Source organism: Ascidiella aspersa, chromosome 8 (genome assembly GCF_963924565.1).
Source record: "Ascidiella aspersa chromosome 8, kaAscAspe10.2, whole genome shotgun sequence".
NCBI classification, from domain to species: Eukaryota; Metazoa; Chordata; class Ascidiacea; order Phlebobranchia; family Ascidiidae; genus Ascidiella; species Ascidiella aspersa.
Genome location: NC_139454.1, coordinates 17715533 through 17776480, shown reverse-complemented (window position 1 = coordinate 17776480; position 60948 = coordinate 17715533). Strand labels below are relative to the sequence as shown.

The following is a 60948-nucleotide window of genomic DNA, read 5'->3' as shown; positions in this document are numbered from 1 at the left end:
TAAATTGGACTATTTATAAACCGAACAATTTATTAAACAATAAAATTATAGATATCAAAAATCATATAAGGGGACTTTTTGTCTATTCCCCTTTATTGGTGGCGCTATTTAGCAATTTTTTTCTTATAGGGGCGATTATTTGTTGTGGTTTTACTTTTAGTTTAACCCCAAAAATACAATGAATTTTCTACACACATTTAATAAATGTGTTAATACCGTTTGCTTTGAAAGGATAAAGTGCACCTTTTATCAAAAAAACGTGGTTTATTTTGACAAACGAATAGATTTCCTTTTTGTGACCACTTTTAACATTTATTTTTTTTAATGAAAATACTTTGAATTACTTTTTTGTTACCGGATGTATCTAGTTGAAAACACATTTAAAAAAACAAACCCATGGATTGTTGCAAAAGATTAAAAATCTCGCTTTAAAGTAAAGTTTATATTGGAAGTTCTTAAAAATTAAAGAACATGACTTCTGTTGTATCATGTCCCCACATAAGTTCTTTTAAGGAAACACACGGCCTTGAACCGTTCAGAATTACTCAGAAATGGCTGGTTCATTGCAGTACAAATGAAGCCAGACAGGTAACTATAATACAACTTAAACCAATGACCTTACCTGGATTTTATAAATTATGTAAAACATTTGGTAAATAAACAGAGGCTTCACCTTTTTGCACAAAGCTTTAGGTTCCCAATCTCTATGAGTGGTTCCCAATCTCTATAAATATTTCCTGTAACTCCGGCTAAAATATTCACCAAGTGTTTTTACTGCAACAACACAATAAAATTACAACAGCCCCTATTAAGAGGTGACAAGACAGAAAAAACCTTCTTGACTTGTTGCTTCTAACCATACACAAAAAGTATCAAGAAGCTAACCAAAATAGAGAAAAATTGGAATCCCCAAAAATTGAATCATCTTGTGACACTTTTGAGCGATGGAAATGACACCCCTTTTTTTAACCGCTGACTTAGCCATAAACTGAAATTACATTAACACCTGTCTATAAAGTATGGCTAATCTTGCTAATGCCTGGCCGAATAATCGGGTTGACTGCAACTAAGGTCAAAAGTGCATCCCGCTACTATATTTTATAGAAAAAATTGAAAGAAAAACGTGCCATACTTTTTTTAGTGGAACAACACTATGTTTAATTTTTGCAAGTTTAATAATATCTTAATGATTAGGTAAGAAAAACTGCATCAAAATAAAAAAAACTAAGTTATTACTGTGGTTTAATAGCTAATATTCAATATGAAAACATATAATTCACATTATATCTTTAAGGTACGCGCAAGATCATGTGCCTGCAAAATCTGCAAGACTTATGCTGGTCGTTTACACACTTGTCTGCATTGCATCTTTTTTGGTTGCTATGAAGGGTAGGGAAAATATTTTTTTGTTGTTTCTGAAATAAGAATTGGATTTTATTTAGCTAAAAACAAACACAACACAGAGGCTCCAGATTGCTATTTGCTGCAATTCATAATTTGAAGGTGTCTTTAAAAGTCTAACGTGTGAAAAGCTAATTAAAACTTACATCTAACATTTAACAGTAAAGAAACAAAAAGGGAAATGCATTTCGAGTATTTGCATTGCAGTATTTTAAATAAGTGAACAATAGTGCATATTAAAATATCTAATAAGATTGGCAAAACTTATAAAGTTTAACCATTCCAAAGCATGTGTTTTTTTTTAAATTCAAAGTGGTTTTTAGTACCTAATTTAGTATTATCTAAAACTGGCAGAGATCTGACTTTTGAAATACAATAAAACTGACTACCATTTCAAAAATATGTGCACTAATGGTGCCTAAATCCAGAAACAATTTTAGATATTTATCTTAGGAAACAGTGCAACTGAAAATAGTATAGGCATGAAATCCAAAATACTGTGAATTAATAACTTAAAACAACGTGGCAGGTAGTAAGTTGACAGCTTAACTGATGTTAGTGTGACCTCTGTTACGCCCTAACAACATATATCTAAACATTTTATGCATTATTTTATTAAAAATTGTTTGGTATATTAAAAACTTTTTTAGTATGAAAGTAGTAACCTTATTTTGCAAGAAACAAAAATTCCCTGGAACAACATATTAGTTATTATCAAATGTGTTCAACCAATTTAAGAAAGTCAGCCTTATAGTATTGCTTTACAATACTAAATAATTGCTCTTTATTATTATAAATGGATAAAATATAGTATAAAGATAACACTTTAGTATGACAGAAAACAAAAAACATTAACAATTTATTAACATGCATGAATATCTTTAGACATCATATTCATCACCATGCCCAAGACACTAACCACTTCCTTGCAATGGATCTGAGTTATGGACAAACATTTTGTTTCCACTGTCAAGATTACATATACGACAAGCAAGTTGAACAAATTGCACAGGTACGACAATTTATTAACACACACAGATACGAAACTACAAACTAAGTATTATTGTTTTTCTAAATTATTTATTATACACCATGAAAACAATTACAAAGTTAAATATAAACCTATTAACATTAAAATATTTATAAAAAATGCTATCTATTCACTATTAATTATACCAATGGGTAAAAATTACACTTGCCGGTGATAAATTTTAAATGAAAATCATAAGTTTTTTTTCCAAAATGTTTAGGCTATTTTTTACATTCAAAATTGTTCTTTTTTAAGACTTATTACCACGATTAATATGTAAATTGGTATCACTATATCAGGGGTTCCCAACTTGTTTACGATCTCATACCAATTGGACTCTGTACTGCCTCGCATGTAACTGTTGTAACTGTTATTGAACAATTTATTCTGATCTATGTTTAGTTTTTTCTACCAGCATTATTCAATGCTAATTGTAGCTTAAGCTATACAACAGTAGATGATATCTATCAAGAGCAATCATTTGACATAATTAAAACCCACTGTCCCACAGTGTTGTACGGCTTTTCAAAAGCAACTGTGCTCCTAGTTGACAATTGACATGACCTATATTTTGAAGATCGTAATGATACAAAACGACAAAAATAGTTATGTAACAATAAGAATATGTTTTGGGTATTTTTTTTTAAACAAAACCAGATAAACGAAATATAAAGTTGTTAATCTAGGTTTGAAAAACCTTTGTGTTTCGCGTACCACAGGTTGGGAACCGCTGCACTATATTCTAACTTTTTTACAGGAAGAGTGGAAGAAGGTTTGCAAAAATAATGGCTGGAGTGAGAGTTTGCTCAGCACGCTTCCCTATTGGGAACCAACAGGTGACAGCTGTACCACGTTTGGTTTATAAAGTTTGTATAAAACTAACATTTTTTTAACTATTTATATACAAAAATGACATATTATTCACTGAACATTGTGTTACGACACAAATTATAATTTTTTAACTCTCTAAAAATGATTAAATTTTTTTTTTAACTTTAAATACTGCTATTTAAACCATGAGAGATCTCTTTTGTGTTCTCCAAAGAAAATCTTTGTGATCTTTCAGGAGTTGAGTTGGAGTATCTCCGGGTAAATCCAAAGCGTAGAAAAGTGTCTGCTGATAGTTATGTTGGACTTCGAGGATTGGTCAATCTTGGTAACACTTGTTTTATGAACTGTATTTTGCAGGTAAATGGAAATTATTTTATTTAAACATACCGTTTGTCTTGTTTTTGAAATAACAATTTTTTGACCCAAAGTTGTTGGATCAAGTGCAGAATTATTATTTTAAGACATAATCAGTTATCCTAATGTTGCTTGTGAGATTTAGAAATGTGAACCTTTTAGTCATAGACACTAATTGGTATTTTTTATATTTTAGGCATTTGTGCACACTCCAATCTTGCGAGATTACTTTCTTGCCGAAAGACATGAGTGCGACAAGGAACAATGTCTTGTGTGTGAAATGACTCATCTTTTCCAGGTTGAAAAATATATTTTTGTATTATGAGCATTCTAAAAGATTTTACACAAATAACAATATTTCAGTTTTGTTTATTCTCAGACATTTTAGTTAAAACACAGATTAATGTATTTTCTTATGTTCCTTTTTAAGGAAACTTTAAGGAAGACTTTTAAACAAACTAAAAAGGCTGTACATATTAAACACATGGTCAGAAGGCAATCTTAAAAAAAATCTCTCATCGTAACCCGTAGCTGCATTTGTTGATACATATTGTACTTTTTTTCATTTTGGTAATACAAACACTGGTTCTAATCGTGTTTTGTTTTTATAGAAATTTTACGCTGGTGAGAGAACAGCGTATGTGCCATTCAGACTGCTCCATCTAGTTTGGACAAATGCTCGGCACTTGGCAGGTTACGAGCAGCAGGATGCTCATGAGTTTCTCATAGCAGCCTTAGATCTGTTGCACCAGCATTTAAGCGCAAGGTAACTGCTTTGTGTCAAGGTAAGTGCTAGGATTAAAAATATCCACAGTGCTTGAGTTAATTCCCAACTTGGTACACCGCTTGCACGTGTAGCTTACCTGTCAAAGTCACGATAACGCCAAAAGCTAGCCAGCACACAAGGTCAGCACAAAAATTTAACGACGAATAAAACATATTTAATTATTTATCCTGATTTTTTTAGAAATTTTTTTTTACCACAACGATAAGAATGGTCTATATTTACAAAATTAAAAACTATATTTAAAATTAAAAAAATATTAATATTCAATTATTCATATTCGCCATAATTTAGAAAAAAATCATTTACACACCGAAAGAACAAAAAAATTATTTAGCACTTCATACCTTCCCAACGATCCCACACATGACCTGGTGAAATTTGAGGATTTAGGCTTTTATCGCCGATAACTGATACGAATAGTCATAAGCTTAAACGCCTGTCACTTGCGAAATTTTACTTACCAAGGCACTTCTACAAACCTTATAATGCCATAGAAAGAACAAAAATTAAATATCAATTTTGAAAATATTTCATATTCAACATTTCCAATTTACTTCACAGACTGGGTATCTCTTGCTTTGGCTGAACTAAAATATTTAAAACGGCTTCTGTTCATTTAAAGGCATACTTTCAAGTTCTAATTCAGTGATTCTCAACCTTTTATAGCTTGCAGCAACCCTTCAAATTAATAAATAATTTTTTAGCACCCCACTGCAATTTTTGTTTAGTATTTCACTGAAATGCCACTATAAATGGAACCGGAATAACACAATCAACTTAAAACGTTTAGGAAAATGTCATATGATATATAAGTCTCTAATCGTGCACAAAAATCAGACTCTTAAAAATTCTCAAATACCTATCAGCACCCTTGAGCATTAGAAATGGCACACCAGGGCGCCGCGGCACCCCGGTTGAGCAACACTGTCCTAATTCATGTACAAAGCTTTTTATTTACCCAAGTTTTAAAGTCGTCGCAAATTATATTTCTACACCAAAAGAATAAAACGATAGCTTTGATTAAAACGTCTTTCCTTGCTTTGTATCAGCGTCGACATTTCGACCAATAACAACAACAACAAGGTAATAAGCGGGCGTCCGGCTTGCAACAGCACCGGAGACGAAGTGAACGGAACGGACGAGGACAGTAACGGGAGCGGGAACCCGTGCGATTGCATCATCGACCAAATCTTCACCGGCGGCTGGCAGAGTGACGTCACGTGTCAACGGTGCGGCGGAGTGTCCACCACGATCGACCCCTTCTGGGACATTTCTCTTGACCTCCCCGGTAAGTTTTAGAAACCGCGCTTTATTTTCTGCTTGTCATTTTTGATTTAGGATTACTCGATTAGGCAGCGTTTTGTAGTTGTGTAATGACTATAGGGCAAATATTTTTTGACTTGTCAAAAAAAGTCAATATTTTGTCAAAAGTTGCATGTTAGGGCAAAATTTGTCAAAATTATTTCGAGGTAAAATCGTTTAAAAAATGCACAAACATCGTTTGCAAAATTAACAAAGACTGTAATAAAGTATTTAAAAGGGTCGTTCAGTTTATTACTTTATCAAATTTAGTTTTTAATTACATCCAACAACATTTTAACTGCATTACATCTTCAATAGAGAAATATACGGTATACGAGCCGACAGAAATGAACCACGCAGGCCTAAATTATCGTATTAGGTTCAGTCAAAATTTCTCATGTTTTTTTTGGTCAAAATTTCTCATATTTTAGATAAAAAATATTCGCCCTTGTAATGACTTATGAGTTATGACTTAAGTCTTTTGGACAAATGACTTTGGTTAAAATGAACTGTTTATATTAAACAATTTTTTTTTATGTAAAATTGGGTTATTTATCTCAATTGTTGCACATAAAACAATTTGCTTGCTATATGTCGCGTTTATGTTATTTTTTACTTTATTGCCCATAATCGGACGATGTTCCCAGTTGTTTATTTTTATGACAACGACTTGACTTGCTCTAATTCCGACTTAACTGGGACTTGACCTAGCCAACATTTTACTTGGACTGGGACTTGGCTTGTTATTTGTTGGAAAACTTGACTTGGACATAAGTTACTTCAAAATCACTTGTTTACAATTCACTGGTGTTGTGATCGACAATGAGGTGCTGACTGTAAGAGTTGGCTTTATACTTGTATTACGTTACGTCCTCTACTTAAAAATGTAATTAACGAAGATTAAAAAAATAATTTTGACAAAAATTAATAAATAAATAATCGATTGCAACCATATGCATAAAACAGTGGTTCTTAACCTTTCATGATTGGTGCTCAGCAGCTAATTTGAGGATCGTGTTCCGAAGTAGTCTATAGCCGTTTTCACGTTTCATTCGTTGCGCAACGTCACAGATTCAAGGAAGGTTCTCTTAAATTCCCCATAAGAAACACAAATTTTAGTTTAACTAATGAATTGTATGCTGATCCCTCAACAACCCCCCCCCCCTAATAATAATATAATAATATGCCACAGGCCGCACGTTGTTTGTGAAGTATTATAATTCCTAATTCCTTAAAATATACAAACTGAAAACAGAAAATGACCAGGAATAATTATTGAGCATTTTTGTGTTATAACCTAACTTATTTGTTTAGTTTTATTCAGAATTATTATCTCCTTGCCAAAAAAGGCAGCCTATTATCCTATTAAATGATTAAACTAATAATAAGCTCATTACGAGACACCCGTAAGGCCTTAACGCGTTTCTCTGTAAACAAGAGTTCGTTGTTTTTTAACTGCTTATATATTCTTTCTTTAGGCTCGATGTCGAGTCCTTGGCACTGTATGTCTCCCACTCAAACCTCGGCACCTGGCATGGGGCCAACTATTGCGAGCGCAGTCAACGGCCCACCCTCGGAGCGACCTATGTCGCTTAAGGATTGCCTCAACAGGTATCGACTTCTAATACATATAGACATTAGTTCAATGCCAAAACCAAAATTCAGCATTTTGTTCTTGTTAGGCTTTTGTTCTTGCAAGTTTTATTCCTTTTTTTTTTAATTTTAAATGATTTATTTCAGTATTTTAACGTTAAATTGTGATTGCATGGTTAGAAACGTTAAATTGGTTTATAAATTTGGTTTTATATTTTGCTTGTCGCACACATGTAAAAAACATTAAATTACAATATTGTGAAGTTAACATGTACGCCTATAACTTGCGAGCTAAATATCAACCCATGTTGGACGATTGGTACTGACGAAAAAATGACCAAAGAGGCCGTTTTCGCACCATAACAAGCAACTATGGTTACTTTCAAGATTCACTCGTCCAGAGCATTTGGGTAGCGCCGCTAAGATCAAGTGCAGTCGCTGCCACAGCTACCAGGAATCTACCAAACAGCTAACCTTAAATAAGTTGCCCATCGTTCTCTGCTTTCACCTTAAGCGGTTCGAACACACGAACAAGGTAAACACGATGCGGCGTTTGTCATTCCATGTTTGCCATGTAACAGTGTTGTAAACAAGTCGTTTTTAAATGACTGAAAAAGTCCCAGTCAAGTCATTTGGAACGTACTTTCAAGTCAAGTTTTTCTGCAAAACTAGCACGTGTAAAGTCTTAGTCCAAGCAAGTCAATTTCACGTGAAGTCATTGACATAAAACTGAAACGTTAAACTAATAAACTTGCTTAAGAAATTCAACTATAAACGCTATACAACATGATAATTGTTTTATACAACATAAGAAACGTAAAAAATTTGAGATGTATTGCTTTCAACTTCCAATTTTAGCAGAGCTGGTCTCCCTTAGTGCTCTTATTTATAGTCAATTTTTTCAGCCCTTTTAACTTTTACCCCTTTCATGTAGTAGACCTGCATGTTCCTAATTTAGACTCTATACTCCAAGTAAGCTCTCTATACCAAGACTAAATATATATATATATATATATATTATGCCCATTCTTGAACTAAGCCTTATTATGCCCATTCTTTGAACTTACCTTCATGCCCAGCTTTCTACTCGTGGCTTGTTACTAGACATTACCACTGTGTTTTTCATCAATTTTCCGCATCTTTTGATATTTGCGTGTGTGGACCCGTTACGACTACTCATCTTATGTCTTTTACGCATAACGAACCGCATCCGTCTTTCTAAAGTAGGTTTTGTGTCTTCTATAGTCTCGCCGTAAGATCGCTACTTACATTTCCTTTCCGATGGATCTTGATATGAGTCCTTTCATGGCGTCGAGGCGCAGTGCCAACACACGGGACGAATCGAGCGTCGACGACGTTTTGAAAGAAAACAAGTAAGCGGAAGATTTGTTCTGTTTCCGAATCTGTCGACTTTGGCATATTTATGTTATTCAAAGTTTTCTTTTGTGTCAGGCAAATGCTAAACATTTATGTATGTCGCCCCTTGACTGACTGCTACAAAAAAAGATTGTTTCGGCAATAAAAGGCTGTTTTTTATTTTGGAGAACTAATACATTGTTTTACGCAGATCGTAGTCGGTCATGTAGTTGCGAGCGTTTCGCGCCTAGGAAATGTTCTAGGCAGCACTCTTTCCATACCTGTACTTTTTCTTGAAGGTATTCTCTGTTTGCGGTGGTCAACCACTTGGGCTCGTTGCAGAGCGGCCACTACTCTGTGTACGTTCGCCAGCACGCCGATCAGTGGTTTCGCTGTAACGACGCAACCATTTTAAAAGCCACCGAGGCCGACGTCTTACATTCCGAAGCCTACCTTCTTTTCTATCACAAGCGCTATCTCGACTACGACTAAAGCTGGAAAATTAATGCACGCGTGCCAATTTTGGCTTACGTCCCTTGGGTTTACACTTTACGAGCTGCAGTTATTTGCGAATTAGGACATTGAGTGACTACTGTCGTTTGCTTAGGGCTTGAGGTGACCAAATCAGAGTCTTTTGTGGTCAGCTCGATTCGCAAAAATAGTTTGAAGTAGTATCAGCGACGTTGCGAACGCAATTTTGTGGTTGAGATAAAAAAAATATTAAATTCGTTGTGAATTGACAAATTAATATAATCATTTCTGTCAATATTTTTGGTTTGGAAGATCTTCGCGGGAACTACTTTATATATATACAAATATTTCAATAATACGGTATAAAAATGGAGGAGTGCTATTAATTATTGTCGTTGTTGAGCTAGTTTGTCGTGTTGAGCTAGTTTGTCGTGGCCATTGCTAAAGCGGTTAACCGTATTTATAAATCTTCTTACTGTCTCAATCAAGTTTCCGAGCAGCAAAGTGTTGCTTACGTTCAATGAGTAGAAAGGCCCATCTTTAAAGATTTAATGCAGTTCTGTCAAAAAATCTTAAGTTCATGTTCGCGATTAATTTTGTAGGTATTCTTCGAACTTTATTTTCGTTATTTGCACCAAAAACGTTTTTCGCAGCACGAAGTCGTTGATTTGGTTTGCGTATTGTGACAACACTATTTATTTACAATCCATTTGTGCTAATAAACTGTGTGGCGATACATGTTTTGAATAAGTTTTTTTGTGCCTTTCTCTTTCTGGCATTATTTAACATAACAACAACTAAAAACAAAATCAAGCAAGAAAACAATTTTACTTATAACTTTGACTTATATTGCTGGATTTTTACAAAAACATATTAAGACAAATCTTATTTAGAAATTTTTTGTGGAGGCCGGATACAGCGGCCTATTGTAAAACAGCAAAGGCGCTGGTCGTCCCTTAATTTACTCTTTGCCGCTGATAGTGTCTAAAATACTTCTACTGAATGCCTCTCCTTAAAAAGAGAAACACGGGAAGTAGGGCGATTATTTTTTAAACTGAAAAATATGAAATTTTGGCAAATTTGACCTAAAAATAATTTAGTTTGACAAAATTGTAAGCTATTAGAAATAAATGCAAAACATATGAAAATACTTTGATATTTTTGTCGTTTCAAAAAGACAAACAACTATAAAAATGTGGTGTAAACAGTTGGAATGTAGGCTAATGTAAAAATAATTGCAGAAAAAAAACTAGTTATCGAAATAGGAAATGGGACAATTGCGAATCACAATCGAAAAAAGACAGCAAATGGTATTCAATACATTTGTCTTTATCAGGGCGGTGCAGGGCTAAAGCTGGTTTTATTTTAGCTGGTTTCCGCTAAGATTGAAACCGGAAATATTTGTTCAGTTGAATTGAAGGTTGAAGGTTGCGTGTTTTAACAGCTTAGCCACACCAAGGTATTAAACGTATCTGAGTTTATTGAATAACATCAGAACGGCAATCAACTAACAGGAATAGCTTAAGGTCCATGCACAGTACTAACGATCCAGCATAATAACTTCTGTCAGTTACATTATTCTAGTTAGGTGGGTGGTCCAGTTCAGTTACCATTCAGTTGATTAAGTTAATATCTCTAAGTCTCGTTTGGCTTTTGTACACATCGCTTTCCCATATAATTGTTTAGCACAGACGTGTTAACTTAACGGCATGGAAATAACATCTTCGAGTTGCTTAACGAGCAATATTTATGGTGACAGGTCTGCGCTTGGGCCACGTCATTAAATAACAACAAATAATAAATCGACACCCTACAGCGGCCTCGGTGGTTAATTCTGCTCGCGTATATGTCGTTGAATATATAGATCAAAGCTAATTTTTTTTATAAGATTGAACGACAAAATTCACAAACACTAAACGACAATTGTCAAAGCTGACTGTTTTTTTTTTTAAGTTTGCAAACGATTTATGTGCATTTTTATTTGATTTTAAATTGAAATAATTTTGATAAATTTTGACATAACGTTTCTCGCAAACATTTGGGTGATCATATAGTTATTATTTGTAAAAAGGGCTATTTTGCGATGTTTTTTTTCTAGCTTAAAAACTGATGACTCGCAATGTTAAAACTTCAGAGCTGAGAATGCAAAAACAATATATAACGAAAGAGCAACGTTGTGTGTAGCATTGTGTCTAAAATGGATCAACTGAACAAATAAGCAGCCCAAATATATATGTCAGGAAAAACCGAGCGCATGGTCCTATTTTATGGTCCTATTTTAGTTTAGGCCAAGCATTGACTGTGCAAGATTTCTTAAGCCGGTGATTAAAAACATAAATGTGTTAATATGAATTGTATTTAAATCGGGAAGTCGAAGCGTTTGGCTTTATCGATACAGGTTCATTTCGGTTTCAAGGACGCTTCGGAATCCGGTTTCGAGCGTTTTTTAGAAGTTCCGGTTCGACTAAATTTGTTTTCATTGCCGGTTTATGAAGTAGTATACGTTAAACCTAAAATTCAAGTCAATAAATGTAGAAAATATTTATTCAATTGTAATTAATAAATATTCATTAAATATTTGGTTAACTTTACGAAATTGCACTTCACTAAAAATTAAACATGATTTAACTTGCTTTTTATCCAACCCATATTCCAGTTAAAAAACTGTTAAATACATTGTTTTGCAAAAATAAGGCTGAAATATTCAATCCGTGGTCTGCAGTTTGGTGACCCCTGAATTGAAGGACTATATATTTGCCCCTAGGACTCCGTTATATTTCCTCGTGTTTTGTTTGATATTTTATTAGGATAGCGAAACACAATAATCGCAAACTGTACTTATTGCACTTTAACACACATCAATGGTATCACGAATTATTAACGATATAAAACAGCAACACACACTTTAAAACAACAAAACAGGCGAATACACAGTGAGATAAACTGCATTTTTTATAACACCTTTTGTTTATATGGATTTTTTCATACTGGCTTTGCCCTGCTTTTCCAAATACCTGCCCAGCCATTTCCCAACCCACAAGTTAATGAATGCTGGCGAAATTTGCATTAGTCCTCTCTAAAAAGAATTGTTTTTAAATACACAGGATCTTTTATAGTGTAAAAACATATAAAAACTTTTTTGAGCAAATTTCAAACCTTTTGTTTAATTTTGAAGTATTTGTCACACAGATGGAATAATTATTAAAAAGTTTGTTACTTTGTTAGATGCACTACAATATTAACGTTTATCTAAAATATGCCGTACACTAGTGTACACTTAATATGATATTTAAAATAATAGTTAAAACTCTAATGCCACTAGTAATAAAATCAAAAAGTTTTTCAGATTTCACACTGATTATTATCAGTAGTCCAGTGTCCACTGGAGTGATTGTAATAAACATCCTAATCTATGTTTAACTCAAGATATTACCTGTAATGTGTGAGGAAAGTACCCAGTATTACATCTATAGTGGCCAAAAGTTTTGACTGCATGTTTTGCATAGGTCGCGGCGCTGGGCATTAGACATTGAAATGTGGTAAAAGGTGGCGGAAAGTAGGACGTCATTTGCGTTGCAATGTACATGGGAACAAGTGACTGCACATGTATATTGTCGCCTCTCACCTCATGCCAGAGAGATTGAGAAAAGTGATCAACAAACGTCTGCAATAGTTATAATTTAAGGTGCAATAGTTTTTAACGAAATTGCTTATTTGTAGAGGCCACAGTTCTATCTCGAATTGATACCAGTTATCCAAACATAATATTTTGTTGATTTCAGAATCAAACGTAATATTTTGTCGTAAAGTTAAGGTATTTTATGGATTATAAAAAGTGCGTTTGTTTTTTGGCGATAGATTTAGGTAACTTGTGTTATTTTGTCCATGGAAAGGGCACTTTGCCTCGATTTTCTCCGCGTGGTAAATTCTAATAAACAGAAAATTAAACAGGGAAGAAGTAATGTAAAGAAGTAGTGTATTTAAAGAAATCACTACAGAAAAGCTTGTTTAGGTATTTTTGTATTACAGAATGTCAATAGACTATTCCTAAAATCCAAACTGTTGATCTTCGAAATAACCACGTTTATGAAGAGGAAGTCTTTTATAAAAATTATTGAAATACGCAACAATAAATAAACAATGGACAATTTGCGATATAAGCTACTGCTGATCCAAGTGGTCATTGTGACATATTTCCTGCGTTTATGGGTGAATATGGTTTAATTGTGTCACAGTTCGTGATTTACAATGCTTCCACGACAATTTTTACTCTCAAGAAACACAAAAACTTTGTCAAAAGTTTTGATTTATTGTAAATTTTGACTTTATTTTTGACCTATAAACTTCTTAGAAACAGTCCCCTAGGTGCTGAAAACAACTTTATTCTTTGATTTACAAACGAGGTCCCAAAAAATTTTGATTATTGACTTTTGCGGGCCCTAGATAAAAGTTATGAAAAACTTACTTTGGTAGAAGAATACAGTGAAATATACGGCATTGGTTGAAGTCCTGCGGTAGACGACATATTAACAATAAGACCTCGTTTTCGATGTATCATCCCAGGTAGTATGATTCTTGTTAGTACAACTACACTCATCATATTCACATTTACCAGTGATTGAATTTTGTCCATTTCCAACTAAAAATTACAAAAAGGATATTGATGATATAATTAGACTTTATGTGTTTTAACTAAAATTCATGATTGGATAGCGTAAGCCAGTGCTCCACAACATGTGTGCCGAGAGAACATGCCAGGGTACTTTTTAATATTCAGTCAAATAGGCAGGTATTTTGACCTTATGCATAATCCAGGTGTAGTTTTATAAACTTTTCATAATCATTAAAACTGTTTTAAAACCTATGTTACCTTCTATTGCCACAACAACAAAAAGTGTTGTTTTTTTTACTCAACTACCAGGGGTATAAACATACAACCATTGTTTTTAAACACCAATGTGGAAGAGAGATTCACCATATGCACGAAACCAATAAAATATCATTGTAAATGTTTTAATGGCATTTTGTTATCAATTATATAAAAGCCTCTTTGTGCTCCAATCAGCTATTGCAAGATGGTACAAGTTCTTAGAGTTTGACTAGGTTAAAAATTTCTGCAAAAACCGTAAAATCAAGGTAAAGGAATGTACTACAAATTTTTGGTGCCTCATCAAGCGCATTTTATCACAAATCACCTCCTATGTGTTAATTTTGTCTAATGTCTATCATCATGTATTTATTAGGTGCATCGCCAAATTGTTTTAGCTCTGTTGGTGTGCTGCAAGTGGAAAAAGGTTGCGGTGCACTGGCCTTTAGGAAAAGTTAACAGGTTAATGGAAAATTGAAACAAAAACCTCAGAAAACAATTGCGGATGATTTTGGTGAATTCCAACATTATTTATCAATATTCCAACATCCAAATTTTCCACAAGTGCTTTTAAATTTGAAATATCTTCAGAAGGGTTTGCAAAGTCATAGACAGCTGTCACTGCATGAACCCCATACATACTTTCAATCAATCTGAAAAAAATTGTCAGTATTTTATAATTTAGTTTTTGACAGTGCAGGTCATAAAGGTATATATAATATATACATATATATAAATATAAGTCAAGTTGTGATTTATGGCCTAAAGAAGACTACCTGAATAAGTAATCCAACAATAGCTGTTATAAGAAAAATCTTTGTCAGAAAATAACAGTATAAATTTAAGAACATAATAATTATAATAGACTCTAGGATTTTCACAAAACACCTTGCTTCATGTTTGAGCTTAGCTTCATTTCTAGAGACAAGAACAATGTTCATGCCTTTCGCTGCTAGAATGTGAGAAAACTCCCTGCCAATTCCTTGAGTGCAACCTATAGACAAATTGCAATTATATATTACATACAATCCAGACCAGTATCCAGACATTAAGAATAATTGAATTGTAAAAAAAAAGGAACGCTGATTTTAAAAGCATAATGCAGTATAATTTTTTGATTGTGGTAATGCTCATCAACATCAATAATTTCCTTTTCGATTTCCTATACTCAAAATGCACCAAAATTTCAAAATTCACACGAACATGCATATTGGTTTATTACTGTTGCTGTTGTGCCTTTTCAGCATTCTTATATTAAAGTACAGTTTACCTATAAGGTCAAGTGTCTTATTAGAAAGCTTACCAGTAACAACGGCCCAGGCTCCATATTTTCTTACAAAGTTGGTTCGGCTGAACAATCGCTTGCAACATTTTGCAATCTCCAAAGTCAGAGAGCCAAGTTTGCATGTATAACGAAATGAGTACCAAGCGCCAACAATAAGAAGCGTGTTGGTGATAACAACTTTATAAACCCGAAAGTCACTGAATATTTGTTCCAAAAGCAATACAATGGAATCCACTGCCACAGCCATATTTCTAAGACTTCTTAAAACAAACTGGACAGAAACTTAATTCAGCAAGCTGTAGCAGCCAGTAATATTCATATTACCCCACTCAGCTGCTCAGTATGACGTCATAATACACGTGACCGGTTTTCGCATTGAGATGTGACCAACACCCAAAGCAAGCGATGTCGGACCTTCGCCATTCATTCGGCTTTATTCTACTTAATTTCATTCTACTTTATTCCCTTTATATTAGCGATTTTAATCACCGTTAAGTTATGTTAGCATACTAAACTGTCAACAAACTAAAGACCAGGGGCGCCCGCAGAAAATTTTCCAGGGGGAGCAATCAGGGGCGTAACCAGAAAATCAAAAAGGGGGCCTGAATTTTTACCTTTTCCCTATTTTTCGTCTGACGTTAATGAATAATGACGTTATAAAACAGTGACAGTATGACGTCGTAGAATGGTGATTGCAAGACGTGATAAAAAAAACTCAGAAACAGCCAAATACGTCCAGCAAAAGCGAAAACGTGCATCGTCGACAATCCTGTCAGGCGCCAGTTGCGAAACCACAGTGTGCAATCGTTAACTTCAGGCAAAAAAACAAACCAAGACCGTAAAATATGTGTGATTAATTGTGGTAGAATCATACATAATTCGACTCTCAGCAGCGCAGTTTATAAGTTCCATGAACGGAACTAGTGCTAAATTACAAACACGCCTTTCACCACGTGCAATACTAAACGAAGATCGTTTTTAGCGGGTTTTATTATGCCAGGATAAGCGCAACATCTGATCCGAGCTGTGTGCCAAGTCAGCTAAATTACAAGCTGCGATTGAGGGAAATAGGTTGAGTCCATTGCACACTTAGCACGTGGTCTTAGAGTATGCTTAAAGAGCATAATTTTGCGTTAACTATCATTTCTTAAAAATGGAGACTTTGAAACGCGCACGACAGTCACCATTATACCTCCTTTAAAGAATCTGCTTCAGTTAAACAATCCAACATCGGATATTAGCGCAGAAATCCGAACAGCGAGGAACATACTGCGTATAACTCGACGTTTTTAGCGAGAAAAAAAGAAAGAAGGTTTGACTTAGCGTTGTCAATTGTCAAATACACACTTGCTAATCAGTCAACCTAAAGTCCTAAACTAAACAAATAACGAAAGAGAAAAACTAACCAGCGTTTGCGGTCGACCAAACTAAAGACGAAAAACGGCGTTTTGCGCTCGATTTTGGTTTCGCATTAGATTAAGACGCGTGGCCCAATTACTTAAAAAGCACGCCGCTTCGAACAATTTGTTAAACCATGACAAAAACGATAATATTACTTACAAAAAGGGGGTAAGAACTCCCGCCCAGAAAACAATTCTTAAACTCGAACCTAACCTGGACCGGAAAAGTCAAACGGTTCTACTCCCTGATTTACAATGAAAAATAAGGCATTTCTCATATCGCAAAATCTTGGCGTCAAATTACGGCACTACAAATTAGTGATGCGAATCTTCGGCGACGACATAGGCCTATTATGGAATGCAGTCGGGAATGAAGTGACGCTGTCGCATGGAATGTATTTTACAGATAATGTCACAAAGTTAGGTTACAACGTGACGCAGCACAGTACGATAAAAGGGCAAAAAATTAAAAAGGTTTTTATAACCTTGTTGCACAGGTAATGTGCTGTTTTAATCTCGTTTTTTTGTAACGTCCAGTTATCACTCAGCAAAAATGCGACCAGGGGTGCCGCGAACTATTTTAAAATCTATGTAGGGTGCCGCAAGCCAAAAAAAGTTGCAAAACAGTGCATTAGTGATTCAAAACAGTGCTTCTAAAATGGTAATGCAGTGGTCAAATAAGCTCTTTTAGGTGGTTCATGAACATTTCAGATACCGGTAGCTATTTCAATATGGGTCAGCCATAAAAGCTCCAAATTGTTCGACCATACAATCAATTCATTTTATGTCTATAGAACCTATTTTCTGCCAATTTTGTATTACAGAAGCACCGCTAATGCAATGATGCACTTTAAATTATACAGTTTAGGGAAAAAGTTACGGTCGTCAGACGTCTTATAACCAGTTCAAATTGACAAAATTAAAAAAAATAAAAATAAACACAATGTATTCAAGGCAAGAAGTCTTACTACCTTTCATTGTTAATTTAATTACTATTTTCTCAATTTTTCATTTTAATCAATAATAATTAATTGATTTAGAAAGCCCTCTTTCCAAGTTGTGTCCTCTTGAGGTTATGATTCTTTGACGTGAAAACGTTGTGCACTAAAACAGGAAGTTTTATCTTGGTAGATGTTTTCGTAATATTTTGCTAACAATTTTTCAATTTTCGTAATTTTAGGCTAACCATTCGTATTTTTGTTTTAAATTTTGTATTTTTGTCCCCCCCCCCCCTCTTTTTTTTGTTTATTTAGCGTATTGCGTGGTTAGGCATAGTATAAACATTACAATTATTTTGTGTGTGTTTTTTAGATATCCTCCGTTGAGCAAACCAAACTTTAACTTAAAAAGTTGAGATTCACAACCGGTGCAGTGATCCGCAAACCGTTGTGTCGCGAGACCATGCCAGTTGTGCCGTAACGTTCCCCGGGGTGTTTTACTATTTTACTTTTAAAAAATCAGTAGAATTGACACAAAATGGTAGGCAACATCAAGACAGGCACTTTGACCTTATGCAATAATCCAGGTGTGATATTTTAACTTTTGAAAAGTGAAAACGGAGATTAACCGTGCGCTGGAAACCAATGAAATGTCACTGTCAATGTATTATTGGCATTTTGTGATTGTTCAAATTAATCTTGGCTGCTGTTTCACAAACTGAATTACGAAAAAAGCATAGCCTATATTTGGCAGTATCCATTTTTCAAGCATGGTGTTAAAAGCACTCTATGTTTTCTCCGCTATTGCAAGGGGGTGCAATATTTAGGACTATATGGTCGGGCATTCTAGTCTAGGACATTTGATGATGTTGTACTCCTTTGTCGATGTAGACTACATGTATTTCGTGGCTGTGCCGCCGATTTGTTTTAGCTCTGTTGGTGTACCGTAAACGGAAAAAGTTGGAAGCACTGTTCTAGTGCAGCGACGTTTTACGTTGTTTTACTTTTTAACGCTAGTTAACTTTTAGAAGAACTAACACGAAAACGGCCATTAAGGTAGGCATTTTGACATTATACAAAAATCCATGTGTAACTTTCAGAATTTTATTTTATATTAAAAATCTTTTTTGAAACCTATGTTCGTTTAATCGCTGGAAGTCAAATTTCAAAGAGTTGAAAACTATAACTCAACCAGCAGGCGTAAAAATATGAAGCAGTTGTTTTCGAGCTTTACACCAGAGTAGAATGAGAGATTATAAATACGCTCGAAATCCACAAAGTGTCATTGTAAATGCAATCTTGACATTTTGTGTTTGGTAAAATTAATCTTAGAATAATCTTAATGCTGTTCCAAAAATAATTCACAAAAAAGTACAAAGTCCAACTGCCAGGTTTGATTTTTTGAATGTTCTTTAATCCGCTTTTGCCAGGATGAGCAATTTTCAAAAATTGCTGACTTGACATGTTGTAGAAAGATCATAAATCAGAAAATAAAAGAATGAATTACGTCAAATTTTCGGCGCTCTCGGCGCGTCTTTTTCTTTTGACTGCTTTTTTTTATAGTGCCTATCGGACATTTACCGGTATTGTGAATAGTATTTTAGCTCTGTTGTGTGGCAAGTAGAAAAATGTTGCACAGTTTTGCCTCCTAGTGTACAATTAACACACTTTTGGGTCTAGTTTCACTCAATAAGAATTGTGTTTTAAATTAGGATGTTAAGCTTATTAAGTAAACTATTTTAAAGACGAATCTCAATCACCCATAGATAAAAAAAATTGTTAAGTTGCAGAACTTTTATTAGAAAAAGCAAAAGAATGTCCTAAAACGCATGGCGGGGGTAAAGAATCCTCGAGGACTAAACAGCTATAAAAGCCAAATAAGAAAACCATTTTGCATATACGCAGTTGAAATAAGATAACTAGTTTTTGGGAGGGCATATTGCCTTGGGCTTGAGATACATGCAAAACAAGCATTATTCCTAAAACAACCCAAAGCACGATTTTTAAAGTTTAACTTCTTCTTGATGTTCGGTTCGTAAACAAAACGTATGCAGTAGATTCTTGTACTTTGAACCAGTTTGTACTTTTTTCCAAAGTATCCAGCTTTATCTTTGATAAATTTGGGCAGCCTAAAAACTTTCACGGCTCGGAAACAACCAAAGGTTCGCCATCTGCGCTAAAATACTGAAGCCAGTCTTTTTGAGTGTAAGTGTCTACTAATTTAAGCTGTGGAAATTCTTTAGCAATTTCCTCAAAAGCGTAACATAAGTCCCGATAATGAAGTGTGTTCAACTGCCAAGGCTTTGGTTCGACATCAACTCCTGATATCATTATCATTCGCCTCGCCAAATCTTGCCTTGATTCCGGAAATAATGACCTAAACAAATAAATTATTTACATTGTTTCGTCCCACATTTTTTTTAAATCGATCAAAACATCTGTGGTGGCAGTGGCCATTTTTAGATGTTTAATTAATCGATTTAAGTAATTAACGAACAACAAAAACGTGCGCCCCTTTATTATTTCTTGTCTAATTATCAAAATTGTCATAACGCATCCTTACCAAAAACATCCTGTTGTATATTTATCAAATATTTTATAATTTGTCACTTTTTCACGCCTTTTTCCAAACACTCGCTGTTATACTGAGAACAAAGCATTCGGCTGTTTCACACATGAATAATGTTATATCGTGACACATACTTCCGTAACAGATAAAAGTACACTTGTGTGAACGCGTTATTGTTAAAGTTCCCGGCTGCCAAAAGGTACCGGGTTATAAATCATTTCCGCTTTCTCGTGTCGCCTTCTCTCTTTCATGCAAACTTTCAACTTGTATATGCGAAACTTATATCAATATATATCCAGTCTAGTCGTGTCAAGACAGCGAGTGGTTGTGCTTGCCGGCATTAGCCGGTTTGCCCACAATAGCCAACACAAACTGTGTGGAATTGTAATCAGACAACAGCAAAACTTATTGAAGCAATAGCGAGGTTGATTGCCGAGGCCAATTAGTTTAATGAGACTTGCAATTAAACACCGCTTGCTTCAAATTGATGCCCTCCGAGTGACGAACGAACCACCTACAAGCGACTGCCTAAAAACTATTATGTTTAAAACCTGCAAGAAGCTAGCTGTTGGAAGAATTGATCTCGTCGAAAGATACATCGAAAGACGCTCCATATCGTCAGCAAGGCATTTGCTTGGATTACGGAACACTAAATATAAACAAGCGTTGCCGATAAAGACATCACCACCGTTTGGAATCATGGAAAACGAAACGGAATTATGGATTTCACAATAACTGATTCTGCCTAGTTTATCAGGTGAAAATCTATTATACTTTTAATATATATATGTATAATTATTAAAATACCGACCGAAAGGTCTGTAAATTGTTTTTATGCGACTGTTTATCAAACCATTATGTATCGCATTTTGCAAATTATGTATAGTCTATATCTATGAAGTCTAAGCTTAAACGTCGATCGCACGATCTTTTGATAAATTTTAAAAGAGCTTAATTTTTGTGCTTGGAGCTCAATAGTTTGAAATCAAAGCGTTAAACTTGTGAATCACGACTTAATTTTGTTGCGCACGAAATAATTTTGTGTTAAATTTCCGAATTCTTTTAAACAATTGGTACGTTTTGGGTTTTTGTCTGTTTTTCTCTCATCACCCAGCCGCGTTTACACACGAGTTTAAATACCTCGTATCAAAAAGCATAATGATTTATCCACACGTGAAACATTAGCTTTCAAATCACAACTTTAGGAACACCCCATTTCCTGCCTTTTGTTGAAAGCAACAGTGAATAAGCAGCAACTTCAAAGCGTATTTTCTTGTGATGCGTCGTTATTTTAAAACTTACATTGAACGAATTGTGCAAACTAAAATATGCAAAAATTTTAAGGAAATGTTGCTCAATGTTAAAAATCAATAGAATTTAATTTTGTATTGAATCGCAAAGAGATGTGTAATGTGAGTAATTATGTATTGTAATGAATTGCAATTTGTGTGAATTTGAAATGTAACCTAAAGTGCCTATATATATATAAAAAAAAAATTCAATAATGAAAAAACCAAAAAGAAAAATTGATATATATAAAGACTAAAGAATATATTCGCAATCAAAGTGTAAGTGTGTGTTTGAATGGCCTAAATTGCCACAGTGTACTCCCCAATATTTGGACAACATATCTGCCGAAAATTATTTTAATTTTCAGAAACAAACACAAACAAGCGTTGGGCGCTGCAGAGATCAAACGCAAGGCGCGGATCGGTTTTCAAAAGAACACCGAACGGGGTTTTCCCCAGATGCTTCACAAATTTCGACGGCAAAAGCGAAACAGCACTGCTCTGTCATGGCGAACATTGAGTTCGAACAGCAAGCAAACGATGTTTCAAGCAATCAGCAAATGCTGACGTCAAGATCATCGTTGCAACACAAAAGAAGCGTGCCACCTGGCACACAAGAACAATGAAACAAATGTCGAAGAAGCATGAATTGAAGCATAAAAAAAACAATCGCGCAAACGCGTTCAATGATCGGACAATTCGCGACCAACGCTCCACGAGCATTCCACAAACAAAAAAACATAACAACACAAACAAGGAAACAAACAGCCAGGGCTTTATATGCACCCTGGCCAAAAATTTAGCGGCCGAGTATCTGTGGTGGCAGTGGCCATTTTTAGATGTTTAATTAATCGATTTAAGTAATTAACGAACAACAAAAACGTGCGCCCCTTTATTATTTCTTGTCTAATTATCAAAATTGTCATAACGCATCCTTACCAAAAACATCCTGTTGTATATTTATCAAATATTTTATAATTTGTCACTTTTTCACGCCTTTTTCCAAACACTCGCTGTTATACTGAGAACAAAGCATTCGGCTGTTTCACACATGAATAATGTCATATCGTGACACATACTTCCGTAACAGATAAAAGTATTTCACTTGTGTGAACGCGTTATTGTTAAAGTTCCCGGCTGCCAAAAGGTACCGGGTTATAAATCATTTCCGCTTTCTCGTGTCGCCTTCTCTCTTTCATGCAAACTTTCAACTTGTATATGCGAAACTTATATCAATATATATCCAGTCTAGTCGTGTCAAGACAGCGAGTGGTTGTGCTTGCCGGCATTAGCCGGTTTGCCCATAATAGCCAACACAAACTGTGTGGAATTGTAATCAGACAACAGCAAAACTTATTGAAGCAATAGCGAGGTTGATTGCCGAGGCAAATTAGTTTAATGAGACTTGCAACAAATCGGCATGCCTCACATATACTATTTGAATTATGAATAAGTAAAAAAAATGTATTCTTCCGATCAATAGATCAATTAAAATAAAACAAATACTTACGCTAGTCCAAATTTGCTTTTCTTCTGTCGAAAATGCATGATATGTTTAACAACATGGTCAACAGTGTAAAACGGCAGGTCGATGTCAAACTTTTGTTTGGGAACAAACTTCATTACAGATACATCAACCTGTGAAAAACACAATTATTTTGTTCAAACTTACATTTTTAAGGTTGCTAGCTTTCTTACACAACTAAAGGTAACACATCAAATTACAAACATTCTTCTTGATTTAAACGGCCCCTTCTAATATTTCATCAATAATAAATTTACCTTTGGTGGGGGAATAAAACTGCCACCAGAAATAGTAAAGCATTCTTCAACGTCACATAAATATTGAGTGGTGATTGATAATCGACTTCTGTATGTTTTATCCCCTGGCTCCGCACAAAATCTCTTAAGAAATAAAACTCACCACATTTACTATATTTCACAGGTTATCTTGTGCGAAGTTGAAAACAAGGATTGGGTGTAACACAATTTTAATTACGATACTGCAATTTACAAAAAATAGTTAATTTCAATTTGAGTTAGTGAACCATAAAAATCATTTTTAGGATAAGCTTACAAATTTTATGTAGATGTTGATATAGATTATTAAATTTAAAACATACTATGTTTTTACCTTGCCAACTTCATGCTGAAAGGTTAACACTAAGGGGATTCGTCCAAGTTGATAGACATCAGTGTGTTGTGAAATAGAATCAAGTAATTTAAATAGAAATGGAAGTGATATATTAAATGGAAGGTTACCCATAATAAAGAAAGGCGGGGGAGAACCTGAAAAAGTTATTAGTTTTTATTATAGACAGTAATTTTTTATAGACATTTGACAAATTAGTAAGTTTATACATTAACCAAATAATCTACGGTATGATACGAAACTGACAGGAAGTCACAGGTATAGATACGCTGGAGTTTGTGTATGAATTACATCTAGCTATGGTCATTTGGAAGAGCTGGTATTGAATCAAATTTTGCACTCGCCCAGACGAAATAACAATTATAGTCAAAAAAGCCGACACGCCGTCTGCGAATTTCCGTCCTACCAAATTGTTTTTCTATAATTTAAACTGCCTTGATACTTCGGTGCTTATACATAATGTATTAGCGCGTTTATTTACACGCATGGGATAGACAAATGGAATGTTGGTAAGCGCTCCACACTACCTCAATTTATTGGAATCCTTACGTCCACAAGTAAATAAGTTGAAGATAATAACTATTCATCAAGCCTTGGAACCGACTCATAGATTAATAGTTATTACAAACATTCTTGACAAAGTAATATAGATTTATTCCTTAAAAATCGTTTTTAATGAGTAGTTGAATAATTTGCTTCAAAAAACATGAATTGTTCCATATAACTGTATGCGGCCAACACTATGTTTGAAACGGGATGAAATCAAACCTCAACTTGCCAAAAATAAAGTAAGCCATGGTGATTGAGAATGTGATCTTGGCATGTTGCGGTAGATTTTCCATACACTTTAATCGGCCTTTATAAACCAATTTTATTTAGAGAGCTTTTGTCGTTCCATTTCTACAGCACGCAAATCCTTCCTGGTAAATATTGTTCAACAAATCAAATGCTCAGCGAACATATTTTTTCATACTCCGTTTTGATTGATCATCGAACTATTGAGCGCATAGAACGTTTTACCAAGTGCGATGCGTTTGGATAATTTCTTGTTGTAGCTGCGAGTGTATCGTAAGCGCTTATACGAAAAAATTCTTCATCTTTTGAAGTTGAACATAATTTGTCACGGATTAATAAATTATTAAAAAAAAATTTGTCACGGATTAATAAATTATTAAAAAAAAAATTGTCACGGATAATCATCGCTCGCCTAGAACGAATCGCACTGGCATTGGCGACGGGCGAGTGCAAAATCCAAACCCTGCAACCACAAGAAGCTTTGGTATGCTAACCAAAGTTTTATAATGATGTTTATGAGTTTTATTTTAATTAGATTTTAAAAAAAGTTTTCTAAAGTTTTTTTTTTTCGGTTGTTTACATAAATTGATAAATTCCTTACCATCATCCCATGCTTTACCCAACTCTTTTGGAAACGCTTCGGAGAAATCATATTTCAAAATGTCACCATGTACAATTTTTAATCGGTTTTGTGCCACATCTGCGATGTACTAAAAAAGATTAATTATTATTTTTTTACTAATAAAATAAAACATTTACAATACATAACAAATGTTGTTCTAAACTAATATTAGAATTAGAAATAATTCAAAAAAGTCTGATAATAATTTGTAAACAGAACAAAGCACACTAGATTTTGGTCTAAATTAATGGAACAATTTAGCCATTATATGAAAAAATGGTAATGAATTCATCATTAAATAAGTTTCTACACACAAAAATATCCAGAGTAAAAATATCATACATACTTTCCCTAATATCTACACTAAACAAAATTTAGGGTTACCTGTAACAAAGGTAACAGTCGATGATCTTTTTCAACAACTGTTAGGCTTGTAGCCCCTTTATTTAAAATTGCTCTTGTAATTGAACCAGGTCCTGGGCCTACCTCCAATACATGGTAACCATTCAGATTACGTTTTCCACAAGATACCAAGCGATCTAGTAATATGAGAAAAAGATAATTTGTCAACAATAGTAATTATTAAAAAATTACATCATAGATTATTTTAAAATTTAAGAGTGTATTTTATTTTTTCTATTTAACTGTTCAAATACTATTAAACCAACTTGGCCCAAACAACTTACTGACAGTAGAAGTGTTTAGCAAAAAGTTTTGTGATAACTGCTTGGCTGCTTTGACTCTATATAATTTGTACAAGTCAGATACTTCAGGTAGAGGTGGCAATGGTGTAATGTTTTGTGCTGCTGGTACGCTTTTCTCAATCAAGAACTGTCATATAACCAATAAAAATAAGAAACACTTTTTACCAAACACAGTATGGCCAATAGTGTTAACTCTTATAAAAATCAAAGTCACTATGCAGCAAATAATTTATTTAGTTTAATATCAAGTATTGAAAACAAAACTTAAGAAAAGTAACAATTCTGATGCTTTTAGAGAATGGTCACAAATCACAAAAGGTAGTTACTTTTTCTAATTGCTTTGAACCGAATGCTGTTTTTTGGTCTAACGTTTTTGTTCAGGGGATGTGCGTTAACTAAACAAAGTCTTTTGGCAACTTTATTTGCAGATGATAATCCTAAAATGTTTCAAACACCTACCTCTGCTTGTTTGAGCAATTTACCTACAATCCTCATTTTATCTCAATAGGTTACAGCAAAGTTTTATTTTTTATATGCACATATGATACGGCATCTATTTTACACCTATATTATATTTATCAATCTGAAAAAGATTTGACAGCAAGTAAGATAAAAACGCAAATGTAAAAGTTTAGTTTACACGAAAAAGAACAATTTTATAAGTATATACAAAAATACTTCACCAAATTACTAGACTAATTTTCTAGGCTTCATTATAAATGCCTTAGATAGTGAAATTGACACACAAAAAAACAATAGATATACCAAGGATATTGGAAAAGTGTATCCCATGATCTTAAAGACAAAAAAATAAAGAAAGAGGTATATAAGGTTCCTGTAATGAGCAATAAATCTTAAACTTATTCTAGGAGTGGTGTTCGGTGATTTTCCAAATGGGCTAGTTCCTGATGCACTTGGTAAAAAGTAGTACCGAGCTGTTTTGCCAATTACACCAGTTTCCTGGCATAAGCCCTCAATTTGAACTTTGTATTTTGCAGTAGCTGATGAGGAAATTCTATACAGCAAACGCACAAGTGTTGCATTTTCATAGCTTCTAATTGGCTGTAATTCAGGATCACACTTAGGGTACACTGGCAATTTTTTAATATTGTTTATCATCTGGTATTTTCCTAAATCAGTCAGCTGTACTGCTCCATTTTCATCGATAAAACAATCGGCAGCATCAGGACCAAGTGGGTTATTCTCTGAACTTTCCAGGGAAGATGAATTACTTGCATTTATATCTGGCATAGGAATCTCAAATAACTGCGACAACATGGACATTGAATCCTGTAATAGCTGCATGCATTTTTTAGAATTATGATCCGAAGTCGAGCCTATGTCAGAGAGTGAATCTAGTCCAATAACATGTAAGACCCAACTGCTGAAGTCCTTTTGCTGAGCATCACAGTGCTTTTGAAGTGTACCTACTGCTTGTTGGCAAACCACAAGAAGCTGCTTGATCATAAACTGATTTTCTTCTGTAAAAACTTCATCTGGACTTACTTGTGTCCTTGACAACATTCTGGGGGAGGTTATGTAGCTTCCTTGAACAGGGTTTAATGATCTATTGACATCACAATATGCCATTTCTGCTTCCTCTATCATGGGCAACAGGTTTGGTTGCGAGTAAATCTTTGCTACCCTAAACAACAGTAAAGCATTGGCTTGGTTACTTAAATCCATACGAAGAAATCTATTTAGCATATCACTGAAGAGCTTCGTATAAAAGGGCAGGTTGATTGAAATAAAGTGATACCATGCATTAGCAATATCTCTGCTTGAGCTTAGTCGCATTTCAGCAGTTGTCATGGTACTTTTGTAGTCTGTGTAGCGCCATGGTTGAACATAGCTCAGCCAGGTTTCTAAAACAATTCGAAACGATGCATTTAGGGGCCAAATATCAAAACAATAAACAAGAAAGTCAAAAAGATGTGGTTGCAAACAGTGGTAGCTTATATTTTGCTTAAATTGTTCTACTACCGAATCATTCAGAGTTGTATTAAGCAATGTGGAATTGGTAGCATTGCAAAAAAAATGTACATGCTTAACCAGATATCGAATAGCTCCGACTAAGTCTTCACTTGGTATTATTTGTGTTTTGCTAGGTTCCGATACAACTTGACCAAGCCAAAATTCAACAAAAATCCTTACAAGTACATCTGACCGCCAAATCTCATTTTGCGATACACCTAAACTGTTGGTTGTTTTTGAAGGTGATTTTTTTAGCATTGTTGGCATGCGAGTGGCAGATCTAACCACTGGATCAGATTGTGATTTTACAAGTGGCGTAGCTGGGGGACAGGAACCATCAACTGGCAAAAAGAAAGACAAATACATATCAAGTAGTACAAAATAACAATTGTCTTCGGAACTTGTTGAAAGTTGGGATACATTCATATAGCTTTGTTGGTAACTTGGCAGTGGATGATTAGTGGTGATGTGTCTGGCAAAATGGTAGAAATAAAATTCAAATGCCGAAACCATCACGCACATTTGTCCTTGGTGTGGGCCACTGCCATTGGATAGTTGCAAATGGCCAAGCAGTGTGTTATATGATCTTACCTCCCTTTGTAATAAAAACTGCACATCTGCATTTCCACCATTGTATATTGGTGGCAACATAAATAGAGGAAACTCAAATCGAAACATAGCAATGTCTTGCTGAAGTTTTTGAATCATTTGCATTAAAGCACCATTGATACCCAGAAACTCTTTAACTGCAGTAAAGTCCATCAAACGCTGCCTTGGGCTTAGGTGAGTAATATTCCATCCTGTTGTGTTAATTCCAAATATCTGATGCACAATTTGTACATAGTGTTGATGAAGCGCACTTGCTTTTGATTTATCTATCAATTTTTTAAGGTCCGCACACTTCTCCGGCAGTGACTGCTTCTGTAGTGCAACAAGAAAGAGATTTCCATTTTCATGATTGTGATTCATGTTTTTTGTTAAGCAATTCTAGTTAACTACAAAAAACTACAGATACAAAGAAGAAACAGTTATTTTTATAGTTAATGGTATTCTCAGTCAAGGTACTTTATGCTATACATATCATCATAATAATGTGTGAATGACTGAATGTATACATAATTTTTTTTGCTTTAATTTATTAACAGAACAATACTTTTAATATATATTCTACAAGATGCAGTGTTACAAAGCAACAATTTTATTATTTACTTTACATATTTCATACATTTTTATATAAAATCATTGTTAAGTTACAAACCAAATGCATTCCAAGTTTAATATGTATTACCATCGTCAATGTCACATTTTTATGGGGTGGTTTTGTTCAAATTTTAGAAAACTGACCATTACAGTAACAACTGGAGAAAATATGTATATATACCAAACTCAAGAAACCTAAAATTTATCAGCAAGAGATATAATTCGTTGCTGATCAGTTTCAGCCGACTCATTGTCATTACCAAGGTTACCGGCATATTCCCTAATGATGCTTCGAATGCTTTTCACAGAACCTCCTCTTAAATTTAAAATTTGTAGTACACGCTGTTTTATTTGTGGTGATCCAGAAGAACAAATGTCAACGATAATGTAATCTGTTTGTTGCAAAGTAAATAAGCCAGAGTCAAGACGTCTCAGGTAATATTCCTCCTCTAACTCATCTGTGTCCTCACCCTTTGCTTCAAGCCTCATCCTTTCATGATCAAGTTTCAAATCAACGACTTGAACCCTATTGTAGTACTTAAAATGTAGCTCTAGTAGGCGATCAACCTTCGCAAAATCACTCTCTGAAAATTTGGCAATTAGTCGTTGTCTTTGTGATCCTTTGAGATTGTGCAACATTGCTGATATGATGGCTACACAATGCTCTTCATAAACTTTTGTTGAAGTGCCAACTTTCTTGTTTTGTTTCGGTGGTCTCATGAATATGGGAAATAGGGTTCGAAGGCCAAGAATGTCAACAAATTTAGAACAGTTGCTGCTTCCCTCAGGTCCACTCATTGCATGATCGAGAACTTTTAGTGCACTGTTACGAGAAAGTTTTTTTTCACGTAGCATCAGGTTCATCAACTGCAATCCTTCCCCATTTAAAAACTTTTCCTTATTTTGAGAAATCAATAGTGAGGAACAAAGACAGTTGAACAGGTTTTCCATGAACTCTACTTCTTCGGATCCTTTGGGGTCATGTCGTTTAAAGGAGGCTAGTTGCTGAAGTAAAGTGTCAATTCCCTCCATTTCACCCATTTGTTGTCGGGTTTCGTCATTGTCTTGTAGCAGGATGGACAGTATTTCTGAGCAATACAACTTGTTACCATCAAATGGCATTTTGGCTTTAATCCTTTTCAGTATCCAGGACAATAAACCTTGCTGTGCAAAGCTTGTAGCAAGATTAGGTTTAAGCTCCAAAATGTTTTCAGCAACAGCGAGAGAATTCTGAACACCATTTGCCTCTTCCTTAATTGTTTCGTCAAGTCTTTCCAGATTTTGCACTATAAGGGCTCCTGCCTGTTCTTCCATGAGTGCATCTACCAGTACTTCAGCACCTTCTTCATTATCGCTTACTACATCCACATCAGTCAGTTCTTGTAGCAGATCAACAACTGCTATTGCAATATCAGTGTTGGCATGGTTCAGAAGTGTCAGCAATGAACTGACTGATCGTAGTTCAACCAAGTAATGATACTGTTCAGGCATTGTTGCCAAGGTTTTCATATCAGTAATTACATCATTAAGATCCAGTTCTGATTCCATAAACTTTTCTGGATTATCAGGAAATTTGATTCTCATTTCCTGATTCTTAAACACCTTTTTCTCGAAAGAAAGAATTAGTTTTTTCACCTTTTGGTCATCATATTGTTCAATATCAGCAGATTCTCCTGATTTTTCTTGAACTTTCTGCTCCCACATTTCCAATAACTTCATTTGTCTTTCTTCTTCAGTTTCATCTCTCACATCTGCTTGTTCCACCACTTCATTATTATCATTGTTTGTCAACACTGGTTTGGGCGTTTTTCTTTCATTTGATGACAACTTTGTCTCGATTTGCAGTCTTGCTGCTTTGCGTTTGTGCTTTTCATCACTTGACCCTTTTCTTACATTTCCAAAAAAAGTGTCCAGGTCTGATTCCATGGTACTTTTGTCAGAAAATTTTGAACGCTTGCGACTTTTGTTTGATGCATCTGAAGAAGTTGGGCCATCATCGATGTCACGTTTCGCAGATACATTAGGCTTAAAAGACAATAGCTCACCTACATCCATCTTTACTACACTAAATAAAGTATGGGGTAATATTTAAAAAACATAAATCAGATTCCCATTAAATGTAGTACACAAAACTATTGAAATAACTATTTCTGATATTATTTTTTATTCTAATAATATGGCGATCTAGCTTATAGACATGTATTTTGGTTGCCGTTAGTAAAATAGATTAATCTAAATCAGGTGTAGATTGAGGCACAAAATCTATGATAAATTTTAGTGTATTTAAATAGCTTTCTTAAAAAACCTGTAGATATATTGCAGCAAAGGACTTACCATTTGTGTTTCAGATTTTAGTTTTTTTTAAGTCAATAATGTTTTAAAATTTTTTTAATTTTGTATCTGTATGTAAAATGGCCTGGACTGGCGAAACACCATGCATTTATTGTGGAAGAATTCATTAGAAATGGGGAATCTGTGACTTGAGGGCGCCATCTACAGGATGTAATCTTTAAACAAAATTAGATTAAATGTTAACCTTTCGACTTGAGATGAGACAATAAATGTTTTGATTGCTTATGAATTTTGTCTCTTTTTGCTAGTTTGAAATGTTGTAGGTTTTTTTGCTGCACACTTTGACAGGTAAGGCCATTTCACATACAGAAACAAAGTTTTTTAAATTTGCACAATACATTATTATTTAACACAAAGTCCTTCGTTGCAATATATCAATTCAACCTCCTGTCAGAATGCTACAGCTTTGGTACAGTAACCATTTAAATGTGGTAGGTTTTACTGGACCACCCTGTATATACAATAAATTAGGAGCCTTGGTCGCAAACTGACTTACAGGGACTACAGGTCCGCTGTGAGCAGAGTAGCACACTGAAATGAAATATGGTTAAAAAATGTAAAAAAAGGTGGGATAGTGAAGTAACTAACAATAAACATCGTCAAGTTCGTTTACTATAGCTTTAATTAACAATTTACAACATAGAGTGCTGTAACAAAAAGAACGTTATTAGTAACGAATATAAAAGAGTACCCAATAAGAGAAACTGACCATATAGTGGAATATTTTCCAAACTCATTTTATTGGTAGATAAGTTGTATTGTATGATGTATATCCCTATGACTACATCGCTGTATATTGTCCTATTTTAGTTACATAAATTGGTGGAATACAGGCTTAAGAATCAGAGCCAGATTGGGGACTGACCTACGGATTGCTAGGCTTTTATTAACTGCAGTATAAAATCTGGAGCTAAACTTGACCTAATGTTTGGCCAGATTCAGATTTCTACTTTTTCTCAAACATTTTGCAAACATTAATTTAACATTTGGCTCCTCAAAATGATATTTTACCAAAAAATTGAGGTATAAATGTTTCACTTCCGATCAAAACAATTCACATCAAACTTTAAATTAACTTCTTTAAAGCCTATATTAGGTTAAACAAACTTATTGCCATTCCTTGAAACCTGTTTGAATGAATCGCTTTTAACACTGAAAAACAAAATTTGTAGTCGCTAGTTAGTTTCGTGCATGTATTTATTGAGATGTTCAAGAGTGCCATATTGTAAATCAAATGTGCAACAACACTCTTTGCACGGTTTTAACATAAACGTGTAATTATATGTTATAAAACATCCCTCCATGGAATATTAATCTTCCACAATTAGACATTCTTGCTTGAATGCTCGTTACAGCTCTTAGCTGTAGTTAAAGGAAAATACTTTGACCAAATGTTAGGTCTCTGTCACTGTCAGGTGGGTGAAGGCGTAATAAGGTATGACCAAGGAGTTTTAAACTCTTTCGTATGACGTATTTCGTACTGCAGCTATTTACTGGGGTTAGGGTTGGTCATGTATTATTATATTCATTCTCCTATGTCAATAGATGCCAAAAATTTACGTAAAACATTTTTTTTATTGTTGCAAATGACTGATTAAGCGCAACGGGTTGCCTTATCCTGGCTTAGATTCAACATTTGGTCTTTTCGCAGTGAATTGGCGTGGTATATCAGCTATATTCTCAATTTAGGGGATTTGCAAATAAATATATACATAAATATTTTTTTTAATGTCTGTTAAGACTTAAGACACAATATCTGGTAATCGCAAATCTACATTTTTGTAAACAGTTATCTTTTTGTATGATATTTTATTATTAACGAATAAAATTACGAAAAAAGCAAAAGGAAAACAAATTATAATAGAAAGCTCTCATGCAGCTAACGAACATATACTTTTGTGTATCGCAATACTTCCTATTTTAAAGCCGAATATTGCTCGGAAATGTGCACAGAAGATATAATCGCGAAAAAGCGTAACATAGTCGGGTCACTTTCGGCATATTTACATTGATAAATGACACACCTTGCTCATAAAAAGACACAATTTACAAATGTTTTACACGGTTCATCTTTGTGCACTCCGAAGAGTAATTGCTCGGGGGAAAATACACGATTTCGTAGTTTTATACTTAACCACACGCTCACGTTTTCCCAGAACAAATAGTCACAGAACACAAATAAAACAGGTGTGTTACGTTTCCGTAGCCTTTTTGCAGAAAATACTTTGATTCGATTCTTTTCTATCAAACGAATAAAGAGAATTATTTGTGATAATTCCGCCCAAGATAAACTTAATCTGGAAGCTAGGTTTTGATATATGCTTTCCAAGGCAAACCTGCACTCTCACAACTGAAGGTCCGGTGCCATTCCAATTAAGTTCTAGTTGGAAAGAGGGCTGTTGTTTGTAGCCCATTTGTCCGTAAACCGTTTTGGTAGAGCTGTACTGGTGACTAAATATTTTTAATGTTTCAGTTTTGCGCGATCGTGGCCTTGTTATGCTACCTAAATCCCATTCTTCTGGGAGACTCGATATTAATTTAATGAATTTGGCAAAATCTGTTTTGTTTGATGAAAAGTTAAATTTATTTGCCAATGCGTCATATTCTAGCCACTCGCCGTTTATATTCAATACGCCCTAGTAAAAAATTGTATTAGATTCTAAAAGTGATGGCAGATGGACATTTGGACGCCATAGAGCAGGACCGTTCGGGCCTCGCTGTTTTGGCACGGGATTTTTGCCACTGTTTTCTTTCTTGAGGGTTGGGGGGTGGGTTGGGGGCGCCAGAGGTGTAGCGAGGGTATTTTGCGCCCGGGGGGGGGGGGGGGGCAAACTATAAATTTGGCGCCCCCTTCATGTTTCACATTTTATATTAAATTAACTTAATATGCCCTACTTTATACGTAAAACAATTCAAATTTTCGTAGAACAATGTAATTAAAGAAGCGTTAAACAAACTACAGCATATGGCTCACTCAGTCACTGTCAAACATGAAATGATTTACATAGTCTCAATAGATAGATTTATTGTTCTTGATTTCACTGTCGCAAACTGGTTTATCACGTCATCGAAATCTGTTGTTTCCAATGGTTCTCTTTCGACGCCAATGGTTTCTCTTTCGAAGAATAGCAAGATCACTGAGAGAATCCTGCCCCATTAATGCACGCAGATACGACAAAATAAGTTTTAATTTGCTGAACGATCGCTCACAACTTGCCATTTAAATTGCTATATTGTTAACAGAATTTGTAGTGAAATCCGCAGATTCGGAAATACGTCATCCCCATAAAACACAATAAAACCAATAAACTCTAAAGGACTTCAAAAGGACTCCAAAAGGAGTTTCTGGTAGAATTTCAGTTCGATTACTAATAAGCATTCACGCATATTGCATCCTCCTCTGTGACAAATAGAAGAGTCTTAATGTCCAGGAAAAATCCAAATTTATTGTTTAGGTCTTTTAGTCGTGAAAAACGTGTTGACATCTCATGTTGAAGCCGATCAAATAGATTCTTTGAAACGCGCACAATTTCTTCATTCTCTTACGTCGCCTGATTTTTCTGTTCAGCTTAATACCCCAGATCGAGCATTTTATTTGGACCTGTTTTACAGCAGCTTGGCTCAAACCATAACGAAACGAGTCTTGGCTTTTGGGGAGATGTGTCTATTGCAGTTTTACGTATTTTTATTAATCTTGTCAACTATTTTTCATCTAGCTTTGTTTTTGTCAGCGAAGTACATCGAAGTAACAAACAAAAAGATATAATACTTTGTGTTTTTCCATGGTGAGGGATTGACAGTGTTTGTGCCTGTAAGGGTGCCAAACAATTCTTAGGGGGGCGGGAGCTCTAATTCAATATTTAACTTTATGTACCGGTAGTGATTTTAATGGTTTAGTTTGGTGTTCATTCTGTTTCTTTATGGTATCCTATATACTGTACATTAAAATTAACCTTGTAGATGACTGAAGACATTGGTCATGGATTTGCAAATTTTTAATAGTTTTTCAGTTGCTGGACTATGATTGCTACATTTTACACGGCTATGTTTAGTCGGAACAATGGTATAATTGCAAGTTGTGGAATTGGGTTGGGCACCGCACTACTACGCCTGTACAAACTCTGTTTTTTTGCCCAACTTTACGATTAAAACTTCAAAAAAGGTTTCTTTTATTTACTTGTTTTTTTCCTGTTTCGTTGACAATTGTTTTTAGCACAAAGTCTCTGTGAGTACCTTTGCATGTTTTGCGAAGATATAACGTGCATACAAGATATAACGGTCCTATGCAAACTATAGTTTGGCTAACTTATAGATAAACGATAAAAGTTATGCTCTTTTCTAACTATTCTATGTATGATAACAGGCTACAAACAGGCACGGAGACACAAATCTGTTTTTAGCTAATTCAACCAAATAAACTGAACATTTTTCGCGCTACGCGCGACCAACGATGCACTTTACTATTTTTATGTTGTTTAACTAATATGTAATTCAAAAATACTCAATTGGTTGTTGTAGGGGGCGCAAAGCGAAAGACAATTACCAAAGGCGACGCGGTTTAATAAAGGTTGCCGCTGAAGAGATCTTGCTTATGATCGTTTTTTGCTTGTTGTGGTGAAAATTTTGTACGCCTCATAATGGCGCCCCTGTACCTTGGCACCCGGGGACATATGTACCACCCTAGCTACGCCTCCAACTTGGGGCTAAATTACCAGGGGGGTAGTGATGCACTTAAGGGTGAGGTTTGGGGTTATAGGTAAAAAGTTGGATAGTGTCACAAATTTAATTGTTGTAACTCTTTGAAGCATAACTAATGCGTTAGGCCGCGGGAACTGCCGTCCGGGTCGGCTACCCGTCGCCACGGTTTCCCTCAGGAATAGGACATTGTGTGAATTTCGCAGCCTCGGTTTTCTCGCCGCTGCGTGATATCTTTGTGTCGATTTCGTTTGCTATTGCGTGGTGTTGTTTTGATATTATTCGCCGGGTGGATACCGAGAGAATCGGACGCATTTTGAGCACGGTTTGCAATCTCGTTGGTTAGAGACAAGCTGTAGCCTTATGCGAGCACTTGGTGTGCATGGTTATTTGCCGTATACTGATTGTCGTTCTGTCCAATAAATGCTCGAGAAAGTAAAGTCATTCCTATCCTTAGCAGCTACTTTGGGGATCGTGTCCCGATCTAGTCTGCGACAATTGGGGGCTCGTCCGGGAATTAAACAAGGTTTGACTTAGAGACCTCTTCAAGACGCGGTAGAAATGGACCAGATAATCGAGGCAGTAAAGAGCATGGGACTCACAGGTGATGACCTGGTGAAGTTCGTGCAGCAGGCCGCAGAACGCGAAGAACGTCGCTTGGATCGCGATGCAGCGGTCGAAGAAAGGCGGGCCAGAGAAGAGGCAGCCGCCGAAGAATGGTGGGCCAGAGAAGCTCGGAGAGAAAACGAGTTTCGGTTAGAAATGAATCGGTTGGAAGTTGAAATAGCTCAACTTCAGCATCGGAGCCCAGTCCTATTAAAGCTGGTCGAATTCAAGAAAATAGAAAATAGGCCGGAAACTTCCGATGATAGTCAAGAGAAGACTACGAAACAAAAGTGGGGAGATCGACAAGTCAAAGTGGACAAGCAAGCAGAAGCGTTTGAAGAGGTGTCTACCACAGGGAGATGTGACACAAAGATGCAATACACAGACGCTTTACATCCGTCGCTTGTCGCGAAAAATGTGATGAACAACAAAGAAATTACCGCGCCGGGCAAGGACAGTTCGGGAAGCTAGGCTGACGAGAAAGTGACCGAGAAGAGTTCTACTGAGGAAGGTCAGTTGTATAACGAGGCATTGGAAACGTCAAACGAAAGTTGTTCTGGCGACGCTCAGTTGTACAGCGAGGCTTCGGAAGCGACAAACGAACGTAGGGTTGAAGACGTTCAGATGGGCTTCGAATCATTGGAAGCAGCCGACAATTCGAAGGTATTGGAGTGCGTAGAAGCGGATGATGTTCGAAAGGCAGGAATCGGGGTCACACTTTGCACCTCTTACTCAGAGGATGACGTGGAGCTGGAGTTCTTGCGCATTGCGGATGGTCTACGGGCGTTTTCGAAGGTGGTTCAGGTTGGAAGCAAAGTCATTACGCCGAACAACCTCAACAGGGTGTTTGACATGTCACCGGTTGCCAAATATGTGCGGCCCTCACCGGACAGAGACTAAATTGAGCGGCGCGCGTTAAAATGGGTCATGGCGATGACCAAAGTTGTTTAAAATTAAACGACTGTAAATGTGCATAATGTTTTCTTGTCTGTTGTATTTCATTTCGTGATCTTTACAATTGGTGCTTTGAAGTGTATGTATCACGAGACAGCTTTAAAAAGAGGTAAATTTCGTCTCTCGTATGCGAATTTGCTACTATGTTTGTCTTGATTTTGCTGGTTTTCTTAGTTTTGTGTCTGGCTAAAATGTAAACATGGCAAAGTCGTCTTAAGTTGGGGTAAAGTGTGGACTGCAGTTTGTTTAATTTTTGCTGGAAATTTGTGTTGTAAATTTAGTGTGTGCCATCGCGAAGTTAACTTGGGTTGTGTATTGTACTTTATTTTTACTTCGTGTATTGTATTTTATTTTTACTTTTTAAGTGTGTATTGTACTTTATTTTTACTTCGTTTTAAATTTGTGTTTCGTTAAATTAGCCAATCGCAAGGATTGTCTTTAAGGGGGGGTAAATGTCACAAACTTAATTATTGTAACTCTTTGAAGAATAACTAATGCGTTAGGCCGCGGGAACTGCCGTCCGGGTCGGCTACCCGTCGCCACGGTTTCCCCTCAGGAATAGGACATTGTGTGAATTTCGCAGCCTCGGTTTTCTCGCCGCTGCGTGATATCTTTGTGTCGATTTCGTTTGCTATTGCGTGGTGTTGTTTTGATATTATTCGCCGGGTGGATACCGAGAGAATCGGACGCATTTTGAGCACGGTTTGCAATCTCGTTGGTTAGAGACAAGCTGTAGCCTTATGCGAGCACTTGGTGTGCATGGTTATTTGCCGTATACTGATTGTCGTTCTGTCCAATAAACGTCTTGCTCGAGAAAGTAAAGTCATTCCTATCCTTAGCAGCTACTTTGGGGATCGTGTCCCGATCTAGTCTGCGACAGATAGGCCTGCGATTATGGCCATTCGAGGCTTATTCCGACAGATATATGGTTAGGTCATAGGACCTTTTCCGATTTAGACGTCATAACGACTATTTGGTGTTAAGAAATTGCTATTTGTAAGTTGCATTTGGTAATCCAATATCCTATGGTATACTGTTGTTAAGTAACCTGCAATCTTTGCCAAAATATACTGCCATGAACGAAGTTGTCGGTTCGCCCAGAATTAACTGCTGTGTTAACGTTTCTGGTCTAGTACTTACTCTTTTTGTAGTTTATTGTTTGCTTTGTTCCTTCATGAAGCATTAGGCTAATCCTTTTATTAACTGATTTGCGCAATTTTTACGTAAGCATTGCGCGTGTGACGTCTTAATGGCTCATTGTGTATTATTTTAAGAAAACGCTTGTTTAGAATTCGTGGCCGTCGTTCGCATTCGACGACAAATGGTCTTAAGGCACGGGCTCCATGGACCCTTTGGTGGTATGTGAAATAGTTTTTCGGTATACATGAAGGCCCGTTGGAATCTTAGTGTATAATTTAATTGGAGATATATTCAAAAGAAAAGAGATTAAAAAATACTTTGGCACCCCCTTGGTGCACTAAGACTCGATTTAAGTTTAATATTTGCACATAAGCACGATCTATATTACTTTGTTCATAACTTACGAACGAACACAGCTTGCTTTACAAAGGTAGTTTTTTAGTCGCATACTAAAACTAACACCAATTCAACGAAAACACACAATACTACACAATCTTTCAAGCAATCGATAAGGCAATTTAATATAAAATTTGAAACGTAATATTCAATTGATAACATAATGTAAGGATTTAAAGCAGTGGTTTTTACACTATGCTATGAGGGACTCTTAAGGTAACAGCGAAACTGATTTTGTCTTTGTTTTTTTGGAGAATTCGGAAATTACTTATCGCATTACAAATAGGAAAGTAATAGGTATGCAAGCATTCAATAAATATCCATGGGATAACATATAATATTTTGTTATCTATTGCTGGTTCTCCATTTGCTTGATGCTACGAATAGAGTTAAAATATGCTTTGTCATACTTTGTAAAGTAACTAACTCCTGTTTATTTTCCGTTCGCGCTGAAATGAAGTACACAAAAAAATTACAAAATTTCCCGAGAATAAATTCATGCGCGATATGGAACAACGATGGGTCCGAAATCTCTTCCAGTCAACTGGGCGAAATGGTACTCCGAAATAAGAACAACGTCAACATCGGAGTAAGACCTACTTATTGGTCAAAATCAGGCCGTTATACCGTTTACCTAACCTCAAATCCCACCCCGTTGTACATCACATTTTACTCTAATAATTTCAATTCTAACCCAATTTCTAGCCCCACCCGTTAGCCCTCACTAACCCTAAACTGGGGCAAATAAAACGCCAAAACAGCGGCGTCTCAACTACGCGGCTCAAATTAGGTCGCCAATACGTCGACACCAAAAAGGTCGATATACATTAAAATGGCGTACATTAGTGATGGCGCGCCAAATTTTAATATACGAAATTCTTCTATCTTGAAAAAAGTTTTACGGTATATAGGTCTTATAAGTTGGATCTAAAATTGACTTTAGTTTGCGTTTTTAGAAATAAAAAAAATATTTAACTTGCACCGCTTGTGTAGCTAGAATGACGCTGCAAGTTTTAGTCATACGATTGATATGGCAAGTTTCGAGAATGACAAAGCACATTTCAAATGATGTAATTTGTTGTAGGCCTACTGCAGGATGACAAAGCAAGTTTTGGAGCATAATGTTTGGAGGTTGTAGTAAGACGCAGTAAGAATATCAAAGCCTATAAAGAAGGTAGTACATTTTATGGATATTATTCTACAAAACAAGTTTTAAATGTTTTTCCCGATTTTTCTTTACTTTGTATAAAAATATTTTTAAACATTTTGTTGTTTTTAAGGTAAATATCGCGACTTTGAAGATTTTGATGAAGCAGAAATGGCGGTTAAATACGTATTCTATTTAAAAGTCGGTTGATATAACAACTAAAAACCAATCGTGTTGTGAAAAGGCACTTCTGCGTACATATGTTACTCGTTCTGAGAAAAATAGTTTACGAAGCATGCAAAAAAATTTACTTTGCCTATGACTAATAGTTTCTCGAAAATTCGAATCGGATAATTGTAAAAAAGTATTCCAGTTTTGAATTTATTTTAAAACAAAACATTCTAGGGAAACAGAGAAAACAAAGAGACACAAAAGGCGGTTTTAAGTTCTGTCACTGAAATGACACAGCACAATTCAGGCGCTTCAACAATGGTTTACCACGTGCACGGGGTAATAATACAGTGCCATGACTACTGAAGTGGAACGTGAGAGCCTGGAATTTTCCATAGTAAAGAAAAAGGCAAATGGAATATAAGGATACGATTTGTTGTGAGGACTTTGCGAGGTGTACTACAGTTGTGAAGCTGTGGTGTCTGACAGGCGCTACGTGCTGAAATTGTACTTCGATCAATGGTTGTAGGTAGCGGCATGTTTTACAAACTATATTGCAGTTGAGTTTTTAAGTGTTAAACCCGTGACAAAACAGCGTAGGATTAATAGTTTCAAATCATTCAACCAAAACCCATGAATTTATATAACACTTTATAAATCTGTAGGGTCATTTAGTTCTGGCGGGGCCTAATATCGATTAAACGCGAAAATTCGTTTTGCAGTGTGCAACTAAGCTATACAAACGCCCCCGTCTGATTTATGTAGGCTTGCAACGAGTGCAGAAAAACCGGTCGATGATTGTTTTCATAGCGTTTCTCTTCATGTTTCTTTTTTATTGAACTATACTCGATGGATCTTGTATCACACCTAAAACATGTCTCGGTGCCTTTCGTCTAGTACAGCGGCTCTCATCCAGTGAGCTATAAGAACATTTAAGGTGGGCCACAGACCAATTTAAAAAGCTAGATTTAGTTTCATTTGTGTCATTATATTTAATTTTACAGGAATAATGGCTTGGGGATAATTAAAAAGGAATGTAAATTTATTGTTCAGCCGCAAGTATCTCACTAATGCAGGGTTGAATAAATAATCTGTTTTGAAATATGTTCTGCTGTGTTTTGTTCTAAACCTATTTTAAAGGTTTTTCTTTCATTAAAATTCTATTGGGCCACTGATTTTTTTTGCAACCTAAGTGGGCCACAAAAGAAAAAAGGTTGAGAACCACTGGTCTAGTAGTTTATTATCAAGAGTAATTTTGCGTGTTGCCGGAGTTCGAACAAATAATCAAAAGGGGCAACATATCTTCGATAGATCGTGTGACCAACGTTTACATAATATGTTGTTTTAGAGATAAGTTAGTCGCAATTACCCGTAAACATCAACAATAATAACGCAAGATGCCTTGCTACAAACTGTGCTACTTCAACGCTCGCGGCCTTGGTGAGATGTGTCGGCTACTTTTCGCCGAAAAAGGTATGGAATACGAAGATAAACGCGTCTTGCCGGAAGAGTGGCCTGAACTAAAAAATAGTAAGTTGTGTGTTTATTCTAATTCATAAATTTCATTTATTTATTATCGGTATGTTTATGTACATATATGTACATTAAAAGGTAACAGTTTTTGTCATCTCTACCACAGGGATTATAGCTACTTACAACCACCGCTTTAATGGCTATTTACTCCATTAATAAAACAAATAAGTTACTTTTTTATTTGTAAGTTTCGTTTGCACTATGTTTACCTTACTACCGTACGCGTTCGCGCAAAGCGCAAAAAATGCGTCAGTGGCAAAAGCACAAAAACAGTGCGATTCTACTGTTAAAATTCTCTGTTGAAGTTGGAGTATAGTTAATTTCGTAACAATGGTGGCCATTTTGTAAATACGTTAAAATTACATAAATGCTATTATTTCGTAGAAATTACATGTTTGAAAAAGGTTCAAGTCCATGAGAATGATCACTAATAAAAAGCTGTAGCGTAAATACTTACTGAAGCGCCATAAATTTAGTTGTTTTATCTGTTTTCGCTGCTTTTTAAATAGGGTCAATATACTTTTTTATAATATCTCTAAAACACATGGGGCATTGCCTAGTGCTTAGTTTGGTAAAGAGGCGGCGGGCCAAAGGATTTCCGTTCGGCTCGTGGGTCGTAGGTTGCCCACCCCCACTTTATGCATTTATATCTTGTTCCAGAAATGCCGTTCAAGCAAATGCCCGTTCTTTATGTGGACGATGTCGCTATTCCACATTCCCGGGCCGCATTTCGCTTTTTAGCCCGCGAATTTGGTCTCCTGCCTTCCTCTAGCGTCGATCAGGCGTTGTTAGACTGTTGGGTCGAAATACTCTTTGAAGCTTTTAAGGATTTACCATTTTCTGAGAAGGACAAAGACAAGCAGGTTGGTGATTTTATGAACGCGAAAGTTTTGCGACATTCTGCTAACTTCAACACTTTGTTTTGGCAAGCAAACCTATAACATTTGTGGAAATGGGTGTTGACAATTTTCTAAATTTATACATAATTCAGTTTTAGTTTATAATGAAGGGTATAGTGACATTTCAGTTTTGTGTTTATCTTGTTTAACTTATGTACATGCCCATTGATACGTGTATCAATATTATCACACCTAAAGACGGTCAACTTGGTTCATTTCAGCCGCCACGGCACACAAAAACTTATATCTGTGGAATAATACCATTAACAAAAATACCAGTTTTGCAATTTTGCGCCAAAAGTATTACCGGTTGTCCTTTACGCACAACCACTCTTACGATAAAAAATATTTTGTATATAGGCCTATAGTTGGACTTTTGAAGCACTTATGATTATGAAAGTGGGTAAAATTTTAAACGTTTTGAATAACTATTTATTTATTTTCAACTTGGTTAAAAGGCCATGGTTAAATGCGTATATTTACTGCTGAGGCAAACCATACAGAAAATAAGGAACCACTTCGAAATTCACTATTTTAACCAGGGTAATTAATATGCGGTTGCCGTTTTCGTCATTAATAACCGACAGCAACCTTCATTGTCGCAAGAATCTTAATGTTCAAACTTTTGATTTACGTGCCTGTGTCCTGCGTGGAATGTGACAACTGGTCGTGGTTTTCCATGCGTAGTTGCAAGTTACAATTGGTTTGGCCAAATATAGATTGATCCGCAGGCACATTGTAGTTTGTATACAACATGATGGTGTTTTTATTTAAATAACGAACTGATGGCTCGGTCATTCTAGCTACGAAGGCAATAATGTCCTTTTCATCCACGCATTCCTAATAAATGACCATTTTATTGTGATGATATACGATGTGTTCTTTTTTATCTTCTGCCGTGTTGTTTTCTGGTTGTTTATGTAGGTGTATACCCTTCTATGTGGTACAAATGTTGTATGTCCGATGTGGTAAGTTGTCTTGTCCAGTTAACTCGCTTGTATCTAAACAAAACGTTTAAAACGTAACATACTTTAATGTGGGATTTATTATTCATACTACGATCATTCTAAAAGCTCAAACATTATTCTCCAATGCATACATATAGGCTACATTATATTTTCCTTATGCCTTATTCTTACAGGCGCAAAAAGTCAAGGAGGTCATGGAGTCCACAGTAAATTTGAGGTTCGAAGTGCTTACCAATCAGATTCAAAAGACAGAAGGACCTTATATGTTCGGAGAGGTGATTGTTACTGCCTTATAAGTAAACAAATGCGCCACTTTTGTATAACGTATTTTTATTAAAAACGCTTTCAACGTATAGTGAGTTGCTTGACAGTTACCTCCTGACTTACCTTTAAGATTTTCTATACTAAACGTTCTAGCAAATCAAACAGCTTAAAGAGAACATGACAGTAACTTATCGAAGTCAGAGAATGTTGTCTGTCATTAAACGTATTTTGTCCCCAGTAGCAACACACTCAAACGCCAAGCAGGAAGGCGCGGAGTCGTGAGCTGGTGTCTAAACTAAATACTTGGTGGAGTCGATAAATATGTTTTGTGCACGATACCAACATACGCTTCCCAGCAGCAAGTTCGGGAGCCGATTAAGCCACACACTGTCAGGGGCGGATCTAGGAGGGGGGGCGACATGGCCATGGCCGCCCCAAACTATATTTTTAAGTGTAAGCTTTGTAGTGGTGTACGAGCTTAAAGCGCCATATAATGAATATTTCAAAAAAATGGTAAAATTCGTTTCGCGCACTCGCGCAAAGCGGCGTTTTTCAGATTTGCAGAGACGGCTGAAGTGAACGTACGCTGACCTCGACTATATAATAACTAACTTAAATCCAAGTACAATTAAAAGCTTTTTTGTTGTTAATGCACATCTGTATCAGACCTAGCCTGCCAATATATTTCATCCGGCCCGCCGCCTCTTTGACAAATTAGACACAAGTCCATTTTAAATACGTTTTGACTATTTTATGTGTGTAAATGCGAAAAATTTTCGCGCTTCGCGCTAATGATCTTTATGCATCCAGTGTGTTTACGTTTTGATGCTCTTTTTGAACTAGATCAGCGCTTCTTTACTGTTGCGCCGCGGAAAGCTGCCAAGTGCGTCGCGGAAAAACGGAAAACGTATTCAAACATAATCGACAAATATTTTTAACCCTTTTTTTTAAATGTAACAAAAACAAGAAATTAAAAGAAATACCGGTATACTAAAAAAATCGCGCTCGCTTCGCTCGCCAGGTCTGCCCCAAATGGTTAACAAACACTAAAATAGATTAACTATCAAATTTATCGCGTTTTCTCAAAGTAGTTTTATTACACTTTTTTAATAGTAGTAGGGGGATGATGACGTGTGGACTCGAATTTTAAACCAAGTATACGCTTTTTTTAGCGAATTTGCGCCAAGACTTCACTGCCTCCTTAAAAGTAATTATAAACACGTTTTTAAAGTGCAAAAAAAATCCCAGGCCTACCTGATTCACAATTGTTATAAAGTTGTAATAACAGAGACCTTTCTAAGTTTGGTTTTGGCCCGCGACTACTACACAAAGGTTGCCGACCCTTGTGTACGGATTTGAATAACTTCTCCAATGTTAGGATTAACTCTGCATAGAGTTTTGCTCCTTTCAGCAACCTTATTTGGCAAAAACCAACTACAGTAACTTAAAAATTGAGATAAGTGTTATGGAAGAACCACAGCTGACCGCAGCAGGCAACGCTATGGTTTTATTGCGACGTGGCCTCGGCGCTTTTTTGGTGGCATGTGCGGTTGCTCTCGACTTTTTGGGAAAAAGCAAGATGTGTAGACAATAGACATGGTAGCGTCTTTCAGCGATATTCTTCATACCGGGTCAAACTAGGAAACCGGCCCACTGTAGAGGCTAACCTTATTACTTTTTCGTGCTTTCAAAAGGTCTATTTTTCGCGTTATTTTGCAGGAGTTAGTTTATTCGGCCAGCCGATGTTATTTTTACCTGAATTATGACGTCACGCAATGGTATACTTTTGTGACGTCCTATCTGAAAAAATTGTGACGTTATATCTGAAAAAAATTCATGGCCCTTCCCAAACTGAAATCCTAGATCCGCGCCTGCACACTGTATATATGGGGTTGGCAAACTGTTTGACGCAACCTTAATGTCGTCATTTAGCAACTTTTAGTGGCGAGTTATTTATCAGTTTGTTTTTTCTGTTTAATCATGTAGTTGTGGGCCGCGTGATAACCGTAGTACATTTATTGTACTGTTTATCAACACTTAGTGTAACTTATTCGCGTTTCTTTTTCAGTTCACAGCCGGTGATATCATAGTCTACAGTGTCATGGAATTCCTTATCAAAAAATTTGGTCTTACACTTGAAGACTACCCCGCGATTGACGCTCTTCAGAAAGCGGTTGCAGAAAGGAAGAACATCAAGGCTTGGATCGCCAATCGACCAGTGACCGAAAACTAAAAAAAACGACCAAAATCTTTGCGTTTTTTTAACTGCAATTCGGTTTTCGCAGTTAAAACAGTCACTCTTTTTGTAAATACCTTTTGCATAAAAATTAAGAAAATAAATTTTGTCCTAATGTTTCTTACTTAATTTGCTATGTTTCCAAGAGGTTTTTCACACAGTAAAAACAGAAACAAACTTGGTATTAATATTGTTGGAAAAAATGTTGGAAAAGTTATATTAGATCCTAAAGTTCCGATACTATACAACATTTAACAAAATTATTCGTCTCTTTTAGATGAAGTCATTAATAAAATATCCTAAGCTAAGCTTTCACGACCTGTTTGTCTCGTGTAACAATTTACCCGAGAAGCCCCACAATTGGAAGATTGACAAGCAGGGACTTGTTTGTTTTTACAATTACTACTAAACCGAACTGCCAGCTATAGGTAGAATAGTAAAACATATGTTTCTAATATTTTGGGTGAGTTTGTTGTAAGACTTCATCAATATGAATGTGCTTTAACATAATTGCCGCTATCTACTCGATGTGTGTATAGGGTAGGCCATGGTCGAACAAATTTATGAAAATACAATTGTTGGCGGCCGTATATAAATGCTGGTATTCAGATGGCTAAGGTCAGTGTGGGGAAGAAATAGGAAATGCTTTCCAGCACAATACATTACTACATGAATAATTAATACATTACGTAAACATGACTCGTCAGTCGTCGCATTGTAAGGAATTGCTAGGTATCCAATGAACGTTAGTTAGTTTTAACAAACTTGTTAGTGTTAGACGCTTTTAAAAATTACATTACAAAAACTTAAAAAAAAGCATCGATACTGACGCCACCCTAGTATCGGACGAGTAGGCTGATTATTTTGTCGGGCATCCCTACTGGCGGCCGTGTGAAAAACAAAGACTGTCAATGCGCCGTCATTCGCTAAAAGGTACTGATCTAGTATGTTTACCTTCTGTTTCTTCCAATTTTTTCTGTGTAAAAGCGTCATTCATGCCTGGAACTAACGAAACTGTAGATTATGCATTGCATACCTAACAGTTGGTTTTAACACCAAAATTGCAAATAAAGTTTATTGCGGCCGACCAAAACCTTTCTAAGTTGGGCTTTGGTACACGACTAGGAAAAGGTTGCCGATCACGTACGTGGTAGTGTCATAACAAAAGTCAAAACGACGTTTCAAATAGGACACAGTTGATAAAGTAAATGTATTTACTAACTTCTCAATAAAGCAAAATCGTTTAAAACAAAAAATTAGGGGAAGGCGGGGTAAAACGGACCCTTAAGTGATAAATGCTATTTTTCAAGTTTTACAAAATATCTTTTAATGAGTCTACGGTAGCAACCGAAAGGTCTTACTGAAAGTTACTCCTATGCTAAAGAACAACTAAAAGGAGCATACCTTCCAAATAAATTACCCTTTTTTGCCTTTGCAAAATGGACCCCACTAATAAAATAAACCTTAATTGCCTTGTTGTGTAGTAATGCTAGATCAAGGATGTTTTTTGAGGGGTGCATACAAATTTTCAGGGATATTGTCACGTTGCCTCACAACGCGACGTCATATTTAATGGTATGCAAAAACCTACGAGAAAACCGAAATTCCACTATGCGTAAGTAGCATTGCAACTGTATATGAGTTGTTTTATTGTCTTTCTATTGGTTACCTTATCAAATATTTATTCTCATAAACGTATACCTGCACATGTATTCTGATAATATAGCGATCAGGGAGCGGCTGACTTTGATGGACTAACGGTCTTTCGCTGCTCCCTGAGTCCCTGGGAGCCTGCTTCCCAAACAATAAACCTATCCATCTATGAGTTACAGGGCAAAAAATGTGCCGTACGTAAATTGTCTTATATTTATCTTATGATATACCTACTCAAATTGATCAAAACAAGTATCAATCGACCTTTGTACAACAGATCTTCCTAAAATTCCTGATTGTTTGGCCTTCCTACTAGACTAGTTTTAATTTAAGTTACACTAGGTATAACTGACTACCAGGTGAGGGGACAGTTACGGCCGTGTAAACCGTAGCCTAGAGCTGATAAAAAAAAACATTGTTTGGTCAAACAGGGGTAAAACAAGAACAAATGTTTCTCAGTCACAAAACTTTGGTTAGATAAGTCTTATTTTAGTAAAACAAAACATGTATAATTGACTTTTTGTAATAAAGTCTGTTGGCCCCTTAAAATGGTTTCGTGTTCGTGATTCACAGTTTGGGAACCACTGGTCTAGATTAACAACAACTCATAGGCCTACGCTGGCGAAGTATTATTATCAACGAGTTGTTTACTGCTGCGTTCACATGTTTTTGCCTATTCAAATATGAACATTACATAGATCGACCTATTCCAATAAACTATTTTTGTTTCACTTTAAAGTATATCTCTGAATATATTTTGCTTCGTTTGATCGGATGTTTGCATAGCACGAAAGAGACATAGCATTGGCAAGCGAGCGTCGGCGCAATACTTCCAAACAGAAAATAAGGTTATTTTCGTCAATATACCGAAAGCCATTACAGACTCTTCACCGAATCTGTCGATCAATGATGCAAGCAGGGCAGACTAAAAAAACAACTAGCCTGCAGTGAGATTCGAACTCACGACCTCCGGTCAAGCCGGGACCGTCGCTCTACCAACTGAGCTATGCAGGCTCAGCACGGAACGAGTCGAGAAACAACCATACGCCAATGCTTGCTCAATCTGTTAGTACAAGCAACCTCATTGAAGGGGATCCACAGTACCGTATCATTCTCCAATGAAACCTGAACACAAGTTAGAAAAAGTTGCTCTCTTCTGTAAAAGGGAGGTCAATGTGCGTTTTTAGCGAGCGTCGTCGCAGTAGGCCTACTCTTTAAATTTTGCTTAGAAATGCACTGATTCTTGACGGATCGGGTGCTTTAAAACTGGTTATAGAAAAAGTTTTGCACAATGTTAACAAATATGTCTCTGTAGCAGTTCGTCTTCTGTACATCTCAAAAAAACTTTTAAAAATATTTTCAACGAAATTCCAATATTTTGAGCACAACTGGCAAATATATTGTGATGAAGGCTTCGCTAAGTATCCACGCTTTTTACGTCTAAGGGATAGCAGAGCTAAATTGAAGAATTGGAAACAAGAGGAACAATCCAAGAGAAGAATTTAGTCCTGGGGGGAGAAATATATGTAACCAAGCGTTAGGACAGGGGTGGGCAATTATTATTTTTACCTCAGGCAGCATGAGAAACATAAAATGTTGTGGCGGGCCAGGTCAAAAGGAGAAACTGAAAGTCACGCAATGTGACGAAAGCAAAATAACCTGTTATTACGTTTGGAGCTGTGCACAAATGTACAACTGAAGTCGATTTGAAGATAGCAAGGCATCGCGCGAAGCGCAAAAAAAACGCGGTTATGGTTTAAACTGCAAACTTAAATTAAGATTTAGATGGGGACGAGACGTAATTCCTTGATATGTTGGGAATAATCAAGTGATGGTGGCCTTAACCCAACAGCACACGTTAAAAGGTTTTTGGCATCTTAAGTTCTTAACAAACAAAAGGCGCCCTATGAACTGTGGCACTTTCCCAACGAAAATTTGACGAACTTAGCCCAAGATTTATCAATCGCTTCGATCGGTGTGTTCCTCTGTGAACAAAATTTATATAACGGCCGTTTATCAATCTCTGAAACATCCCAATACACATTTTGTCAAATTGATTTAGTTATTATGCCATGTGCTTCTTCCGATTTATACCGCCTTAGCAATTTGGCAGTGGTTAACTACCAGAGGTACACTCACCCCGAAGGGGTCCGTGAGCAGTTACCAGGGAGACGACAAGTTTACAGAAAAATGAACAAAGGTTTTAAATGTGTAGCTTTATCGAAAACCCGACCACAGTTCCATGATGAGGTATAGTTATAGTTTTATGTTGGGGATCCGTATAAGGTTTATACTTTTATATTAAGGGGTTGGCGACTAAAAAGGTTGAGAACCACCTGAAAAAAAGGTTGGGAACAATATGGCCAATTGTATCACAAGTAACACGTTAGAATTTTTTATGTATTTAAACCTTGACCGCCCCCACAACCTAATATATGTCAATGTATCAAACATTGTACATAAATTTTATCTCAATGCGTCACGTACCGTCCCTGTCGAAATCTAAATTTTCGCCTTTTATTAAATTTTGACTTTAGTTGCACACTTTCTCACAACTCTCAACGTAATAAAAGTTTCTTAAGCTTATACTTGTTTTATAGCGTAAAAGTACGACGTTTAAGAAAAGTGAGCCGCGTTTCGTACATGCATGAAATTGCAAGAAATTGCTACCATCTCTTAAAGTCGGGGATAATGCAGCAGAATGTGAAATCCTGAGTAGGCTAAGCGTAAAGTATATGTTTTGTGATTTGCCAAAAATGCCAAATCAAAACTTGGTACTTTGCGCATTTCAAAAACTAAATCGTAACGTATGCGTAAAAGGTAACCTTCCGCACAGCCATTTGGATTTGCCTCCGGAAAATTTGGAAACTACAAAAAAGACAAGAAACAAGTCATACAATAGAATATGAATCCAGTTGGAAAAGAAAGCTACCGCTAGGTAGAGTGATAGAGCGCTATATACAGTACATCTGTTAAATTAATGGCAAAAGTTTGGCCGTACGACGGACGACGAACGAAGCCATATGTTCGCCTGGCCGGTCGCTGGTATGTGATCTTAAACGAGGCCGACAGAGCAACGTCATCGTCGCCTAAAAAAAGGCGAGATGTCACACTGTTCGCCCGAGTTAGGGAGCGTATCGTTTTGTATACCAACCCGAGAATAAAGTAGCGCCGGAAATACGTATTTGTTAGTTCCGAACATCGCTTTCGCTAAATTGTAAAGTTGTTGCCACTACAACACTGTCTTTAGCCTTAAAATGTATATTTCGACGAACTATTTTAGACATAACAGGAAGATATTTTTTATTTTTTATTTCAGACATAACACTGGTCAACTATATTTTAGACATTATAGGAAGATATTTTTTATTTCACACATAACACTGGTCAACAAATTTTCACTTTTTTTCAACGAGAATGTGAGTATTTCATATCAGATGTATTTTTCGCGCTGATTTCAAATATACCTTTAGTTTTTTTTTTCTCTAGCACATAACATTTTTGAAATATTGCCAAATTGAAACGTCTGACATAAAACTTTTTTATACACATAACTCAAGTCATCACCATAGAAATTTTATAACGAAATCTTGAACTATAACCCCCTTCTAAAATCCTTGGTGACGGAGGTTTGTTGCTTAAAATGTATTTTTTGTTCGTCACTAACTGAACCAAGGTTTTCTGGAAAGAGGTTTAACACAATATACAGAAAATGCACTTTGAATATCATACACAACCCATGCTAAGCTAAGCAGATAATGAATACCGAACGGAAAATAATGCAATTTTCATTTTCTTAAAACTTTAGCACACAGTCGCTAAATGCCAGCCAAGCGCGTAATTCCACTTTTTCACAATGTGCATCGTTTGGAATTTTACTAATATTTCGTTTCAGTAAGATTCCTTTCGTTTTGCTTAGCTTAGTAGTGAAATTTTTGTAGAGAAATGCTAAACATAGAACTACATTCCTCGAGCAAATTTTTTTTTTAAGAGGCGTAGGCTATAACATTTGTGATATCAGCGACTTATTGATGTTCTCTTATAGGCTTCTCTTAGTAATGCAGTTCGTAGCACGGCTGTTGTAGCAAAAAGGACCATCCACTGTAGGTTGTTTCAGTTTTATTTCTGTGAAATCTCAACTAAGTTGTTTTTATTTTAATCCTAATACAAGCAGTTTTGACCTTTCTTTTGACAGAGACCCATCTCTGGTAAGGTTGTTTAAATCTGTGTGAAAAACAGAAGTGGTTTTGAACTTTCGTTTTACTTATTAACTCTATTCAATGTTAAACGTTCAGGGAGATTTCGGGAGAATTCGAGACTTTCATGAGGAGGAAGTGAAACACGCATTGGGACATTATCGGCCGACGCCATACCGATGGCCCCCTGATCGTCCCATACCTCCTCTACCCGCAGCTTCGGGCGATATTTTGGCCATTTTGGCCTTCTTCCGATGAATTTAGGGCTTATTCCGATAAATTTAGGCCTTTTACCGGTGAATTTAGGTCTTATTCTGATGAATTTAGGACTTAATCCGATCAATTTAGGCCTTATTCCGATGAATTTAGGCCTTATACCGAAAGATTTAGGCCTTATTCAGACGATTTTGATATTGTGCTGAGCTGGGTATTTGGCTGTATTATGCTGATGCTGTATTTGCTTATTTGGCTGTATTAGGTCGTTGGTCGTAATACTCTGGTTTTATAGAAATTCTGCTTTAGGTATTGTTGCTTTTTAGGTCTTATTGTGTGTTCCCAATCTAATTTTGTCTACTGCCGTGTAAATAAGGCATAAATGTGTTTTGACTATAGTTGCAGTTCAACTCTCGGTATAAACACGTGTTTGGTCCTTTTAATTTATAATTTGTTACGGGTAGGCTAAGTCATCCTTACAGACTAATTCTAGGGTTCCCTTAGTAAAACAGTTCTTGAACGCTGGATTAGGTCTAGTTTTCCTTTTTATGAGTCGTGCCATTGCAAATTCAGGTCAGTGTTCTGTCAGCATCGATCAGTCGGTGTTCGTTCCACAAGTACAGTTAATTAGGTACTTATCTGTTCATTAGAGAACTATCGGGGATGTAGCTCAAATGGTAGAGCGCTCGCTTAGCATGTGAGAGGTACCGGGATCGACGCCCGGCATCTCCAAAGTTTTTGGCATTTATTACTATTTTGGCACATTTATCAACTTACATTGCCATCGAAAAAATTACGGTTAAACTGGAGTAGCCTATACAACTGTGGAGTCAATGTCTCATAACGTGTTTGTCAAAATTAGCGTAATAAAAGTCAATATATCGAGCATTGGCAATTTGTTTTATGTTCAATGCGAAATGTCTCTTCAATAAAGCTTAGCCCCGCCAAATAAAGAATTTTTTTTAAATAATTATTTGCTTATGGAAGTGGTCGGCAACCATTTTTGCAATACGGACCGGTTTAAAACTAAAAAATTTGTCGCGGACTGGCCTAAAAGAAAAACAAATGTTTAGTAATGGGAATTTATTACAACTTTTTTCAGGTTGTTTTGCGAGAGATTTTCCCACCTGGGAATTATGGAACTTAATGAAACCCGCCGGCGGCCGACCCGCCAAGCAATTTAACCCAGCCCGCGGCCCATTTTAACAAAACTTACAGTTCGGGTTTAAATCAAAGGTTTAGTTGGGCAACCCTGCTACGGACCGGTAGCAAACTCCTCGCGGACCGGCGGTTGCCGACCACTGGCTTATGGTATGATATTTTTATTCTATAAGAGAGGTGCAAGTCACCTGAAAACTACCAAAGAGTTTGCGGTTGCAAAGCAGATTTTAGGACCACCAGCATATTAAATTAAATATTATCAAGTTAATGTCAAATTTATGTTTTTATGTGATTCAGGAGACTTCTGGCAGAAAGTGAGAGTTCATGGATAGGATTTTAAAAGGATGAGTATACACGGCCGGTTTGTTCGTCAAAGGAAAGCCGCTGTTAACAATCCTTATTTTATGAAAAGCATGTGTTTAACTTGATTCTAATTTCGACATTTCTAGACTAAACCCGGTGTGCTGATTCGTCATAAACTTGCATTTGTTTACTTACAACCTAAAATTTAGTGGCATTTTACTTATTTGGCAAACGACTCCAAGGCACAAAGAAACATAATTGTTTTACTGGCATTAATAGTGACCAAATACACAAAAAATAAAAAAAAATAAAAATTGAGATCAATACAAGTTGTTTGCAAGGAACATTTTAGCGCGATACACAATACAAAAACAGCACAACAAAATAACGTTTTCGGGCAAACAAAACTATTATTGGGGACACAAACATAATATAATTTAGAACAAATATGGCATAGTTTTATTGACCCAAATAACGAAACTTGTTCATTCGTACTGCAGTACGTCACGATTAACCGTAAATGATTGTAAAGAGTTTGGTGCATACATGCTACTTCCACTTTCCAATGTTACTACAATAGTACATGGATTTAACAACTAAACGTGTCAGTTAAGCAACGTGTTGAAGCCAAATTATACGCCTTCAAAATGATGTGTCGTCATTCGGCAAGTGATCAAAGGCGATTGGTACATTTAAACGACCGCAATGCCCCTATACGAAAAATTTTCTAAGCGATGCATGAGCATTGAGCATGTCAGAAAAAAATTCGGAATTTAATCCAATTTCGAGTTTAAACGACTAAAAGGTCATAGCAAGATGTTACGTGACCATACACAAACAAAATATGCAAAACTAAATGTAACGACCTGAATGGAGCTGGTGGTCAACCACGTCGAACAACAAGACGAAAACGAAAAACAAACTAAACAGGGGATTGACATAATCTCGAAATAAAAAGGCTTACTCTTACTGAAATGATCACACCACATCCACTAAAGGTTGGTCAAAGGTTGCATACAAAAAAATATCGTTCCGATTTATTGCTACGTATGTCAATAAAACAATGATGAAAAAGCGTTCAGAATGGGGTTTGCAAGATAATCTTTGAGTAATTTAAAGGGTATTAAACATTTTAACTTGTGCTTATGGTGTTTATCTGAAATTACAAACAGCTAGTGAACTATTGTAAGTATAGATTTAAGTACAGTGCTCTCACAGTTTTGTACGAGTTCCTCACGCTGTTCACAAAACAACGCGAGCATTGAACCGTCTACTGTACTTCAGGGCCCTGCTGGTCTAGCCCGTCCTTTCTCGCCAAATACGCCAAGCAACGTTTGGTGAAGAACTAAATAAACACCTTCCTCTTCTTTGTGATCGGTTCGAAATGCGCCGACAGCACCCGGCCCGAGTGATCCTGCTCTCGTTCCGAAACAGAGGCGCCGGAACCGCCTGGGGAATTTCCGTGCAGAATGGCCGCGGCCTTCCACAATTCGCGGATGAAGTTGTGGTAGCTGGCGTCGTGTTCCTCATCGCCGCTTGCACCCTCGTTTCTCGAACTTCCCCTGAACCGAAACGGCGGCGATGTGGGCTGTAAGTTATGGGTGCTGGTGTCAGGATCGCCGGACGGTGGGATTGTGGCTTGCTGCTTCTGCGATGAAAAAATAACCTAAATATCTGTTCTGCGAAAAATTTGACTCGAACTAAGCATTTCGGACGAGTCAATTGACTTGAACTTCATTGTTAAATAAAATTAATATGCTAAAAAAAACTGGAAATCAAATATTTGTCGTTAAACAGTGCCACCTGATTTCTAGATTTAGAATTCGACAAATACGACTATATCATCTAAGAATGAAATAAAAGCAATTGTTTTTAAATATGTGCTTTCTAAATAATTAGAATATTGCTGACGAAGAACAAAAAGTTACTTAGTTTAGTAGTTAACATTTAGTTGCTATGTCGATGTCTTCAATTACGCTGCCAATTAATTACTGTCGATCTTAACATTGGAATACTGATCAATTAGAATGACGTCTTATTCGTAAAACCACACTGGACTTGACCTTAACTTTTAAAAGTCCGTCCAGTAATATTTATTCATTCGCCACACAGTCACCGATTCCTTGATGTTATTTTACCGCAATCATTAGCATTTTCGACATTAATATGGTGCTTTGTACAAATTTAAATTTTATAGAAGCTTGTAATTGTTTATACCCTTTTGCCTTAAAATGTACCTATAGATACTCAAAACGTGGTGACGCACCCGGAAGTAAAGCAAATGCTAATATTTTTATTTTTTCTCTTAAATTGATTGCAAGTTTTATTAAATAGGCCCCCCGAGTTGCATATGGTGAAGTGTTAAAATATATGTTTTACATCATACAATATTTATTTTTCTTTTGCCTGCGCCGGACCTGCCAATCTTCCATTACGCACTGACTAAAAAGCGCTGAAGTAACGTAAGCCTATATTGTTTATTTTATTTCCGTTCCAATCTGGCAAAAAAACAACAGCAGTTGATTTGTAGCTTTCCCAATGTTAAGTAAACTGAATATTTGGGTACTTTCCATTTTCCATAAGAAGCCACTAATCGTTGTTGATATGACAAAAGGCAGGAGAAGTTGAGCGTGAATGAAACAAGGTGGTTTTCTATAAATGTTACCAGGTATCATTTTTCTTCAAAGCCATTCTAATCGGATTGCGGTTTTTTGTATTTTCTGCAGTATTTTGCTGCTAGGCTATAGTAGTTTTTCTACTTTTGAGAAGAGGACTGCAACGCCATTTTGTGCCAAGCTGTTCGGGTACAACTTTTGTAGTAGGCAATATGTTTGACTCTTTATGTATGCTGTTCGTGTTTTCTTTGTTTTATTTAAAATTACCTGTACTGGAAAACGTGGGTGAATCCTTCTTCGTCCGCCCATTGTTCCCACTGGATTGCAAAATCTAAATACCAAAACAAGGTTGAGTCATTTGGTGGTGTTTGAATTAATCATTTTTTGCCTGATGTGTATTGTAATTTCTCTGTGGTGTTTACGTGGACCATTATAATCAAAATTACACCGCAAATGACATGACAAATAAAACTAACTAAAAATCACTTAAATTTATTACTATACGGAAAATATATGACTATAATATAGAAAGATTAGAGAAAGGGTTGAATACCCCAATAGATGATTTACCGATCGCGAAACTGCATGGTGTTTAAGTGGAACATTGTTGTATTATAGGTGCTTTAAGTTTGTGCTAACGACGTTAAAAACATGAGGTTTAAAATTGGTTGGTTTGCATAACCGTACCGTTCCAGTATTTCACTTGAGCAGAGTCGATGACAGCACAAATTTGTGATTCCCCGTCTTCCTCTGCTTCTGTGTCGCCTAGGTGGGCCTACAAAATAGCAATTTGTTATTCCGGAGATTTAACCTGTGATACGCGGACGACGGAAGTAAACGAGTATCAATTGACCCCTGTTTTTTGAAATTATTCCAATGTATTTCGATGTATACGCGCGATGTTATTTTTGGGACTTTTAACAAGACTACATGAAAGATGATTGAAATTCTCACCATTTACCAATTAGCCTTGTAAAAAATAAATAAAAATAATTGTCCTAAAAGGCAGACACCGGATTTAGACGTGGACCTTTACACAGTATTTTTTGGTTATTTGACTATGTAGCACTGTAACATTTTTTATACAGTCCTTTAAAATTTAATCGTTGCACATTTTGGTAGCTGTAGACTTATAGTAAAGTTTATGCAAACTTACACCTACCTCTTATTCCGCGCGAACCACAGTAGTCCCTCAATACGTCAACCAGCTGTCTGCCGCAATATCTGCGCTCGTGCGCTCGCCTCGGTGAAGCATTCGAAACAGGAGCGGCCATCGACACGAGATAGAAACACACAAATACAAAGAGCAACTTGATAAGTTGGTTTCTTCTTAGCATCGCCACATCGCAGCGGTTCAAAGTTGTCACTTTGTTTTTAATGGACTTTTTGTGATTTTGCGCCGCCGACGTTTTCCAACAGAGACTCTTATTGTGTTGCTTTGTCGTTAGAAACTTTCGCCGAGTGACACAGCTTCTGAAATTTGGCAAGACTGTTTTGCAGTTTGACCCGATCAAGTCCACTGCTGATTGCCGACAGCAGAACATTGTTTTTTAATATAATAGTGATTAATTTTTTAACAAGCCACAAGCTGTTTTGAAATTACTCAATGCTGAAACATAATTATAATATTTGTTTTATATATACATACAGCCCTTATCCCGAAAAAAGAAAATGCTACATTGCTTACTGCTTAAATCCAAAAAAGGATGTTTCTCACTTTTAACTTGTCTCGCACAAACTGCATTAGCATCGTTTAAGACTGAGGTAAGCGATGTTTTTGCTGATAAAGTGTCTAAACATTTACTTGTCGTCAAACGATATGGCGTAAACCCAATAACCTATCGCACGACCTTCAAAGCGATTAGGCTTACGCCCACTCCTAAAATGCCCTTAACATGAAAACCAATTTGCTTTTACCTGCACGCTTTTCTAACTTTGAGAGGATTTTTTAAACAAACTTTCTATGTTACATAATATACATAGTTAGGCCCTATGTATGCGTAGCAATTTATTTGGTAAAAAAATGAAACAAATTGAACTAATTCATTGCTTCTGTTTGTATTATCATCCTAATACCACGATTCGACAAGTTGTTTGCACCAAGACCCACCTTTGTTTTCAAAATCGTCAGGCCTCACCAGAACTACGACATGCTAAAATATTATGTTTTTGCACTGTAACCGAAAACAACATGTTCTACCAAAATTTGTCAGGACCCACTTTGAGAATCACAACGGGGCTTCCCAAACGGTTAGCCGCGGCCAGTGTTCACTTTTCCACTGAGCAAATTTTGTTTAGTGAGTAAGAATATTTTAAGGCTGAGTTAACAGGGTTCCGGGTCAGATCAAAGTTTTTATATAAGGTTGAGTCGTGAAAATTGTAAAGATGGCGTCACAAAGCGTCACGCCATGAAACAAATATTCACAAGAAACTTTTGATCCCGGTTGAACTCGGAAATGTGCAGCTGCAATCGAGTTTGAATACCTATACAAGGATATGGCAACAAAGCGGTAATATGTAATGCCTTAAGCACACAATCAAAAACAGCAAACTACTCGCTCATTTACATTTATTAAGATGATTTTGCCTATTTGTGAGGTCAATTGACCCAACAACCGTATATGGCTGCACAGAAATCACGTAAAGAATTCGCACTAAAGCCAAAAAAAGTGCGTTTATCCTGATAAATTAAAAAAAAAGTGCGTTTATCCTGATAAAAGAGCGCGACAGAAGGAAAAATTATTCTAAAATACAAAAACATAGATTTGTTTTAACTTTCTCTTTTGGGTTAGCGTATTAACCTTACGGTTGTTTTAAGAAATCGAGCAATTAAACATGTGAACAAAAATTTTCAGCTATTTAAGAGAATCACCGGTATACAAAAAAATTGCCGGGGGCAAAAACACGTTTTTACATGTCTACAGGTGCGCCCTGAAGTAAAAAAAGTTTAGCATTCTGGCATATTTCAGTATAACTGGAAAATAACAAACAACAATTAGCAAATTTATTTACTTTTTAAGGCAGCAAAACAAAACAACAATGGATACATGTTGATTACCATATTGCTGTCTGTGCAAACAAAAAAAGTCTAAACCTTATTGTTTTTAAATTAAAAAAAAAAAGTTTCAGAGTACAAATATTTCTCCCCCAATGCTGTGTCATATGGGGTAAGATCAAATGCCAATCTTTAAAATCGCCGCAAATCACCCAGATCCAGGAAGTTTATTTGTGGTAGGAACAAACTTTCTAAGTTGATGTCATAAATTTACGTCAAACATGACGTCATACGGAACCAACATTTAGTCAGGATGTCCAACTGAAATAGACGTCAACTTAAATGGACCGTTGGTAAACCGTTTTCGCGAGGCGCATTATCAAGGTGCTTTGGGCAAATTTGCGGTGAGGGCTTAATCCCACAGTAGAATGGCTGCAACAACAACCACGTAAAAAGTTAAGTTTAAGGTTGTAGAGAACTTACACACAATACAAAAGTCGCATTAAAACACGATTTCGATAAAACTTGCTTTTCTAAATTTGTTTGTCAGAAATTGAAAGGCGTTTTAAAAAGTTACTTGGCGTTAGCCTAGCCCTATACGATAATATAAAAACTGAGATAAACAGATTTTGAGATGCGTAAATACTTTTACTATTTATCTATTGTAATGATAAAATTTATACTTGTAAAATGTATATGTTTTTCTATTCAAAAGAAAGAAAATATTCGTGCACAGCGCAAATATTGTCTTTATATCGTTTAAGTTGGGCAAGCTGTTTAAACAGTGTGCTATGGTGCCCCTTTTCTGAATCCGCTGCTGTCCATGACCATCACTGCACCAAAAATAAAGAGATTTCATGCCAGCGTCAGCCTTGGGCGATTTCTACTTTATTTTTAAACATGACAATGTTTTGGTATCTTATAATATCGCTCTGAGAGTGACAGGTCAAACTATGATTACGCATAACATAATTTGGTTTGCTTTATTGAGGATTTCGCTCGAAAATATATACGCTGCTAGACCATATTGTATCAAATTATTACTTTTAAACCCAGTTTATGATTTGTTTATTTTGATTTTTAACGTATTTAACCTATAGTGTATTGCGGTACTGCGGTTGGGTAAACTCTCTTGAAGATTAAACTAATTTAATTTATCTTTCAATAATATAATAATCAGGTATTTTTTATTATTTCTTAAAAAATGATTCTAACTATTTTTATTCTGCTCTTTGGCACAACAGCGGATAAGGTCTAAAATAGGATTGTCGGGTGGCAAAGTTATATGTCACTTGATCCCAACTAAATGCAAAAGAAATAAAGTTATAAAGTTATAAATAAAACAGTTATGCTACTCGATTTAACCGTTTAACTAAATAGGTTAAACTTATTATACATAAATATGTACAGGCATTTAGGCTTATTCTTTGTCTAACTGCAACTCATAACAGGTGTTCTTCAAAATACATAGGTTATTTTTATTAACGTTTTGAGGCTTACATGTGACTCTCAGCGCCGCTGCTCTACACTG

General features: G+C 36.0%; 6 protein-coding genes and 1 non-coding gene across 7 annotated transcripts; 2 read left to right on the top strand and 5 right to left on the bottom strand.

Moving 5' to 3' along the window:
• The first annotated feature begins 204 nt into the window (after positions 1 to 204).
• On the top strand, positions 205 to 9855 carry LOC146136627 (ubiquitin carboxyl-terminal hydrolase 22-like). Its single transcript, XM_083395010.1, has 12 exons — positions 205 to 588; positions 1295 to 1389; positions 2287 to 2413; positions 3189 to 3267; positions 3498 to 3619; positions 3813 to 3914; positions 4228 to 4382; positions 5453 to 5691; positions 7184 to 7316; positions 7686 to 7833; positions 8544 to 8671; positions 8954 to 9855. Exons 1-12 carry the CDS (start codon positions 472 to 474, stop codon positions 9144 to 9146), a joined length of 1638 nt encoding a protein of 545 aa, XP_083251136.1. The 5' UTR covers positions 205 to 471; the 3' UTR covers positions 9147 to 9855.
• Positions 9856 to 11918: 2063 nt separating this feature from the next.
• On the bottom strand, positions 11919 to 15580 carry LOC146136626 (inactive hydroxysteroid dehydrogenase-like protein 1). Its single transcript, XM_083395444.1, has 6 exons — positions 15296 to 15580; positions 14881 to 14986; positions 14480 to 14645; positions 13591 to 13764; positions 12559 to 12789; positions 11919 to 12201 (listed from the first exon to the last, which is right to left on the bottom strand). Exons 1-6 carry the CDS (start codon positions 15522 to 15524, stop codon positions 12094 to 12096), a joined length of 1014 nt encoding a protein of 337 aa, XP_083251570.1. The 5' UTR covers positions 15525 to 15580; the 3' UTR covers positions 11919 to 12093.
• A 3725-nt stretch (positions 15581 to 19305) lies between these two features.
• LOC146136625 (mitochondrial dimethyladenosine transferase 1-like) lies at positions 19306 to 26374 on the bottom strand. Its single transcript, XM_083394979.1, has 8 exons — positions 26206 to 26374; positions 25729 to 25873; positions 25427 to 25581; positions 25022 to 25130; positions 23608 to 23762; positions 23256 to 23378; positions 22984 to 23111; positions 19306 to 19992 (listed from the first exon to the last, which is right to left on the bottom strand). The coding sequence occupies exons 1-8, from the start codon at positions 26239 to 26241 to the stop codon at positions 19755 to 19757; spliced, it is 1089 nt and encodes a 362-aa protein (XP_083251105.1). The 5' UTR covers positions 26242 to 26374; the 3' UTR covers positions 19306 to 19754.
• LOC146136624 (sphingomyelin phosphodiesterase 4-like) lies at positions 26233 to 28726 on the bottom strand. Its single transcript, XM_083394977.1, has one exon. It carries the CDS (start codon positions 28687 to 28689, stop codon positions 26437 to 26439), a length of 2253 nt encoding a protein of 750 aa, XP_083251103.1. The 5' UTR covers positions 28690 to 28726; the 3' UTR covers positions 26233 to 26436.
• On the bottom strand, positions 28726 to 30975 carry LOC146136623 (beta-catenin-like protein 1). Its single transcript, XM_083394978.1, has one exon. It carries the CDS (start codon positions 30973 to 30975, stop codon positions 29116 to 29118), a length of 1860 nt encoding a protein of 619 aa, XP_083251104.1. The 3' UTR covers positions 28726 to 29115.
• A 10342-nt stretch (positions 30976 to 41317) lies between these two features.
• On the top strand, positions 41318 to 46400 carry LOC146136622 (S-crystallin SL11-like). The gene is made up of 4 exons (XM_083395482.1): positions 41318 to 41911; positions 42575 to 42777; positions 43955 to 44056; positions 46114 to 46400. The coding sequence occupies exons 1-4, from the start codon at positions 41779 to 41781 to the stop codon at positions 46276 to 46278; spliced, it is 603 nt and encodes a 200-aa protein (XP_083251608.1). The 5' UTR covers positions 41318 to 41778; the 3' UTR covers positions 46279 to 46400.
• Positions 46401 to 48873: 2473 nt separating this feature from the next.
• Trnaa-ggc (transfer RNA alanine (anticodon GGC)) lies at positions 48874 to 48948 on the bottom strand. The gene has a single exon. It is a non-coding gene; the product is annotated as a tRNA-Ala (tRNA).
• Positions 48949 to 60948: the final 12000 nt, after the last annotated feature.

Excerpts from the sequence above, each read along its gene's own strand:
- LOC146136623 (XM_083394978.1), bottom strand. The coding sequence starts at position 30,975 with ATGGATGTAGGTGAGCTATTGTCTTTTAAGCCTAATGTATCTGCGAAA.
- LOC146136624 (XM_083394977.1), bottom strand. The coding sequence starts at position 28,689 with ATGAATCACAATCATGAAAATGGAAATCTCTTTCTTGTTGCACTACAG.
- LOC146136627 (XM_083395010.1), top strand. The coding sequence starts at position 472 with ATGACTTCTGTTGTATCATGTCCCCACATAAGTTCTTTTAAGGAAACA. Across the intron at positions 2,414-3,188 it reads AAGTTGAACAAATTGCACAG|GAAGAGTGGAAGAAGGTTTG; the intron begins GTACGACAATTT and ends ACTTTTTTACAG. Across the intron at positions 3,620-3,812 it reads TTATGAACTGTATTTTGCAG|GCATTTGTGCACACTCCAAT; the intron begins GTAAATGGAAAT and ends TTTATATTTTAG.
- LOC146136625 (XM_083394979.1), bottom strand. The coding sequence starts at position 26,241 with ATGAGGATTGTAGGTAAATTGCTCAAACAAGCAGAG. Across the intron at positions 25,582-25,728 it reads GCTAAACACTTCTACTGTCA|ATCGCTTGGTATCTTGTGGA; the intron begins GTAAGTTGTTTG and ends TCATATTACTAG. Across the intron at positions 23,379-23,607 it reads TTCAGCATGAAGTTGGCAAG|AGATTTTGTGCGGAGCCAGG; the intron begins GTAAAAACATAG and ends TTATTTCTTAAG.
- LOC146136626 (XM_083395444.1), bottom strand. The coding sequence starts at position 15,524 with ATGGCTGTGGCAGTGGATTCCATTGTATTGCTTTTGGAACAAATATTC. Across the intron at positions 13,765-14,479 it reads ATCCGCAATTGTTTTCTGAG|TTGGAAATGGACAAAATTCA; the intron begins GTTTTTGTTTCA and ends TGTAATTTTTAG. Across the intron at positions 12,202-12,558 it reads ACTTTCCTCACACATTACAG|AGAGGACTAATGCAAATTTC; the intron begins GTAATATCTTGA and ends AATTCTTTTTAG.
- LOC146136622 (XM_083395482.1), top strand. The coding sequence starts at position 41,779 with ATGCCTTGCTACAAACTGTGCTACTTCAACGCTCGCGGCCTTGGTGAG. Across the intron at positions 41,912-42,574 it reads GTGGCCTGAACTAAAAAATA|AAATGCCGTTCAAGCAAATG; the intron begins GTAAGTTGTGTG and ends ATCTTGTTCCAG. Across the intron at positions 42,778-43,954 it reads AGAAGGACAAAGACAAGCAG|GCGCAAAAAGTCAAGGAGGT; the intron begins GTTGGTGATTTT and ends TTATTCTTACAG.